Source organism: Lacerta agilis, chromosome 2, assembly GCF_009819535.1.
Source record: "Lacerta agilis isolate rLacAgi1 chromosome 2, rLacAgi1.pri, whole genome shotgun sequence".
In the NCBI taxonomy this organism is placed as follows: domain Eukaryota; kingdom Metazoa; phylum Chordata; class Lepidosauria; order Squamata; family Lacertidae; genus Lacerta; species Lacerta agilis.
Window position 1 is genome coordinate 14,634,748 of NC_046313.1, and position 67,994 is coordinate 14,702,741.

Genomic DNA, 67,994 nt, shown 5'->3' on the forward strand with positions numbered 1-67,994 from the left:
TGCAGTTACGCTTAGCTGCATGCCAATGCTGAGAACGACCAAAACTCAGTATGGATCCATACAGATGTAAGAGTTGAAAAGGGGAGCTATCCCTTTTGCTGGTTCATCAAATGAACCATCTGATGATGATGAGAGGGCGATTTACATCCCCATCAGGCTACTGGGCTTGAAGGAGACGTTTAAATAACTTCATCCATCCTAGTACCATGGCAGATATTTAACTAAGTAGACCTATTGAAATTAATCACGGTGACTAAGAGAGGTTCATTCATTTTAAAAGGTCTACTCTGCACTGAATGCTTCCTTATTTTATCTTTTGTGGTTGCTGTCCAAATTGGCAGTGTTGCAGGGAGATACAGGTGAAACTCAAAAAATTGGAATATCGTGGAATAGTCCATTTATGTTAGAAATTGTTTTCATTAGCTACTGGAGTTTAATATATGAGATAGATTCACGACATGCAAAGCTAGATATGTCAAGCCCAGAGACGTCTATCCCATTGGGCTCAGTGGCCCAGTGTGCCAGGGCGCCAGGCTCTCAGGGGCCCCCCCAGCGAGTGGGGCAACTGTGCAGCTTTGCCGGTGGCTGCCCCTTTCCCTGCACACTGCGAAGGAAAGGAAGAGGAGGCGATGGGCAGCGGCAGGGGCGTACCCAGGATCAAAACTGGGGGAGGGGGGCAAGCCATGGTCGCTCAGGTTGTGACATTTCAGCACGGAAAAGGTAAATGAAACCAAAATTTTAAGAAAATTATATATAATTATAGCAGTGCTTTATTACGATAGTTATTACAATGATTTGCTTGGGAAATTTTTTTTTTATTCTAGTTACATGTCTTATACTAACATCATTTTTCTTGGGTTTGAAGAAAACTTGTTCAAAACTTCCGTTTCAATCCGGTCCAGAGGCTAAAATCCCAACTTTACACAGTATAGAAGCATCTAAATTGGTTTATTCCTACAGCCTTGACTGTAAAGCATGCTTAAATTCAAGTGTGCCAATTTACATGGAATATTTCTCCTTTATATAGAATTGCATTCTTCTATTTATACTGATCCAACCCCAGTGGATCAACCCCAAAATCTGATTACAAGTGACTTTAAGCCATGTGAAGAGGGGGGGGGGGAAGAGATGTAAACAACTTTAAGGATAGCATTGTGGCGGGTTGGACTAGATGACCCTTGGGGATCCCTTTCAACTATGATTACATTCCTTCAGTCTCTGCACTTTAAAGCCTATCTGCTACCCTTCTCCTTTCAACTTACTTTAGAAACAGGAGTTGTCTCCTTCAGAGAAATTCTTTACATGCAAAGTGGAGATCTCTCCTCTCTCAAATAGCAAATTTAAAAACTAGAAAGTATGACGGCATGGCTGCGATGTGAGCAGCCAGCTGCTCTCAGGACAGCATGAAATAAGAAAAAAAAAGTGTGCGAGGATCAATTATAGAGAGAATCTCCTAAATGGAAAGGTGGCGGCTTGCAGTGTTGGGGGGGGGGGGGGAGATTCCTTGCCGGCCTCGCAGTGTTAAGGAAGCGATTTGAAAAATAAAGGCGGGAGAGGAGGGCACTGATTTTGACACCGAAGAGGACTCTTTAAAAATATTTTTTAAAATAGGGAGGGAGGGGACACAGTTCAACTGGGGTGGGGAAGGCTGTGCCTGTGTCTGCAAAACGGGGAGCCCCATGGCAAGGACTTGGGGGGTGTCGAGGACAAAAAGGCGCCGGGGGAAGTGTTCCCCCCCTGGGTTGCCTTCTGAGAGATCTCAAACTCTCTTAGAAACAAAGGCTGAGGGAGGGAAAGAGGCGGCAGCCGGCATGGCCAGGAAGCCAGCGCGGGGGCCCTTCTTCCCCCAAGGCTGAGGTGAGTGGGTGAGACCTCCAGCAGCAGGTCTGCTGCTCTCCACCGACTCTGGTGGGGCTGAAGACTCCCTGCGCCCCCAGTGGCAGCTGCAGGAACTGTTCGGCTGTCGGCTCTAGCCTGGAGTCCTGGTCTACTCGGCTCTTCCCTGGAGTCCCGGTCTACTCCAAATGGACGCTGATCATTTTTGCTTCTGGGGGGGGGGTAGCTTGCTTCTAGGGGGGGCATCTGCCCCCCTGCCCCCCTTGGGTACGCCCATGGGCAGCGGCGAGCCTTGCGATCAGCCCTCCCTCCGTCCGTCCCTCTCCGGCTGGTGTGTGTGCCCCGGGAGGCGGGCGCGATCCCCGGCGGCCGCCCCTCCTCTAGCGCCGCAATTGGTCGCCGGATCGCTTCTCCAGCCTTCCACTGCGCAGTGGAGCTGGAGCTTGCTTTCCTATTTACATTCCGCCTGCCCTGGGCCTAAACGAGAGACCAAGCAGAGCTGTCTTGCTCACCCCTGTATCATTTGCGCTGTGGTTTCCCCACCGGCTCCCTCCCTCCCCCCTCCGTGCGAGACGTGGGAAGAAGGAGCGAGTGGGTAAGATAAAAGGGAGCTGCGTGCGGAACAAATGTGCTTGAGGGTGGCTTTCGGTGGCGGAGCAGAACCTTGTAAATGAGAGATTTCCGTTCACAAGACTCCGCTTCCACGATTCCTGTCCTGCCCTTAAACTGCCAGGTGAAATCTCTGCGTCGTAACCAGAAAGTAAATCAAATCGAGCCTGCCTGCCTGGCTCCGGGAAAGAGCGGGCGAGCAACGCTTGGCTCGGTTGCCAAGTGCTGTGAAGTGGAAGGTTTCTGCTTCAGCCCCAGCCAACCTGGTGGTCTGTTTGCCAGGCACTCTTTACTCGGCGCGCCTGCACAAACGCGCTCGCTGTTTACTAGGCAGAGCTGGCCCGGGGGCTCTTATTTTCGCCAGCCTGCTCAGAAGCTTGGGAGCTGGGGGCTCCTCGGCACTTGGCAACCATGCCGACTCGGCGAGGGCGCAGAGGAGATCACGCCCTTTTCATGCCCGATTAATTAATTCAGAATATTTGCTTCTCCCACCACCCCTCCCCTCCCTTCCTCAAATCGCACAGGCCGTTTGGCGTCACACACCGCTGCTAAACATATGTTGAAGGAAAAAATGAGCAGGGAAGCTTCCGTTTGACATCCTAATCGTGGGGATATCTTATTTACCAGGAAGTAAGGTGTTGGGGTTCCGTCCTTCTTGAGAGCCGCACCCTCTGATCTAGAAGTCTTTGTGCCCAGTCCCGGGTGTGCTTTGCATAGGGAGTAGGGAGAGGAATTGTGGTTGAAGCAGGGCGGAATAAAAGCAGCTTTCTCCATTAGCCTGGAGCAAGGCTATGGTTTTATTTAAAAGAGCCAAAGGTGGCACCCAAGAGCCCACCCCCAACCTTCCGTGGCCAATGCACCATCATCACCGGTCAAACAGGCTTTGCAGGTTTTTTGACAAAGCATGGCTAAAACCTGAAAAACCTGTCTCCACTGGCACAACGCTCAGATGGGGTGGGAAAGAAAGGAGTGCGCACCCGCAAACCAAGAAGATTCTATCGCCCTGCTTCCAGACCTCAGAAGACTAAAAGGATGAAAAATCTGTCTCCAGCTCATACGCACCAGATCTGAGCCCCAATATTGAAAACAGGTGCTGGCGTTTTTAAGCACTGCTTTAAATTCAGTCCTGAAGGGATGTTGGCTCGGGTACGTGCTCTCTCTCCCCCTCCCCTCATCAGTAAGATTAATTGGCCCTGGGAAGGCGCTTCCAAACTTCTACTTTACAGCTCCACTTGGTATTTATTTGACATTGCTCATCTGTTACTGCCTCCCAACGATCCACATGCCACTTAAGTCTGAGAACTTCGACAGATGACTGCTGGAGTGCAGGAAGAGCCTACGCCACATTTATTTGGAAGTGTCAGTCATTTCAATAAAAAAGTATTTCCCCCTAATCCTTACATTCCACTGAAATGAATAAGGGTTACTTCCACACAAAAGGGTTTGCCACCCGAGGCTTCTGGTGTCTTAGGTTTCAGGACTTTCATCTAGCAGAGTGGTGGATCGGGCTTCCCAGTGAATGCCTTACGGCTGCAAGGGTGCAAGCAACAACTTGCGATTTAATTAGCACGTGGTGGAAGTCCTTTAACCCTCCTGTGTTAGGAAGTCAAACCAAACGCAGCTGGAGAAAGAAATCAACACCTTCAGCCAAACCACGGATCCGCGTGGTAGGTGCTGTGGCCTTGGGGACCCCTGCACCCGCTTTCTAAATAGTCAAAATTGGCTCTCCCGCTCCTCCTCCTCCTCCTCCCAATCGGCCCCACTGTAATCCGATTAGCCCCAGTGCATTTAAAGAGGAAAGTGCGGAGTGGGGTGGGGAGCGAGTTGGATCTCACCACTGACTTGTCCACATATTTTGGGCTGGTAAACAGAGAGCAAGCGAGGCCTTTTCGCCTCTCTAAGCAGCATCCCAGTACCACAACATGCAATTATCAGCCCCTTAAAATAGGCGACCGCAAAGTTGAAATTGTTAAGTTGGGGTTCTCATCAGCTGTACGCCATAATCATCACAATTATAACAAATAAAGGCTTGACATATCTCGCTTTGCATGTCATGAGTCTATGTCATATATTAGTTTCACCTTTTAAGTTGAATTACTGAAAGAAATGAACCTTTCCATGATATTCTAATTTTTCGAGTTTCACCTGTAGACAATAACTGCTTGGGCTTGATCATGTGCCTAGGCTGAGTCCTGGATTTATGTCCTGGTTTCTGATTTGATCCTGGAATGTCCCGCTTTTCCTCCATCCCTATTTTCATCAGAGAAATGTTGGAGGATATGGAGTTATATGACCCCCCAGGCCAAGGGATAAGTAACTATACAACCTTTAGAAGACATCTGAAGGCAGCCCTGTATAGGGATTTTATGTTTTATTATGTGTTTTATGTTTTATTATGTTTTTATGTATGTTGAAAAGAGCCTAGAGTAGTTCGGGCAACCAATTGCTGCTGCTGTTGTTGAATAGGATGTCCCTATTTTCATCAAATAAATGATGGAGGGTATGAGATCTGTCATCAGAGTCAGTTAACAGATTAACCAAGGGTGATTGTGAGGTTGCCCCCGACTTTGCCAGTTTCATTGGTAAGCAGAGATGGAAGATGTCAAGGAAATCTCAGTTGGTCAAACAGATACATTTTACTCACTATACTTCAAAAGGAAAGAGAGGCTATAATGTGTTTAAAAAGCCATTCCCAAACATGCATAATTCTATTAAAAAAACACAGGTGGGGATAGACACAAAACAAATACAGAGAGGCTGAAATGTGAGGAGGAGTATAATAATAATAATAATAATAATAATAATAATAATAATAATAATAATAATAATTTATTAATTCATACATACAGGTTTCCCCAGCCACTCTAGGTGGCCCCCCAACAGAATATAAAAACATGATAAAAGATCAAACATAAAAAACTTCCCTAAACAGGGCTGCCTTCAGATGTCTTCTAAAAGTTTATTTCCTTGACATCTGATGGCAGGGCATTCCACAGGGCGGGCAACACTACTGAGAAGGCCCTCTGCCTGGTTCCCTGTTGGGGAACTGCCAGAAGGCCCTCAGGGCTGGACCTCAGTGTGTGGGCTGAACGATGGGAGTGGAGAGGCTGCTTCAGGTATACTGGGCTTTCCTTCCCAACCATCTCATCAGAGACAAGCACGTTTAAAAATTAGCTTTGGTCTTTCATAAGTGCACAACAACAACAGAAAATAATAAGAGGCATGTCTAGATATGTCAAAGGTGCCATCAATAACACACAGTGTGGGATTGTTTCTTCCTAACTGTAGTTAGGGAGAAAAGCAAGGGAGTGATCCCAACATTTGCAACTTGTGACAATGTAAACAGCTCAGATGTAGAATTGACTAACACCCGAGAACACAGTATGCCCCTGCAGTTACTGAATTGTCCTTGTTCTTCCCATGGTGAGCTACTTACCGGTCTCAGCACCCGTAGAACTTCTTTCATAACTTGCTCTGGGCTCTTCACAGAGCATAGCACCAGCGTTGAAACCACCACATCCACCGATGCAGCTGGTACCTGGTGCAGGTCCTCAGCCGGAGCCACCAAACAGCGTTCCATCTGCACGTGTGGATTTTCAGCCAGGCTCTTGTCAAGAAACTTCTGGAAGTTGGGGTTCGGATCAGTGCATATGATTTTGCATCCTGCAGGGTAGAACTGAAAGTTGGAGCCGGTTCCTGTGCCAATCTCCAACAGTGTGAGGGCCCCTGTGGGACTGGCAAAGTCCTTCAGGTTGCTGAACATTTCCTTTTTCTTATCAGACATCAGCTTATTATAAATTATGGTCACCACAGCCATGACATAGGGGAATAATTTCTTGCAAAGGGGGTCCCAGATACCCAGGTACCACAGCAAGTAAGCAGGGAGGGCTAATATCTGGACGCATAACCTGAGCAGGACAACTAGGCATGTTGCTTCCATGTTAGAAAGAGGGCAGAAAACAGCCAAGCCGGAGGAGAAGAGAAAGTCAGTCGCAGAGTCTGGAGGGCGGGGCTTGTTTTTATCTGCAGCTTCCAGCCCTAAATAACCAGCCAGTTAAAAGGAAGCCACCAAATTCCAGGAATAGCTTGATATATGTAAAAGCTACAGCTGCCAGAGCCCTTGGCAGTGACTACATTGGCTCAGAGATCTCAAAGAGTGGAGAGGAATATTTTTCATAAACTAAACTCACTCTCTTTCTCTCTTTCACTCACACTCACCAATAACCTTGTGTGTGCACGCACTCGTAATCTTGCCCCTGTCAGAGGGAACTTAAAAACTGTATTTGTTGTCTTTAAGAGGGAAATAATTGCTAGATTGTGAAATGGGATGTTCCACAATCTGTAGTGTTTACCAGAGTCCGGCACGCTTGCCTTGCGTTGCTTTGCTTTCTGTGCCTGGCAACTCCTGGCTATTAGCAGAGTTCAAAGCCACAGCGGAAACTTGTGTGTAACTGCCAAGGCAGCACAGCAATAATTCACAGAAGCGTTGTCTTCTTAGCTAGCTGAGTTTATTTACAATAAATCTTCTCCCAGAGTGCTCAGTTCCATGACTGCTCCGGTCGGGAAACGAAACCAAGAAAAAACAGCACACACAGACAAAGACAAAAAGCCCGTATGTGAACTGCCCACACGGTGACCAGTGCGTCACAGCAGAGCACTTAACTCTTTAGGCTCTGATACTCTCCACAATAATCTCATTTTGGGGGTATTCTAACACTTTTATTGCAGCTGTGTACTCCACAGTCCTAAGTTCCGGATTTATGTATAACCCAAACAAGCTATAGCTTAGGGCCCCACTCTTTTGGGGGCCCCAAAATTTTTTGAAGGAAACAAAACTGGATGTACATTTCCAAAATATAAGATAAAAAAACAAATAAAATAAAACATACATACAGCAACAGTGTTTTGTGTTATGTAGGCTTCCCTTTTGTTATGTGTAAATGACTTTAGATACCCATTAGGTCCATAAATTACCATATAGCATATATTCAACACAAAAAAGCGACAAAAATTTTTGTTGACAAAGGACAGCTGGACATATAAAGGACCCCATTACATCCAGCAGCTTAGGGCCTCATCAAAGCAAAATCTGGCCCTGGCGGTCCTGTAGTAACCCAATGCGAATATTGGTTTAAATTTGTTACTAGCTTTCCCTAATTATAAAGGGAAACTAAAATAAAAAATTCCTTCCAGTAGCACCTTAGAGACCAACTAAGTTTGTTCTTGGTATGAGCTTTTGTGTGCATGCACACTTCTTTAGATACGAAAGCTCATACCAAAAACAAACTTACCGGTAGTTGGTCTCTAAGGTGCTACTGGAAGGAATTTTTTATTTTATTTTGTTTTGACTATGGCAGACCAACAGGGCTACCTACCTGTAATAAGGGGAAACTGTTATGTATTGAAGTTCTCACCCTAGCCCACTAGGGGTGTTGTGTATATAGTTTCACTCTGTCTACCATGGCTGCAGTTCTCACTCAGGTCTGCACATGCGAATGAAGGATTGAGAGTGCTGCTCACGGATTGGGTAGCTAAAGAGAGAGTTGTTAGTGTTGCATGTTACTGAGGATTGCTCTCCTGTACTATTTCAGACACATGGTTTATATGTGAGCATATATGAATACTTATTCTGTATTTGAGACCTTAGAATTCTTATACAGTAACACTTCATAGTAACTGCCTGAACCTTCACCCCCAGTCCCATGCCTTCTTTTTTTGCAGCCCCACTTTGGCACGCCATCCTTGGACCTTTTCACTTCCACCCCTTTTTCCTCCTTTATTTTTTCATACTCTCCTTGCACCATCCTCATTTCCATGGCTCCTCAACCGTCCTCTTTTGCAGATATGTTACTGTATTCTTAAGAGGAATGGAACCTTAGCGGCAAATCTGCCAGTTTGTTCAGTTAGAGAAGGCTGTGCGGAGAAGGGAGAGCCTTTCCTGGCTGCTCCACAACAGCCCTGCAGTGCTTGCCAGTTGAGTCTTAAGTCTCCACCAGTTGCTGCCACCGCTGTCAGGGCGCCCTCAGAACTCTCTGAGTTCCCTGACATAAGTTACACCAGCAAGCCTGAACTGTATGAGAGACAGGAAGATGAGAGGGAAGGCGGGGCTTCAGAAGGAGAAGGGGAGACTGAAGCGAACAGGGATACCCAGTCCACGCGGGGGGAGGAGACAGGGGCGTAGCAAGGTAAAGCAAGGTACCCGGGGGCAAAAAGAAATTTGTCACACCCCCCCGCAAGGCATGGGAAGGTCAGGTGGTACCCATTGATCCCCCCCCCCCCGCAAAATGGTTTTATGTTATTTCATATTTTCTTACAAAGGAATAAAAACAAGTAATACTAATAATAATAACTTTTATTTATATCCCACCCTCCCCGGCCAAAGTCGGGCTCAGGGTGGCTAACATCAGATACATAACATTGTTATAAAACCAAACAATAATTAAATCACCCCCTTAAAACATCTCAAAATCAAATTAAAGTCTAATTAGATGGCTTTCCACAGGGTTAGGGTTGGGAACAGTAAGTGTTCTCTGAACTGAAATTTCAGCTTCACGACATAGGAAAACAGCCATGTGAACAGCTATTTTGGTGGAGGAGGGTCAAGATATTAACCGATATGCATGAAACTTCATATATAGCTATATAATCCCTAGTATAGTAAGATAAGACCTTTGGAGCAGGCATTTTCAAAAAAAAAAAAATCCAAAAAAATTGTTCCTTGATAATTTGTCACCCCCTCCATTATGGAACACGGGGCAGCGCCCCCCCCTTGCTATGCCCCTGGTCTGTGATTCAAATCTGCTTGACGGTGGTGAGCTCCCATTGCTGTGCCCCAGCTCCTGCCAAACTAGCAGTTTGAAAGCACCCCAGCACAAGTAGATAAATAGCTACCACTGTGGCGGGACGGTAAATGGCTTTTCCGTGCACTCTGGTTTTCGTCTTGGTGTCGGTTACACCAGAAGCAGTTTAGTCATGCTAGCCACATGACCCAGAAAGCTGTTTGTGGACAAATGCCAGCAACCTCATCCTGAAAGCGAGATGAGCGCCACAGCCCCAGTCACCTTTGACTGGACTTAACCACCCAGGGGTCCTTTACCTTTTTACCTTTTACCACCAGCTCCATTTTTAGGCACCACCCACAGTCCCAGAACCTAAGAGGTGGAAGGGGGGGGGAATGGGGCTGCACCAAAGCAATTCATTTATTTTTTTTTGAAAAAAAGGCTCCTAGCCACTGCACCCTGCAGTTCTCAGTTCAGCTTGTACACAATCTAATGGGGAAAGGAGGGCTAACTTCCAGCTGCCTTATCCCACTCCAAGATCAAAGCAGCCCCACCCACCCACCCACCCACATCTTAAAGCCCTGGAACATTGGGACCAATGCATCCCCATTTCCCAGACAATTCGCTTACACGTTGCGTAAAAGCAGCCCACACTCCCCAAGTCTCTCCGAGATCAAAGAACAATGTGCTGGTTTCTTACGACGCTGGTCCTAAACATTCAAATTAGCATGAATTCCATGCACATGGGGATTCCAGAATCCTGAGGTTGGTCACTGCACGCACTTAAGCAGTCAAACTGTGAAGCTTCATTAGAAATAAAAGGCAAGGGGAAGCAAAGATCCCGTTCAAAGATCCCTCCGGCAGCCCACTCCCCCGGTTTCACTTTTTTACAGCACTGCCGAAAGCTGTGCAGGGCTGGAGGGTCCCAAAAATTAAAAAGTAACACACACACACAGAGAGAGAGAGAGGGGGGGGAGAGAGAGAGACTTCATGTAAAATGCAAAAATCTGGACATGTCTGGGAAATCCTGGACGTATGGCAACCCTACTTCTTGTGTGTGTAATGTAAAGTTCATCAGATTTGTTCTTCCTATGCGCAGCCACTCAGAATCACTAGGAGTTGCAGTCACATTGGGGGAAAGGGTGACCAAGAAGCCAAAGCAGAATGGTTCCCTCTCCTTGAGGGTTTTATATTCCCCACCCCTACCTTGGTTACTAGCATGAATCTGGCTGCCATTGCTGCAACTGTGCAGTCAGAACAGGTTTACTCAGTCAGTGAAGCTTCTTCAGTTCTGTAATGGTGGTGCTTACACCCAAGTAAATGTTCCCTTGATCCTTCCAATATATGTTGGGAGCAAGTCTTCTTGGGGTCAATCATGAGGCTTTGCATGTAAGTATATGTGCACTTAGGATTGTGTGGGTTTACTCAAGTGTAAGTCTCATTGAGTGTATAGGCCTATTGCAGCATTTCAAACAGTTCTTTTGTTCATTCAGGAGCAAGAGTGCAAACCAAATCCCATTTATTTGAGAGTAAACCCACTTGAATTCAGTAGGATTTTCTTCTGTGTAAATGACACTTGCTTTACACATTGACACATCTACTTGCCTACCCTCTCACTTAGTAGGTCACTTGCCTGGTTACCATTTACCCATTTAAATAGGACTTGCTTCAAATTAAGTGGGTTTATGACATCAGCAAACAACTGCTGCCTCTGTTAAGTTCTGAGAATGCTGAAACATTTTCAGATTTATTTTTTGTACAGTTCATTATACAGAAGGCAAATTGACATAAAGAGAGGACAGATAGAGATACTGTAGGTGATTGTGAAAGAGGGAAAGAAAGGCATCCACCAAAAAATGGAGGGAAGGAAGGAAAGGGGGAGGAGACTCACTTCCTCAGGTAAGGAGAACCTGAGTAAACCTTAATAGGCAAATCCTAGACATGTCTACTCAGAGGTAAGTTCTATTTGTTTGAGTAAAACGTATTCTCATGCAAATGTGCAAACTTTAATATTTCAGTGCTGTGAGTGAAAATGGCTTTGTGGTTTTAAAAATAAAATGGCAAGTTGATGTCGCCATTTTTTGTTCATTTTGATTCCGTGCAAGTTGATGTCATGAGGGGGCAGGAGGCACAAAGAGGCAAATTAAAGAGGTAGAGAAGGTGGCACAAGGCAGAAGAAAATGAGCAAAATGAAAAGGAAAGTGAGAGGGGGATAAAAAAGAAAGGCCAGCGAGTGAAAGGAAGGAGAAGAAGCAGGAGGGGGGCCTGGAGGAGAGGGCTGCTGTTGCGCAGTGGCTTCCAGCGAGGAAAGCGCTTTCCCCTCCGCCTCGCCTTTGCTCCCGCCTCCGGGGTCCCCAGCACTCCCCCGCCTTCAAGGAGGTGTGGCGATCTGCGCCCTGAGGAGAGCGCGGCATTGGGTGGCTGGGCTGAGCTAAGCAGGTGGGGGCGCTGCCCCTCGACGGAAGCAGCTCCGCAGCCACCGCCTCGTTTCAGGTACCGCCGCCGGCTCCGTGTGCCTCCTCAATGCGCCCCTGCTGGGCGGGCACTCTGGTGTAGGGGGCCACTCAGCCCAACGGGAAAGACGCCCCCGGGGGGTCACCAAACTTTCTAAGTCTGAGCTGTGAAGTGGCGTTGATCGGGGTGGTTTCCCTGGGCGCAAAATTTTAACACCAGTTGCTGCCTCAAAACAGCTGTGTGCTTTCATCAGTGGACTCTGTTGAAGACAACTTCTCCATGTGAACCAGGAAGTGACCTCTGCAGACAACGGAACGACTCTTTTCATGTCTGCAGCAGCGATCTCCTGGGTGACCCGGATGCCACGAGGAATACTGTACATACCTCACCTGTTTCCCTCCATCCCACCTACCCCCTCCACACGGCCACGGGCGCGGACATACCATGCTCTGCCACTGAGCCTGAGGGCACATTAGCAAACCGGATAAGCTCTTGTGGGCACACTCCACAACCTGTTATACTGGCTGCAGTTAAAGGGTGCTTTAAATGCAGGGATGGGACTCCGTGGGTTTCAGGAAAGGCCTCTGTTAGCAGGTGTGTGCCTGCGAGCACCACACTGCCAATACCTGAGATCGGAACTTCTCAATCATCTTCCAAATTAAAAAGAAATTCTGTTTAAGGTAATCGACAATGGCTGATATTCCAACCTCCATGGGAACCAGATGCTTCCAGGGAAAATAGTCATGGTAGTTCATGCATCATTATTTGGAAGTGAATGAGGCAACGTTCACATCTGCATGGGAGCAGCTGGAATGTGGAAAGTGAAGGTAGCTGGACAGTCTGTCAAATGGAAATAAAAATGGATTGACAACATACATGTGTGTTTGTGTCCAATTACAGCTTGTGCAAGAGGTTCACAGGTCATAGGTGACATAATGATCGGCTGTCCTATAATTCCCACGATTAGGTTCTACACCCCATCCCAGAGACACCTGCATGGAGATCTTGTTCAGTAATTTATTTCCAAGCTACTTTACAGCATAACCTGTGATATGTGGCTTAATAAAGTTCAATATTAAAGGGGCATATATGTGCCGTAGCTTCAGCTCTGAGAAGCCAGCTTTTTCCAGGTTCTTCCAGGTTTCTCTGGTCATGGTGCACCCGTCAAACAGACATTTCCAAATTGGATCATAGATCTGCTGCCAGAAGAGACTCCAGCTGGAAGGAGCACCTGCAACGTGTTCTAGGAAGAAGTAAGCGCCACCCTGGAGAAACAGAAATGGATGCATATAAGTTACTTTCTCTTCTCCTCTGGATTTCCTCAGATATTCCTTTGCACAATCAGCGCTATGGTATCACAGTGCTGTTAACTTTTCATGACAACATTCTGTCATGGATTTGGATGATCATATGGCCGCAGCTACATTACAAACACACATGGTTCTACAGCAGCTTTAAACTGTAACACAGTCCTCCAGAAAAACCAAAGGAAAATGTTGCTCTAGATGTTGACTCTTTCCACTTGCTTTAAAGTTCAAGCAAACCAAGGAAGAAACACCACAGACAGAATAATTGCCACACACCGGAAGAACAAGGATAAAGTTTGAGTGCCTCACTTGTAGCTCGATAAATGTTCATCTAAACCAGCTGTAACAGGCCAGCCCTATGTCTTTACTTTCTACACAATTCACATATAAAGTCTCTCTCTGTTTGTGTGTGTGCGCGCGCCTTTTTTCACACAAAATGGAGCGTAAGGGTGAGGAGAGTAAAATTAATAAGAAATTAATAAGATTTTGGAACGCAGAAATAAATAAAATCATCAAACCATCAATTCTAGCATGCAGAGGGCCACCTTATCGAAATTATATACTGTCATTCGGTATTTGAACGATTTGTATTAGTAATTGTATTATAAATTGGTATTGTTATAATGAGGCTATTATTGGACTGCAATTTAAAGCTAATAAAAATTATTATATATAAAAAAGTTCAACCAAACCAGATGTGACAGGCCAGTCCTGTCTTTACTTTCTGCACAATTCACATATAAATTCTCTCTCTCTGTGTGTGCCTTTTTTCACATGAAATGGAGCGTAAGGCTGAGGAGAGTAAAATCCTGCCCCTTTCCTACCTCATCTCAAAAGTTTACGATTTCTTTTCTGCCAACCCAGCCCTGATACTGGGTAAGATGGAGAGAAAATTGCTTAAAGCAATGAAGTTAAGTGGGGCAGCGCCAGCTTCATTTACCCACATGTTTGGTGTTACATAAATAATAGACACATCTACCCACTTTATATCAGAGTAGCGAAAGAATAGAACATATGTCCGAAGAACAGATGCCTCTGGGAAGCCCACAAGCATAACCTGAGTGCAACAATACTGTCTCCACCTGCAGAGTTTAGCATTCTGCCTTTGACAGTGGCATCAGAGCATTTGACTACTAGCCACAATGGTGTTGATAGCCTGATCTTCCCTGAATTTGTCTAATCTTCTTTTTAAACCAGCCAAATCAGTGGCCAGCACTCCCTCTTGTGGCAGAAGATTCCATTCTTTAACTCAGCACTGTGTAAAGAAGGACTTTCTTTTCTGTCCCAAATCTTCCAGCATTCAGCTGCATTGGATGGCTTTGGGTTTCTAGTCTTATGAGAGGAACACAGAGAGCTCAGTTGGTTAGAGCGTGGTGCTGAGAATGCCAAGGTTGCAGGTTCGATCCCTGTATGGGACAGCTGCATATTCCTGCCTTGTAGGGGGTTCAACTAGATGATACTCAGGCTCCCTTCTAATTCTACAATTCTATGATTTCTCTGTCTGCTTTCTCCATTCTGTGCATAATATTACACATCTCCATCATTTGCCTTTTCTCACAGCTGCTACAAGCTGGGTCAACATCTTCATCAAGCTATCTGCTATGGCTGCAAAGTCTCATCCCTGGTCACTTACCACCAATTCAGACTTCATGTGGTTATATGTGATTTTTTATTTTATTTATCACCCCCAAATCACTTTACACTTGATTACTTTGAACTTCATTGGCCATTTTTATGCCCATTCGCTCAGTTTGGAGCAGGAGTGCCAACTTGAATAAAATATTGGGGGAGCCAGGTATGCCCCTCCCCATAAAATCGATCACAAGAAGTGGCACACAGACACACTCTATTTTACCGGTATACTGTGAACTGGTATGGTAAACTGTTCAAAATTCCAACGTTTATTTATTTTGAGTGCTTTTAGGATTATGAGTCGGGGTAACTAACTAACCTTTTTGGCCCAAGGTTGCAGTCATGCTTAGTAAACCCTTTGAGAGCTGCAGGCCAATGCTGAAAAGGACCAAAACTCAGTATGGATCCATACAGATCAGCTGAAAAGGGGATCTATCCCTTTCCCATTTTCTTTTAAAAAGAATCTTTATTGAAAATTATATCAAAACATCAAAAACAAGCAAATAAAACATAGCAAAAGACAACAAAGCAAATCAGAAACCACTCATTACTTCTAACAAACGCTCTATCAAATGAAAAAACAAAACTAATAAATCAAACCAAACAAACCACATATATACATTCAACACCCATTCCTATGCACATTCTAGACTTTTTCGACTTCCACTTGTCGCCCTCTCAGGTTAATTCATTAAACCATTTCATTTCTGCTTTCCTTAACCACTAAACCAATATGTATAGTAAAATTAATATATCATATATCCTTCTTTCTTGTATATCAGTACAGATTATTAGATATGAATCCAGGTCTTTAAAGTGGGGCACTGTTTTTTCATATATTCACCAAAAGCTTTCCCAGCTTTGACAAAATTTCTGATTGCTACTTCCTCTAATTAATTCTGTTAATTTGGCCAAATCTAAATAACTAAATAATTTCTCTTGCCACTCTCTAATATTTGGAATCTTTTGTTTTTTCCAATGCATAGCAATTAATATTCTTGCTGCTGCAATTGATATAGGAAGAGTTTCTCATCCTCTTTCTTAATTCCTTCGTCCAGTATCCCTAATAAAATGGCTTCTGGATTTTTCTTAATATTATATTTCAATATTTTTTTAATTTCTTCAAAAACCTGGTTCCAGAAAATTTTGATTTTCTCACAGTGCCACCACATATCTATTGATGTCCCTGTCTCCTTTCCGCACCTCTGACATAGATTATCTTTAGTTTTATACATTTTATGTAATTTAACCGGAGTAATATAACATTTATAGAATTTTTTTAATCATAATTTTTTTTAAATCTTTAATCCCCTCTGAAGCCGTCAATTTCCAATGTTCCTTCCACAGTTTTCCTATTGTTTTAACTGTATCGTTTTTCCCAAATCGATTGCCCAATTAATCATTGTCTCCTACACCATTTCATCTTTAACTTCCCATTCAAGCAACAGATTATACATTTTAGAAATGATTTTATTATTATTTTTTAATATATGTACTTCCAATAAAGAAGGTTCATCCAGGAAGCCTTTTTGTGTCCTGCCCTTATTAAACTTACTGTTTATTTGATGGTATTGTATCCATCCTGTCAAATATTGTTTAATATCTTCATATTTCTTCAACCTAAGTTCCCCTTCTTTTTCCTCTAATAAGACTTTATACTTCCCCCAGTTACCTTCCAAATTTACCTTCTTCACTGTAATAATTTCAATGGGTGAAAGCCATCTGGGTGTTTTGGGTTTGAGAAGATTTTTTGCTTTTCCCAGACTCTCAATAGGGATTTTTTGATAATATGGGTGTTAAATCCTTTATACACCTTCACCTTATCATCCCCCAAATAGGCATGCCATCTGAACTTATTTTTGTGGCCCTCCAAATCTAATAAATCAAGATTTTCTAATACAATCCACTCCTTCTGTCACAGAAAACAAGCAGCATCATGGTATAAATTTAGGTCCGGCAAGGCTAGATAGATAGAAAATACTTTATTCGGCTATAAGCCCACAAGGTAAAACAAATCAATAAATAAAAACAGCATTTTACATTCTAAAATATCAACTAAAATATTTCAATGCATAATCTCCTTCGCATTACGTACAAGCTCTAGATGTACCGTATTATGGCCTTAAAGATAAAGATGGAACATAGAATTTACTCGATTTTTAATAGTCATGAAGCATTCCATGAAGTCTTTTATATGAAAGAACTGAAATCAGGAATCTGGCAACCTGTAATGTTCTATAAGAGTCAATGTCCTAGAGTAGATAAACTGGATGCAATTCAGGTGGTTTAGCAACAATTTCCAGAATGATTGAACTCAGAATCCTTGATCGGGGTACAATGTATAAAGGGCAATTTAACAAGATAATGGTAAAAGGATTCTATTGATTTGTTATCACATGTGCATAAAACAGAGGTTTTACCATTAGAAAATCTATTGCTCAGAACATTTGAGGGGAACACATTAAATCTGGCTCTAACAAATGCAAATCTGTGTGACGCAACCGATAAGGTAGATAGATATCGAGGTATCTGGGGCATAGATGTAATGCCCAGATTTATCAGAGAACACGTACCTCCACCTGTAGTAAGATTTTGTTGCAAATCAACCTCCTCCAAACTTTGTTTGATGATCTTTTTAGCTGCAATTAGATCTAAATTTAGTATATCGGAAGGAGAGATTCCATAAGACAACAGTTTGGAATGGATTTTTGTTGCCCATGGGCTGGTGAATTCATCTCTCCAAAGGCACTGAATAAGATGGTAATTTGGTAATTTATGCCAAAGGGACAGCCAATAATTAAAGGCATGTCTCCACATCAGAATCTCTAAGGAGGGGATCTTAAGTTCTAAGCGAATGGAAGAGTTGCTTACACAGGAGGGTAATTTCAAAAGGCGTCTGAGAAAAAGTTTTTGCAACGTCACCAGGGGCGTGAGGTTTACAAAGGTGCCCCATAAAGGGACCGCATAGGCCATAGTTGCAACCACTTTTGCTCTATAAACCTTTAAGGCAGATGGAATTTAGGTCCGGCAAGGCTAGTCCTCCTCTGTTTTTAATATCAATTAATAATTTATGTTTTATCCTTGCCAGTTTATAATTCCAAATAAATTTAGTAAGAACGTTTTTCCATTGCTTGAAATGTCCAGGCCCTGTTCCTAGAATTTGTAACATTTGAAATAAGAATAACATTTTGGGGAGGACATTCATTTTAATGGCCGCAATTTCCCCCAATAAAGATAATTTTAATCTATTCCTAACTTCCAATTCTTTTTTAATTTCATTCCATGTTTTTGTATAATTATCCTTAATATCATTAAATAGATTATTTGTATTGTTGGTGATCCAAATGCCTTGATATTTTGTTTTATTCACTACTTTCAACCCCACCTCCCTCTGTAATTGGTCAATTTCTTCCCCAGATAAATTTTTGGTTAGCATATTAGTTTTTTTCATATTTAAATCAAATCCCGCCAATTTCCCAAATTCTGTAATTCTTTCCAAGGTTTGGGGTATACTTTCAAATGGTTCTTCCACCGTGATTATAACATCGTCCGCAAACGCTTTAGTTTTATGGATACTTTTGCTAGTCCTAATTCCCTTAATTTTTTCATCATTATATTTTCCAACAAGAATTCAAGAATCAAGATAAATAATAGCGGGGAAAGGGGACACCCCTGTCTGGTACCCCTATGTATTCCTAGCTTGTCAGATATCTCTTTATTTATTTCAAACTTGGCTCTTTGCGATCTATAAACTGAATCTATACCATTAATTAATTCCCCCCGAGCCCTAATGATGTTATAGTCTTTTTAAGAAATACCCAAGATACCTTGTCAAATGCTTTTTCCGCATCAAGGAATAAAAATGCCGCTCTTTTATCAAATTTGCCATTCAAATAGTCTAATAAATCTATCACATTCCTCAAATTGTTATAGATATATCTATTTGGTAAAAAGCCAGATTAATCCTTATTTTTTAATTTCTTCATAATTCTTTTCAACCGATTGGCTATAATTTCTGCGAATAATTTATAATCACTATTTAACAGGGAGATTGGCCTAAAATTTTTAACTTGATTATTATCTACACCCTGTTTTGGGATAATGGAAATATATGCCTCTTCCCAAGATTTTGGAATCTTCCCTTCCTCACAAATTTTATTCATTAATAACTTCAAAGGTTCTGCTAGTATTTTAACAATTTTTTATGGTAATATATGACTGGCAGTCCAACAGTTCCAGGGGATTTTCCTACTTTGGCTCTTTTAATTGCTCCTTGTACCTCCAACAATGAAATTGGTTCATTTAAGAATTTTACATTTTCCTCATCTATTTTAGGCAATTTTATCTTTTTAAAATAATTTTCTATATCCAAATGGCTGGGATTTTCAGATTTATATAATTCTGTGTAAAATTTAACAAAGGAATCTGAAATTTCTTTGGGGTTCTCCTATCACTTTACCATCCTCTATTAGTTTATCAATTGTTCTTTCCTTTTGTTTGTTTTTTAATTGCCAAGCCAGGCATCTCCTGGCTTTATTTGATTTTTTTCGATGCAAGTATCTTATTTTATTTTCAATTTCATTATCTAGAATCTTAGAAATTTGATTTTGCAATAATTTAATATTTCCCTTTAATTCCTCTTTCCTTTGAGTTTTAACTTTTCCTAATTCCATTTCAGATTTCCTTATTTCTTTTAAAAGATTTTCTAATTTCTTTTCCTTCTCTTTCCTTTGCCAAATGCTCTGGCCTATGAAGAACCCCCTAATTACAGCTTTCCCTGCATTTCAAACTGTATTTATATTTATTTATTGGTTTAAATTTCATTCTAGATAACCTTTCAACACAAATTCCGCTTTATTAACTATGTTCTCATCCTCTAATAATGTCTCATTTAGCTTGCATCTTTTTACTCCCTTTCTTTTTCCAGTTATTTCCATAATGACTGGATTATGGTTGGAGATACTTCTTGGTAATATTTCTATTTTTTTGCATCTCAATAATAAATCTTTAGTTGTCCATATTGAATCCAATCTACTTTCCGAATCATTGGCATGGGAATAAAATGTGAATTGCTTTTGGGAGGGGTGTCTACATCTTCAGACATCTTGTAAGTTTAATTTATCTGCCAATTGAAAAAAGGACTTTGGGAGTCTTCCATCATTATTTCCATTAATTTTACTCATTTTATCCATTTCTATTGATACAATTCCATTTATGTCTCCCATTAAGATGATTTTTTGATCACAAAAATCCAATAATATATTTTCTAATTTTTGGTAGAATTCTGCCTTTTTTTTTCATTAGGAGCATATATTCCTATTTTCTCCAATTTCTCTTGAATTCTAACAACTATAATTCTACCTTCTTTATCTTTGAAGATTTGCTCCAGCTTTAATTTAGGGTTAACATACATCACCAACCCTCTTTTTTTAATGACATCTGAGGAGATCAATTCTCCCACTAGTTTTTTATTCACCAATAATCTACGATGGTTCCTTGTAATGTGAGTCTCTCGAAGACATATTATATCTAATTTTTTCTTACATAATAAATGTTCTACTTTATTTCTCTTAACATTATTTAACCCATTAACATTCCAAGTGGTAATTCTTAATTCCATTTAGATTTAATCTTGTTTATTTTATTTCTCCTTGTTTATCGATAAGTAAGGAATTCACAAAAAGGCAAAAAGAAAAAGACCAAATAGGTAATACAAAAGAGAAAACCAAATTTCAGAATCAACAATATTGCAAACAATTAAAATCACTTCATTCATATTTCAAGTAGTAGAGAGTAAATAAAATTGTCAGGCTATTTTTCTATTATATCCTTTTCTAATCGTCGCCACTATCTGATTATTCTTTATCCCCTTTCTTTTCCAGAACATTCCCTCCCCCCAAAGGGTTTTCATATTTTTTCCAAAATTTCTTTATCTCAAATTCTGAGATTAATTTCTTCCTACTCTGTTTGTATGTGAAAGAGATCCCTTCTGGGAACTCCCACTTGTAGTAGATGTTGTTTCTCCTAAGAGCATCTGCTAGGAGCTTATATTTGGACCTTTTCCTCAGGAGTTGTGGAGGGACTTCTCTCATAATTATGATTTCTCTGTCCTCAATTCTCAACTTTTGTTTTCTTTTGTGTTGCATAATTTTATCTCTCAATATTCTTGAATTTAAAAACACCAGACAGTCTCCAGGCCAGCTGCTTGCACGTGTTTGTCTGGATTTCAGTCTAAATGCTCTATCTGTACAGATGGATATATCTTCTTCTTGCAGCTGCATCCACTCTGCAAGTCCTTTGATGATAATATTCTCCACATTCTCCTCTTGCTGTTCTTTAAGCCCTCTAAATCTCAGAGTCAAGTCATTTTGTCTTAGTTCCTGCATCGCCAGTGGCATCTTGGGTTTCCTTCAACTTCAAGATATCATGCTTCACATTCTCTTGATTTTTTTTATATGCCTTGCAGTCTTCCAAATATTTCTTTGTTACATCCTTTTGTTTACTTATTCTAGTTTTCAAGGTCTGAGATTATTGCTCCATCTCCTTACTCTTTTCTGACAGTTCTGTATATTGTTTATTTGGGTCCACTATTGCTTTAGAATTTTGTTCAATCATTTTCAATTTTTGTTCAATCTTATTCCCCATTTTATCTAATTTGCAGTCCATTTTCTCATTAATCTCTGCCTTCATCCCAAAAATTAACTCTTTAATATCACTAGCCTCTTCCTTCAGATTTGATGGGCGTCTTTGGGGACATGCTGGTGTAGAATTAGTTTGACCTTTAAGCTTCTTGCAGCCATTTGAGAATTAATTTATAACAGTTTTATAAAGTCATTTTGTCTCAAGCTCCTTATCCTTGAGATAAAGCAGCTAATTGTCGGGGGGGGGGGGTTGGCATGCCTTTAAAGAGGCATCATATGGCTACTTACTACCTCCTCTGTTAATCTGTGATGGTTGCTTAAAGGGCCCTGTGATTTCTATGTCGCAGTTCTCAATTCCTTATTTCTTGTTACTCCACTAGGTGTCTCTGTGTCTCTTTACTCCTTCCCCGCTTAGTTCTTTTTTGTCCAATTTCCTTAGCCTTTCCTTCCTGCTTTTTGTTAATTCTGACTTTCCGGCATGCAGTGAGTCAGCAATCTCTCGCCGCCATTTTCTGCTTCAAATTAATATATTTTACTTTCCTTCTTCCTTATCTAATTTTCCATTATTTCTCCCCAATCGCTCTAATCTCTTTCGCTCCTGCCTTCCTTGTAGCTTCCGTCAAACCTTCTCTCACTTACATTAATCCTCCTTTCTCTGTCCTCCCACCGTCCTCTCTTTCAGCCCGCTTTCAGACCGTCTTGTCTTCTCTCCGTTCCCAATTCACTCTCTGTTTCTATACTGTTTCTCTACTTCTCTGATTCTCCTTTTTATGCAACTCTCATTAAAACTTTGGTCTTTCCCTTAAATTAATTCTGTTTCTCTTGCGTCAGCAGCTTCTCCCTTGTTGTTGTGGGACACCCCCCTTTCCCCATTGTACTCACTCCATCTCACAGCGTTTCGCCATCAGTTGCACAGAGACATTCTCCACCTAGTCCTTTCCCCACAAATGCAGGTACCTCCAGACAAGGTGCTGGGGGGTGGGGGGCTCCGGTCCCTTGGATCCTTAGATCTTTGGATCCCTGTCTTCCACTTGCTTCCCGCACATCTTCTTTTAGCAGATGCTTCTCCTCCAAGATTAACTACAAGTTCCTTTTGTTTTACAAGTATTGCCAATATCTCTAAATTTTCCACGTAGAAAGCAGAAGCTCTGGTACATTAAAAGTTTAGAGTTCAAAGCTTAGCTTCGCTCCAGGTTTTCGTACTGTTTTTGAGTTATCAGCCGCTAAGCTGCGCCCCATCTCGAGGCATCTCATAGAGGGTGGACGTTTGAAAGCGCTAGGGCTCTTTCTTCTCTCTTTGATATTAAACTTTTTTGCTGTTCCTCAGCCCCTTCTTGCAGCGCCGCTTTGTCCTTCGAACTCAGAAATTTTCCTTCTTGAGTTTGGGGTACACGCTGCCTTCGGTACCCTCTTTTTTCCCTTCTATGATTGGGCCGACCCGAGATCACCACTCTGTCGATTCACGACTGGGCTTCAGCAGCGGCTAACCCGGAAGTCCCCATCCCTTTTCCTGGCTCATCAAATGAAGCATCTGATGACCGAGGAGAGGGCAATTTACATCCCCATCAGGCCACTGGGCTTGAAGGAGACGTTTAAGTAACTTCATCCACCCTAGTACCATGGCAGATATTTAACTAAGTAGACCTATTGAAATTAATCACAGTGACTAAAAGAGGTACATTCATTTTAAAAGGCCTACTCTGCACTGAATGCTACCTTATTTTATCTTTTGTGGCAGCTGTACAAATTGGCAGTGTTGCAGGGAGATAGATAATAACTGTTTGGGCTGGATCATGTGCCTAGGCTGAGTCCTGGATTTATGTCCCAGTTTCTGATTTGATCCTGGAATGTCCTGCTTTTCCTCCGTCCCTATTTTCATGTTGGAGGATATGGAGTTATATGACTCCCAAGCCAAGGGATAAGTAACTATAGAACCTTTAGAAGACATCTGAAGGCAGCCCTGTATAGGGCTTTAAAAAAAGTGTTTTATTATTATTATTATTATTATTATTATTATTATTATTATTTATTTGTACCCCGCCCATCTGGCTGGATTTCCCCAGCCACTCTGGGCGACTTCCAACAAAAATCAAATACATTAAAATATCACACATTAAAAGCTTCCCTAAACAGGGCTGCCTTCAGATGTCCTCTAAATGTCTGGTAGTTGTCTATCTCTTTGACATCTGAAGGGAGGGAGTTCTACAGGGCGGGCGCCACTACCGAGAAGGCCCTCTGCCTGGTTCCCTGTAGTTTTGCTTCTCGCAGTGAGGGAACCGCCAGAAGGCCCTCGGCGCTGGATCTCAGTAATCTCAGTTTTATTATGTTTTTATGTATGTTGAAAGCAGCCCAGAGTGGTTCGGGCAACCAATAATACAACTACTGTTGTTGTTGTTGAATAGGATGTCCCTATTTTCATCAAATAAATGTTGGAGGGTATGAGATCTGTCACCAGAGTCAGTTAACAGCTTAGCCAAGGGTGATTGTGAGGTTGCCCCCGACACTGCCAGTTTCATTGGTAAGCAGAGATGGAAGATGTCAAGGAAATCTCAGTTGGTGAAACAGATTTATTTTACTTACTATACTTCAAATAGAAAGAGAGGCTATACAGTGGTACCTCGGGTTAAGTACTTAATTCGTTCCGGAGGTCCGTTCTTAACCTGAAGCGTACTTAACCTGAAGCACCACTTTAGCTAATGGGATCTCCTGCTTCCAGTGCGCCGCCAGAGCACGATTTCTGTTCTTAAGTGGAGTTCTTAACCTGAAGCGTATACTTAACCTGAAGCGTACTTAACCCGAGGTACCACTGTAATGTGTTTAAACAGCCATTCCCAAACATGCATAATTCTTTCTTTTTTTTAAACGCAGGTGGGGATAGACACAAAACAAATACAGAGAGGCTGAAATGGGACGAGGATGAATATTTATTTATTTATTTATTTATTTATTTATTCATACATTCCCCAGCCACTCTGGGTGGCTCCCAAAAGAATATTAAAAACACGATAAAAGATCAAACATTAAAAACTTCCCTAAACAGGGCTGCCGTCAGATGTCTTCTAAAAGTTTATTTCCTTGATTTCTGATGGCAGGGGGTTCCACAGGGTGGGCACCACTACCGAGAAGGCCCCCTGCCTGGTTCCCTGTAACCTCACTGCTCACAGCGAGGGAACTGCCAGAAGGCCCTCAGGGCTGGACCTCAATGTTTGGACTGAACGATGGGAGTGGAGAGGCTGCTTCAGGTATAGTGGGCCTTCCTGCCCAACCATCTTATCAGTTTCAACATCAGAGACAAGCACGTTAAAAATTTGCTTTGGTCTTTCACAAGTGCACAACAACAACAGAAAATAATAAGAGGTATGTCTAGATATGTCAAAGGTGACCTCAATATCACAGTGTGTGGGATTGTTTCTTCCTAACTGTAGTTAGGGAGAAAAGCAAGGGAGTGATCCCAACATTTGCCATTTGTGAGAATGTAAACAGCTCAGATGTAGAATTGACTAACACCTGAGAACACAGTGTAGTTACTGAATTGTCCTTGTTCTTCCCATGGCGTGAGCTACTTACCGGTCTCAGCACTCGTAGAATTTCTTTCATAACTTGCTCCTGGCTCTTCACAGAGCATAGCACCAGCGTTGAAACCACCACATCCACCGATGCAGCTGGTACCTGGTGCAGGTCCTCAGCTGGAGCCACCAAACAGCGTTCCACCTGCAAATGTGGATTTTTAGCCAGGCTCTTGTCAATAAACTTCTGGAAGTTGGGGTTCACATCAGTGCATATGATTTTGCATCCTACAGGGTAGAACTGAAAGTTGGTGCCGGGTCCTGTGCCAATCTCCAAAAGTGTGAGGGCCCCCGTGGGACTGGAAAAGTCCTTCAGGTTGCTGAACATTTCTTTTTTTTTCTCATACACCAGCTTATTATAAATAAGGCTCGCCACAGCCATGCAGTAGGGAAATAACTTCTTGCAAAGTGGGTCCCAGATGCCCAGGTACCACAGCAAGTAAGCAGGGAGGCATAATATCTGGACGCATAACCTGAGCAGGACTACTAGGCATGTTGCTTCCATGTTAGCAAGAGGGCAAAAAACAGCAAAGCCGGAGAAGAGAAAGTCAGTCGCAGAGTCTGCAGCTTCCCGTCTTAAATAACCAGCCAGTTAAAATGAAGCCACCAAATTCCAGGTACAGCTGCCAGAGCCCTTGGCAGTGACTACATTGGCTGAGAGATCTCAAAGAGTGGAGAGGAATATTGTCCATAAACTAAACTCACTCTCTCTCTCTCTCTCTCTCCATCTCTCTCTCTCTCACACACACAGTCACATACTCACCAATAACCTTGTGAGTGCACGCACTCGTAATCTTGCCCCTGTCAGAGGGAACTTAAAAACTGTATTTGCTGCCATTAAGAGGGAAATAATCTCATTTTGGGGGTATTCTAACACTTTATTGCAGCAGTGTACAGCAGTGGCTGCAATTCGGTATCAGTGTGGCACCAGTCATATTCCAGAATCTAATGGACTCTCTCCTTAAAGGGATTCCTAGTGTCACCCCCTTTTTTGATGATGTGTTGATTGCCAGGCCCATGCCAGAGGAATTTGAGGACCGCCTCCTCACCATCCTGCACTGTTTCCAGACAGCAGGCCTCAAGGAGAAGCAGGAAAAGTGTCTACTAGGAGTACGTCAGGTGGACTTTCTGGAATTTATGGTGGACGCAGAAGGGGTCTGAAAGATACTCGGAGTCCAGTGTGACTTTCATGCTCTTTATTCAGCTCATAGTAGTGAGGAATGCAGTTCCCCCAAAACGTTTGCTTTATATACACTACCGTATTTTTCGCTCCATAGGACGCTCCGGACCATAGGGTGCACCTCGTTTTCAGAGGAGGAAACCAGGGAAATTTTTTTTTTCTGGTTTTCCTCCTCTAAAACCCATGGTTGTTTTTTTTTTTTTTTTTTTTTTTTTGAGAATCAGCTCAAAGTTTTGCAGCTTTTTTTTTTGCAAAGGGAAAAGCCCTGCTTTTTGAGGATCAGTTCAGATTTGTGCAGCTTTTGTAAAGGGGGAAAAGCATTGCTTACAAACCAGTAAGCACCAGTACAAACCAGTACAGACCAGTAAGCACCAGCAGGTAATAGGAAGCAAGAGGAAAGCAAACCAGTACAAACCAGTAAGCACCGGTACAAACCAGTACAGACCAGTATGGACCAGTACAAACCAGTACGCACAAGCAAGTAATAGGAAGCAAGAGGAAAGCGAACCAGTACAAACCAGTAAGCACGAGTACAGACCAGTATGCACCAGTACAAACCAGTACGCACCAGCAAGTAATAGGAAGCAAGAGGAAAGCGAACCAGTACAAACCAGTAAGCACCAGTACAAACCAGTACAGACCAGCAAGCACCAGTACAAACCAGTACGCACCAGCAAGTAATAGGAAGCAAGAGGAAAGCGAACCAGTAAAAACCAGTACGCACCAGTACAGACCAGTACAAACCAGTACGCACCAGCAAGTAATAGGAAGCAAGAGGAAAGCGAACCAGTACAAACCAGTAAGCACCAGTACAAACCAGTACGCACCAGTATGCACCAGTACAAACCAGTACGCACCAGCAAGTAATAGGAAGCAAGAGGAAAGCAAACCAGTACAAACCAGTAAGCACCAGTACAAACCAGTACAGACCAGTATGCACCAGTACAGACCAGTAAGCACCAGCAGCTAATAGGAAGCAAGAGGAAAGCAAACCAGTACAAACCAGTAAGCAACAGTACAAACCAGTACAGACCAGTATGCACCAGTACAAACCAGTACGCACCAGCAAGTAATAGGAAGCAAGATGAAAGCGAACCAGTACAAACCAGTAAGCACCAGTACAAACCAGTACGCACCAGTACAGACCAGTAAGCACCAGCAGGTAATAGGGAGCAAGATGAAAGCAAACCAGTACAAACCAGTAAGCACCAGTACAAACCAGTACAGACCAGTAAGCACCAGTACAAACCAGTACACACCAGCAAGTAATAGGAAGTAAGAGGAAAGCGAACCAGTACAAACCAGTAAGCACCAGTACAAACCAGTACAGACCAGTAGGCACCAGCAAGCAATAGAAAGCAAAAGGAAAGCAAACCAGTAAGCACCAGTTGGTAATAGGAAGCAAGAAGAAAGCAAACCAGTAAGCACCAGCAAGTAATAGAAAGCAAGAGGAAAAGTAACAGCCCCAAATGGCTGAAAAACTCAATTTCCCAGGATCCTCAATTTCCCAGGATCCTACTGTGCAAGGGGCCTGGGCGGGGCAGGAAGGGAGCTAGCTCTCTTATCTCCCTCCCGGATCTCCTACAATCAGCTGTTGAGCGGGTTCTTTTCAACACTCTCTTTCCCTCTTGTTAGCCTTTAGCTCTTTCTAAAACAGAAAAAGCAGGATCTGCCTTTCCCCCCTGGGCTCCAGGGACCATGCATTTGCTCCATAAGACACACAGGCATTTCCCCTTACTTTTTAGGAGGAAAAAAGTGCATCTTATGGAGCAAAAAATACGGTATTTACACAATGGGCCCCACGTGATTGGCTAATTCCGGGATACTCCTGTATGCCAATCAGAGTGCGGATTCAGTTCCACCTGGAGCTGGATTGGGTGGCTCCTGCAGACCAATCAGACTGCTGCAATCTCAATCCTATTGTTCTGGGACCAATCAGACTGCTGCAGTTTGGATCCTATTCAGCTCAGTACATAACAGGGTCCATCCGACCGGTGACAAGATATGGACCATTTGTGATGCCCCAGCGCCCAAGGACAAGACTGAACTTCAGGCCTTCTTGGGACTATTGAACTTTTACCATGCCTTCCTTCCCCATAAGGCGGCGGTAGTGGAGCCGCTACACCAGGGGTCCCCAAACTAAGGCCCGGGGGATGGATGTGTCCCAATTGTCTTCTAAATCCGGCCCGCGGACAGTCCGTGAATCAGCGTGTTTTTTGATGAGTAGAATGTGTCCTTTTATTTAAAATGCATCACTGGGTTATTTGTGGGGCCTGCCTGGTGTTTTTACATGAGTAGAATGTGTGCTTTTATTTAAAATGCTTCTCTGGGTTATTTGTGGGGCATAGGAATTTGTTCATATTTTTTTCAAAATATAGTCTGGCCCCCCACAAGGTCTGAGGGACAGGGGACCGGCCCCATGCTGAAAAAGTTTGCTGACCCCTGCTCAACACAGACTCCTAGACGAGCGGACCCCTTGGGTGTGGGGCCAGCACCAGGAGGCCACATTCCAGACAGTCGAGAATTTGCTTGTCTTGTACTCAGTCTTGGCACACTTCCATGAGAGGCTGCCAGTTATGCTAGCATGCAACGCCTTGCCCTACGGCATCAGCGCTTTCCTGGGACACCAACTACCAGACAGAAGAGAGGTGCTGGTGGCATACTTTTCCCAGACGCTCACAGCAGCTGAGCGGAACTACTTGCAAATAGACAAGGAGGGCCTGGCAATAGTGAAGGGAGTAAAAAAATTCCATGATTTCTTGTACGGGGGGCCTTTACCATGGTGACTGACCACAAGCTGTTGCTTGGCCTGTTTGCCCCCTAGAATCAGACCCCCCAAGTGCTGTCTCCCCATGTCCTCAGGTGGTCAATTTTCCTTGCTGGCTACCAGTATGCACTGATCCACCACCCTGGGAAGGTGATGGGCCACGTGGACGCCCTCAGCACGCTACCACTACCAGAAACAGGGTCCACAGGTTATGAGCCTGGAGCTGCTTCCTGACACAAGAAGTTGCACACCACTCCACGAAAGATAGGGTAATTTCCCAGGTCCTGGACTAGGTGTGGAGGGGATGGCCCAGCAGTAGCCCCGGTTCAGAATTCGCTGGCTATACAACCCACAAACATGAACTGTCGGCCCACAAGGGGTACCTGTTATGGGGAAGCAGGGTCGTCGTTCCACAGCCCTTCCGCAAAATGGTCCCCACAGCCCTACACGAGACACACCCGGGGTAGTGAGAATGAAGGCCTTTGCTAGGAGTTATGTGTGGTGGCTGGGGATTGACGGAGAGATAGAGGCCAGGGTCAAACACTGTCAGACCTGCCAATAATCCCACCTGGATCCCCCAAGGACCCCAGTCCAGTCCTAAGAGTCTGCCCGAGCATAGTCACACCTGCACATGGACTTAGCTGGCCCCTTGCAGGGAAAAACATTCTTCATAATGGTGGACTCCTACACCAAATGGCTGGAGGTCACACTGGTACTGTCCACTTCTATGGCCGCAGCCATCCAGCTACTACGTAGTAAAGTTGTAAATCAACTTTAAATAGTGGCCTAAAATATTGTTGGATCTATATTTTAGTAGCCTATCTCATAGAACCGATACCCGAGTCTAAATTTTATTAGTTATATCTATGTTTAGTCAATGATTTTAAGGACATGGATTATGTAGGGCTGGATATGTTGAATATGCCCTCATCATGTAATGAGTACCCATTTAAATATGTATTTTTACATTGTTTTTACATTGTTTTTATAAATGTAAATACGTTGTTTTATGCTGGTCTGTGACCGAATATTCACATTCGCTACTACGTAGGCTGTTTGCAACCCACGGGCTCCCTGACACCCTCATCTCGGACAATGGAACCGCATTTACGTCAGAAGAATTCCAGACCTTGCCAGCGCAGAACGCCATCCGCCACATCTGCTCGGCACTATTCCACCCTGCCACCAATGGCCAAGCACAGCGCATGGTGCAGACCACCAAGAACACCCCTCCCCTCTGCAGACAATGGAACAACTCTTCTTATCTCTGCAGCTGTGATCTTGTGGGTGACATGGATGCCAAGAGGCATACTGTACATACCTCAACCTGTTTCCCTCCATCCCATCCACCCCCTCCACACGGCCACAGGCGCTGGCATACCATGCTCTGTCACTGAGACTGAGGGCACATTAGCAAACCTGATAAGCTGTTGTGGGCACACTTCACAACCTGTTATACTGGCTGCCATAAAATGTTGCTTTAAGTGCAGGGAAGGGACTCCATGGGTTTCAGGAAAGGCCTCTGTTAGCACGCCTGCGCCTGCAAGCACCACACTGGCAACACCTGTGATGGGAACCTCTCATCTTCCAAATTAAAAAGAAATTCTACTTAAAGTAATCGACAATGGCGTGGTGTAGTGGTTAAGAGCGGTGGACTCATAATCTGGTGAATCGGGTTCGCTTCCCCGCTCTTCCACATGCAGCTGCTTGGTGACCTTGGACTAGTCACACTTCTCTGAAGTCTCTCAGCCTCACTCACCTCACAGAGTGTTTGTTGTGGGGGAGGAATGGAAAGGAGATTGTTAATCGTTTGGAGACTCCTTAAGGGGAGTGAAAGGCAACATATCAAGTCAAAACTCTTCTTCTTCTTCTGATATCCCAACCTCCATGGGGATCAGATGCTTCCAGGGGAAATAGTAATGGTAGTACATGCATCCTCACGTGGAAGTGAATGAGGCAAGCCCAAGCTATGTGTTATCACAACGTTCACATCTGCATGGGAGCAGCTGGATTGTGGAAAGTAAAGGTAGCTGGACAGTCTGTCAAGTGGAAATAAAAAATGGATTGACAGTAACATACATGTGTGTGCGTCCGATTACAGATTGCACAAGAGGTTCACAGGCCATAGGTGACATAGTGATGGGCTGTCCTATAATTCTCATGATTAGGTTCTACACCCCAACCCAGAGACACCTGCATGGAGACACCTGCATGGATAACCTATGATATGCGGCTTAGTAGGGTGCCATTTTAAAGGGGCACATATGTGCCGCAGCTTCAGCTCTGAGAAGCCAGCATTTTCCAGGTCATTCCAGGTTTCTCTGGCCAAGTGGCACCCATCAAACAGACATCTCCAAGTTGGATCATAGATCTGCTGCCAGAAGAGACTCCAGCTGGAAGGAGCACCTGCAACGTGTTCTAGGGAGTAGAAAGCGCCACCCTGGAGAAACAGAAATGGATGCATATAAGTTACTTTCTCTTCTCCTTTGGATTTCCTCAGGTATTCCTTTGCACAATCAGTGCTAATGGTATCAGACTGCTGTTAACTTTTCATGGCAACAGCCACTGTCCCCCTGAATTCTGTCTTGGATTCGGATGATGATATGGGCGCAGCTACATTACAAACACACATGGTTCTACAGAAGCTTTAAACTGTACCACAGCCCTCAAAAAAAATCAGAGGAAAATGTTACTCTAGATGTTGACTCTTTCCGCTTGCTTTAAAGTTCAAGCAAACCAAGGAAGAAACACCACAGACAGAATAATTGCCACACACCGGAAGAACAAGGATATAGTTTGAGTGCCTCACTTGTAATTTGATAAATCATTTAATGTGTCAACACAAATGGAAGTTATTAATATTTGAAATTGAAATTAATAAGATTTTGGAACGCAGAAATAAATAAAATCATCAAACCATCAAATCTAGCATGCGGAGGGCCACCTTATCTAAATTTTATACTGTCATTCGGTATTTGAACGATTGGTGTTAGTAATTGTATTACAAATTGGTATTGTTATAATGAGGCTATTATTGGACTGCAATTTAAAACTAATAAAAGTTATTATTTGCAAAAAAGTTCAACCAAACCAGATGTGACAGGCCAGCGCTGTCTTTACTTTCTGCACAATTCACATATAAATTCTCTCTCTCTGTGTGTGACTTTTTTTCACATGAAATGGAGCGTAAGGGTGAGGATAGAAAAATACTGCCCTTTTCCTACCTCATGTGCAGGTTCGATCCCTGTATGGGACAGCTGCATATTCCTGCCTTGTAGGGAGTTTGACTAGATGATAGTCAGGCTCCCTTCTAATTCTACAATTCTATGATTTCTCTTTCCGCTTTCTCCATTCCGTGAACAATATTACACATCTCCATCATTTGTGTTTTCTCACAGCTGCTACAAGCTGGGTCAACATCTTCATCAAGCTATCTGCTATGGCTGCAAAGTCTCATCCCTGGTCACTTACCACCAATTCAGACTCCATGAGGTTATATGTGATTTTTTATTTTATTTATCACCCCCAAAACAATTTACACTTTATTACTTTGAACTTCATTGGCCATTTTTATGCCCATTCGCTCAGTTTGGAGCAGGAGTGCCAACTTGAATAAAATATTGGGGGAGCCAGGTATGCCCCTCCCCATTTAATGGTAATGCCAGTCCCCTTTGGGGGTTCTCGGCGCCCTTAAATATTTCATTAGTGGAGTCAATGGGACCTCGCTCCCTAGGAGTTGGCTCCTATGGTTTGGAGAAATCCTTTTGGAGCTTTTCATAACCGAGTTTTGCTTTAGCCAATGTGAAATATTAGGTTGTCATTGACAAACTTGACCCCAGTTCAGTCCTTGGAGATGTTAATGAATAACAGGTTGTGTTTAAGTGCTTGTTTCTCAAATAACTGATTGTGCAAAATGTGAATTCAAGTTTACTCTGAAGTGTTATGTAAACTGTTCAAAATTCCAAAGTTTATTTATGTTGGGTGCTTTTAGGATTTTGAACTGGGGTAACTAACTAACCTTTTTGGCCCAAGGTTGCAGTCACGCTTAGCAAACCCTTTGAGAGCTGCATGCCAATGCTGAGAAGGACCAAAACTCAGTATGGATCCATACAGATCAGCTGAAAAGGGGAGCTATCCTTTTTCCTGGCTCATCAAATGAACTATTTGATGACTGAGGAGAGGGCAATTTACATCCCCATCAGCCCACTGGGCTTGAAGGAGAGGTTTGAATAACTTCATCCACCCTAGTACCATGGTAGATATTTAACTAAGTAGACTGATTGAAATTAATCACTGTGACTAAGAGAAGTTCATTGATTTTAATAGGTCTACTCTGAACCGAATGCTACTTAATTTTATCTTTTGTGTCAGCTGTTCAAATTGGCGGTGTTGCAGGGAGAAAGATAATAACTGTTTGGGCTGAATCATGTCCCTAGGCTACGAGTTTACCACTGCTGGTTTAAAATATATTGCTCTTGAGGAATTAGAATGACTCATGGTGGAATATATATACAGTGGTGCCTTGGGTTACAAATACCTCAGGTTACAAACACTTTAGGTTACAGACTCCACTAACCCAGAAGTAGTACCTCGGGTTAAAAATTTTGTCCCAGGATGAGAACAGAAATCGCATGCCGGTGGCGCAGCGGCAGCGGGAGGCCCCATTAGCTAAAGTGGTACCTCAGGTTAAGAATGGTTTCAGGTTAAGACCGGACCTCTGGAATGAATTAAGTACGTAACCAGAATTACCACTGTACAGTATGTGGAAATGATATATATATGATCTGAAAGCAGTTTCATTCTTTCTTAAAAATCAGTTTTCCACAAGTATATCATTTCCATCACTTGATAAAATTCTACTTTGCAAACAACAGAAACTACAGCTCCCACAAAAAAAAACCTAAAAGGGGTAGAGAGAGAAAATGATTTTCGAATGTTTGCAGGAAGTGATTGGGGTTTGTTTAAATGCTGTTTCTCGCCAAAGCCAATTGACAGTTGTCATCATATATGCTCAGAGTTCAAATTCCTTTCCTTTCAGATCAGTTGTGGTTTGCTGACTGAAAGTGAAAATCCTAATACCCGCCCCAATGAACTCTTACATCATCATCAGACCTTGCATCAAAGAGTGAATTGGAATATTCCATGAAGGATTTGTCCAGAGTTTGTTGGAAAGGCCATAGGGATTGTTGTGTATTGATTCAAGGGTTATCATATCTGTATTACTATTGTCTGTATTCACATTAGGGGAAAGTAACTGCCTTCCTGTTCCAGAAGGAACAGCTACTATTGGTTCATTCAGGTTGCTGCATTTGGATCCTCAGTCTTATTGGTTCCCACCAAAAGGCAGCTTTGTGATTGCTTGAGATTGTTCCCTCCAAAATGTATCCTTTCTAGCCAGTTTTCGGTTCCTATAAATGTAGCTTCCCCCTCCCCAGTTCCCCAGTCTTTTTTGCCTAAATAAAGAGTGTTACATGAAGAAGTTGTCTCCTGCCTGCTATGTCAGAGAGCGGAAATCACTTGCTGAATCACTATCCCCACGCACAATAGGGATGTAGCAATTTCAACACTCACAACCCTATTTCCTAATCTGTGCGCTGCGGGAGGTTTAGGATAAGGCAGACATGACCCTCTGCTGGTAGATGAAGCATTAAAAAACTTCCCTGTACAGGGCTGCCTTCAGATGTCTTCGAAAACTCGTATACTTACTTATCCCTTTGATTCAGGGATTGCAGAACTCCATACCCTCCAACATTTCTCCAATGAAAATGGGACATACTAAGGAAAAGCGGGACATTCCAGGATCAAATAAAAAACCAGGACAGCTTCTGTAAATAAGGGACTGTCCCTGGAAAATAGGAGTGTTTGGGGAGCACTGTACAATTCTCTGGGCTTTCACATATTTCACAATGTTTTACAATGAGGGCAGTTTAAAAAAAGATGAAGTTCAGCCTTGGCTTTCCTCTTTCTGTCTATTCATCCATATCTGAGAAACGATAGTTAAGAGAAGTCTTACGGGTAACATCAAATACTAATGGAAAATTAATTGACTATTTATTTCTGCGTTGGAACAGCCTGTGCAGTAAAAGCTCTCCAACTTCTTTGAAAATAGCCTTGGTCGCAAATGCCCTTCTGTAGCTTGAATCCAGGTTGTTGCGAAAGGGGACCTGAAGTTAAGAATGTTCTCATGCACATTCTTGCACAATCCGATTGCTCTTTAGATCACCTCGTTTAAAAGTAGTTAAAATGTTACAGCTTTGTTCTGCTCATAGCATTCTTCTTTAAAACTATGGCTATCTGCTGCTGTCAAAAGCATTCAGGAGAATAATAATAATAATAATAATAATAATAATAATAATAATAATAATAATAAATTTATTATTTGTTTCCCCAGCCATTCTGGGCGACTCCCAACAGAATATTAATAACACAATAAAACATCAAACATTAAAAACTTCCCTAAACAGGGCTGCCTTCAGATGACTTCTAAAAGTCAGATACCGGTAGTTCTTTGTTTCCTTGGCATCTGATGGGAGGACATTCCACAGGGTGGGCGCCACTAATGAGAAGGTCCTCTGCCTGGATCCCTTCTCTTTTCGCAGTGAGGGAACTGCCAGAAGGCCCTCGGCGCTGGAAGATGGGGATGGAGATGCTGCTTCAGGTATACTGGGCCTTCCTGCCCAACTATCTACCAGTTTCAATGTCGGAGACAAGCACGTTTAAAAATTCACCTTGGTCTTTCACAAGTGCCCAACAACAACAGAAAAAATAATTAGAGACATGTCTAGATATGTCAAAGGTGCCCTCAATAACACACAGCGTGGGATTGTTTCTTCCAAACTGTAGTTAGGAAGAAAAGCAAGGGAGTGATCCCAACATTTGCAACTTGTGAGAAAGTAAATAGCTCAGATGTAGAATTGACTAACACCCGAGAACACAGTGTGCCCCTGCAGTTACTGAATTGTCCTTGTTCTTCCCATGGCGTCAGTGGCATAGGAAGCCACTTGGGCACCCTGAGCGGAAAACCCGGGGGCACCTGGAGGTGGGGTGTTGCTACATAGCGCACATGCGCAGCGTCGCTGCATACGGCACATTAGTCGCTACGTACGGTGCATTCGTCACTATGTAGTGATGGTGCGCAAGCACGCTATGTAGCGGGTTGCTGGCGGCGCTGAAGCAGTGCCATCGGCAAACCGTGAACACGCAACCCGCCGGCCCGCCCCTCGCCTCCGCCCAAGCCGGAAGAAGCAAAGTACGCGCCAAGCAGGTTTGCGAGCAAGCCGTCGGGGTGCACTTTTTACCGGGCGCCGGGCGTCGCGGGGGGGGGCTGTCGAGTGGGGGGGGGCTGTCGAGTGTCACCTCCTCCAGGGTGGCACTTGGTGCAGCCCGCCCCCAACGCACCCCCTTTGCTCCGCCCCTGCATGGCATGAGCTACTTACCGGTCTCAGCACCCGTAGAACTTCTTTCATAACTTGCTCCGGGCTCTTCACACAGCATAGCACCAGCGTTGAAACCACCACATCCACCGATGCAGCTGGTACCTGGTGCAGGTCCTCAGCCGGAGCCACCAAACAGCATTCCACCTGCACGTGTGGATTTTCAGCCAGGCTCTTGTCAAGAAACTTCTGGAAGTTGGGGTTCGGATCAGTGCATATGATTTTGCATCCCGCAGGGTAGAACTGAAAGTTGGAGCCAGTTCCTGCGCCAATCTCCAACAGTGTGAGGGCCCCCGTGGGACCGGCAAAGTCCTTCAGGTTGCCGAACATTTCCTTTTTCTTGTCAGACATTCGCTTATTATAACTGATGGTCACCACAGCCATGACGTAGGGTTATAACTTCTTGCAAAGTGGTTCCCAGATACCCAGGTACCACAGCAAGTAAGCAGGGAGGGCTAATATCTGGACACATAACCTGAGCAGGACAACTAGGCATGTTGCTTCCATGTTAGAAAGAGGGCAGAAAACAGCAAAGCCGGAGGAGAAGAGAAAGTCAGTCGCAGAGTCTGGAGGGTGGGGCTTGTTTTTATCTGCAGCTTCCCGTCTTAAATAACCAGCCAGTTAAAATGAAGCCACCAAATTCCAGGAATAGCTTGATATATGTTAAAGGTACAGCTACCAGAGCCCTTGACAATGACTACACTGGCTGAGAGATCTCAAAGAGTGGGGAGGAATATTGTTCATAAACTAAACTCTCTCTCTCTCTCTCACACACACACACACTCACTCACCAATAACCTTGTGCGTGCACGCACTCGTAATCTTGCCCCTGTCAGAGGGAACTTAAAAACCGTATTTGTTGTCTTTATGAGGGAAATAATCTCATTTGGGGGGTATTCTAACACTTTATTGCAGCAGTGTACTCTGCGGTCCTAAGTGCCAGATTTATGTATAAGCTAAACAAGCTATAGCTTAGGCCCCCACTCTTTTTGGGGGCCCCAAAAAATTTGAAGGAAACAAAACTGGATGTACATTTCCAAAATATAAGAGAAAAAACAAATAAAACAAAAACATACATACATACATACATACATACATACATACATACATCAACAGTGTTTTGTGTTGTGTGGGCTCCCATTTTGTTATGTGCAAATGACTTTAGATACCTATTAGGTCCATAAATTATCGTATAGCATACGGTATCTTTTGCTCCATAAGACACACTTTTTCCCTCCTAAAAAGTAAGGGGAAATGTCTGTGCGTCTTATGGAGCGAATGCATGGTCCCTGGAGCCAAATTGCCCAGGGGGGAAAGGCAGATCCTGCTTTTTCTGTTTTAGAAAGAGCTAAAGGCTAACAAGAGGGAAAGAGAGTGTTGAAAGGAACCCGCTCAACAGCTGATTGCAGGAGATCGGGGAGGGAGATAAGGGAGCTAGCTCCCTTCCTGCCCCGCCCAGGCCCCCTTTGGGAGGGCTGAGGATCCTGGTAAATTGAGTTTTTCAGCCATTTGGGGCTTTCTGTTACTTTTCCTCTTGCTTTCTATTACTGGCTGGTGCTTACTGGTTTGCTTTCTTCTTGCTTCCTATTACCTACTGGTGCTTACTGGTTTGTACTGGTTTGCTTTCCTCTTGCTTTCTATGACTTGCTGGTGCTTACTGGTCTGTACTGGTGCTTACTGGTTTGTACTGGTTCGCTTTCCTCTTGCTTCCTATTACTTGCTGGTGCGTACTGGTGCTTACTGGTCTGTACTGGTTTGTACTGGTGCTTACTGGTTTGCTTTCCTCTTGCTTCCTATTACTTGCTGGTGCGTACTGGTTTGTTCTGGTGCTTACTGGTCTGTACTGGTTTGCTTTCCTCTTGCTTCCTATTACTTGCTGCTGCATACTGGTTTGTACTGGTGCTTACTGGTCTGTACTGGTTTGTACTGGTGCTTACTGGTTTGTACTGGTTCGCTTTCCTCTTGCTTCCTATTACCTGCTGGTGCTTACTGGTCTGTACTGGTTTGTACTGGTGCTTACTGGTTTGTACTGGTTCGCTTTCCTCTTGCTTCCTATTACTTGCTGGTGCGTACTGGTCTGTACTGGTGCTTACTGGTTTGTACTGGTGCTTACTGGTTTGTACTGGTTCGCTTTCCTCTTGCTTCCTATTACTTGCTGGTGCGTACTGGTCTGTACTGGTGCTTACTGGTCTGTACTGGTGCTTACTGGTTTGTACTGGTTTGCTTTCCTCTTGCTTCCTATTACCTGCTGGTGCTTACTGGTCTGTACTGGTTTGTACTGGTGCTTACTGGTTTGTAAGCAATGCTTTTCCCAATTTGCAAAAGCTACACAAATCTGAACTGATCCTCAAAAAGCAGGGCTTTTCCCTTTGCAAAAAAAGCTGCAAAACTTTGAGCTGATTCTCAAAAAACACACACATGGGTTTTAGAGGAGGAAAACCAGAAAAATGTTTTTTTCCCTGGTTTCCTCCTCTAAAAACGAGGTGCGCCCTATGGTCCGGAGCGTCCTATGGAGCGAAAAATACGGTATATTGAACACAAAAAACAGCGACAAAATTTGTTGTTGACAAAGGACAGCTGGACGTATAAAGGGCCCCATTACCTTCAGCAGCTTAGGGCCATATCAAACCAAAATCTGGCCCTGGCGGTCCTTAGTAACCCAAAGCGAATGTTGATTTAAATTTGTTACAAGCTTTCCCTAAATATAAGGGGAAACCTTTTTCGCATGGCAGAACTCTTTGCGCTGAAAAATGTTGGGGTGGAAGGATTGGCTCCCTCTGAGTTGAAACTAGTCTTCAGTGATATATTTGCTTCCCTTGTGGGTTTTTTTTTTGTCTCAAGCAGCTGCAGACTTCAGCAGCACAGTCCTGCCCTGCAAATGCTTCATGTTTAATGGCTCTGGCTGTTCTTTTGGTCTCTCTGTGGCAGGAGAGACATGGGCAGCTGATGGTTTTTATTACCTACTTTAGGTTAATTATAAATCTCCCTAGCCAGTGCGGAAGATTAGAATATAGGCATACAGTGATCCTTTCAGAACAACTGGGCCATGTAGCAGGATCAGTGCTGGATTTATGTACAGTGGTACCTCTAGTTATGAACTTAATTCGTTCCGGCGGTCTGTTCTTAACCTGAAACTGTTCTTAACATGAGGTATGTTTTCGCTAATGGGGCCTCTTGCTGCCACTGTGCCGCCAGCACACAATTTTCGTTCTCATCCTGGGGAAAAGATCTCAACTCAAGGTAACTCTTCCAGGTTAGTGGAGTTTGTAAACTGAAGAGTTTGTAACCTGAGGCATTTGTAACTTGAGGTACCACTGTAGAAGAAGAAGAAGAGTTTGGATTTGATATCCCGCTTTTCACTACCCGAAGGAGTCTCAAAGCGGCTAACATTCTCCTTTCCCTTCCTCCCCCACAACAAACACTCTGTGAGGTGAGTGGGGCTGAGAGACTTCAGAGAAGTGTGACTAGCCCAAGGTCACCCAGCAGCTGCATGTGGAGGAGTGGAGACACGAACCCGGTTCCCCAGATTACGAGTCTACCGCTCTTAACCACTACACCACACTGTATAAGCTAAACAGGCTAAAGCTTAGGGCCCCACTCTCTTGGGGCCCCCCAAAAAATTTAAAGGAAAAAACTGGATGTACATTTCCAAAATGTAAGATAAAAAACAGATAAAATAAAATCTACATACAGCAACAGTGTTTTGTGTTGTGTAGGCTCCTATAATGTAAGTAATGGGCCCTGCCTGCTTCCTAAAATATCACTGGTTTGCTCATTTCTATATATAGAGTGCCTACAATTTGCTATTTTTAATTATTAGTAGTTTGCATCATATCTTTACACATATTATTATTTCATGTTATAGCAAGTTTCTAGAGACTAGATTATGAGGCTTTGTAAATTGTGTTTCTAAAGGAACTTTTGTTATAGCCAAATGCCAATGTGTTTGCGTTATTAACTTTGTAATGAATAAAAAATCATTTTAAGTTAGAGCTTAATAATTATTTCACTATTAATATACTTCTTAATTGTATTTCAGTTCAACAATTACTTTGATAAAATACATATTTTGTTATGTGCAAATGGTTTTGGATACCTATTAGTCCATAAATTACCATATAGCATATATTCAACACACAAAAACGTGTTGGCACAAAATGGTCCCCACCTGTCTTGATGCAGGGCAGGGCACTTCAAAGAAGAGTTCCTGTGTTCAAGGCAGGACAGAGCACTTATGGGTGATTTCATTGTGCAGTAGAGTATGTGAGGGATTTCAGTGTAGGCTATTTGTGTGTGGAGTGGTTTTTTTGTGGGGGTCAGCGTGGTGTGTATGGGCTTGCAGTGTGTGACATGGCGCTTAGGGCTTTGCAGTGCAGGATACATGCTTAGTTGCCCCAATCTGAATTTTTTAGTTTACTACTCTAGATATCACATCTGTACAGTTGACTTGGTTCACTGAGGGGCATATTTCATATTAAAAGCAATCTCAAACTGCAGAGGAGTATTTGAGGTCACTGGGAGAGTCAAAATGGCTTCAAGATTGCTCTCCTGTACTATTTCAGACACATGGTTTATATGTGAGCATTTATGAATATTTTCCTGTATTTGAGACCTTAGAAGTCTTATACAGTTACACTATCCCTGACTTTGCATCTGCTTGCTTCTACATCAGGTCTACCAACCACCACTGTGGTAAATTCTCACACTTCATAGTAACTGCCTGAACCTTCGCCCCCAGTCCCATGCCCAGGGGCGTCGCAGGGGAGGGGCGGGGGGGCCCGGGCAGCACCCCTGCTGGGGCGACACAGCGGGGGCTTAATTTTTTTTTTTTTTTTACTTTTTTTAAAAAAAAAATTAGGCCGTGTCGTGCAGAGCAAGGATCATTTGCTCGGCTGGCGATTTGTTATTCCTGCTGCAGGAATAACAAATCGATGGCCGAGCAAGCGATCCTCACATCCCTTTCACTTTCCCCTGAGCCTTCCAGCAGCCGAAGACTGCTAGCCCCTGCAGCCCTTGCCTTTCAGTTTAAAGGGGGTGACTCTGCCAGCTTGGTTGAAAGCAGGGTGCAGAATCCGCCCTGCTAAGAGTGTGTCGATTTGGAGGAAGCAGGTAATGAGCTTTGGGTTGGCTGCACAGGTGGTGGGTGGGAGGCTGGGAATGGGGGGGGGGCTTGGAGAGGGGTCCGTTCTGCAGCATCCCAACAGCGTCTGCTCCAGAGCCAGTTTTCTGGGGCCAAGGCCGTAGCAGAGTGCCTCTGAGCATGTGCAGAGAGAGGTCCCATTTGCTGGCTGCTGAGCAGGCATTCATTTCCACTTTCCTGCTTTGTATAGTTTGTTTAACTTTGCATACCAACCTTCATCTCAGGGCAGTTTGCAGCTTAAAAATGCAATGTAAAAAACGCAAAATAGATAATAAGACAAAATAATAAGCAAGAGCAAATACAAAGAAAGACCCCTTCCCCCCACATATTTCAAAAGGTATTGGATGTTAACCAGCCAGAGGCAGAGGCTGCAATAACAAGGGTGAGCTGAGACATGGAGCATGCGCAGAGTGCCTTTCCTTCCACAGTGTGGAGCTGGCACTGCTGCAGGTGCCTCATAATACCCTCTTTGCATTTGTAAGAAATCTCTGGAACTCGCTGCCTATTGACATCAGTCAGGTGCCTTTGCAGGACTCTTTCTGCTGAGAACATTTCTGCTTCGACAGACCTTCGGGATAGCTCAGATACTTGGACCATGGTGCTGATAACGCCAAGGTTGCAGGTTCCATCCCTGTATGGCATAGTTGCCTATTCCTGCATTGCAGGGGGTTGGACTAGATGATCCTTGGGGTCCCTTCCAACTCTGTGATTCTAAGGCCTGACCAGATGCTTAGAAAGCCAATGTCTTAATCTTTTTTTTAGTTTATTGCTGGCTTTATTCTTTGATTGTTCTGATGAGTTGCTTTTACCAATAGATTTATTGACTGACTCTCTTCACCAATTGCTCTCAGGTTTGTTTGGTTTTGTGCGTGTTTGTGTGTGTGTGCAATAAATAAAACTCCACAGGGGTGCTGCAGGTTCCCACCTAGAGCCAAAAGTGGGGTTCCCCATGGGGCAGGCCCAGTGAACCAAAAAATATGCTTTGAGACACAGAATTGTAGTGTTGTGTGGGACCCCCAAGGGTCATCCAGCCCAACCCTCTGCAGTGCAGGAGTCCAGTGCCAACATTTGGGGGAAACACCCATATCCCTCTAGGGTAATTCATTGCAGGGGTCACCAAATAGCCCTCTTCCCCTACCACCTTCAGGTGCCTTCCCCTGCCCGAGAAGCGAGGCAGGGTTTGAGGAATCTCCCTTGCCTGCCTTCATTCCCCCTGCTCACAATGTAAATAAACCAATGTAGGTAAATAAACCAGAAAATAACATTTTTAACTGTATATTATTTTTCCTTCTTTTAATAATTTCAATGGGGGGGGGTGACAAAAAATTCTTTGCCCCCGGGTACCAAATTCCCTTGCTACGCCCCTGCCCATGCCTCCTTTTTTGCAACCCCACTTTGGCACGGCATCCTTTTCACTTCCACCCCTTTTTCCTCCTTTATTTTTTTCATAATGCCCTTGCACCATCCTCATTTCCGTTGCTCCTCAACCATCCTGTTCTGCAGATAGTTACTGTATTCTTAAGAGGAATGGAACCTTAGCAGCAAATCTGCCAGTTTGTTCAGTTAGAGAAGACTGTGCGGACAAGGGAGAGCCTCTCATGCCCCCTTCCTTTCCTGGCTGCTCCACAACAGCCCTGCAGTGCTGCCAGTTGAGTCTTAAGTCTCCACCAGTTGCTGCCACCGCTGTCAGGGCACCCTCAGAACTCTCTGAGTTCCATGACATAAGTTACACCAGCAAGCCTGAACTGTATGAGAGACAGGATGATGAGAGGGAAGATGGGGCTTCAGAAGGAGAAGGGGAGACTGAAGCGAACAGGGATATCCAGCACACGCTGGGGGGGGGGGGTACAGGGCTGGGAAGAAACGCAAGAAGGGGAGATGCAGGAAAGGGAGCAGACAGATTCACGGGCATTGCAAGGGTTAAACTCTGAGTCGGAGAAGCAAAGACCGGAATCTCCATGACCACGTTGTATCGGAAGACTGCGGGAATGTTAGAGAAGTGTCGTAAAGGCCCCTGGCCTTCTGTGCTTTAGAAGGAAGCGGAAATCAGAGCGGGCAACTAGCAGCAGTGATGATGATTGAAATTACGCAGGCTCTCGCCTTTTGTGTAAGTAGCAATAAACAAGGACTATAAAAATGTCAGAGTGTCACGGCTTCTATGTGTGGAGAGATTAATCACACGTTCCTAACAAATGCCACCCAGTAAGGGGAGTGGGTGGCACTGTGATCTAAACCACTGAGCCTCTTGGGCTTGCCAATCAGAAGGTCGGTGGTTCCCATCCCCGCTACGGGGTGAGCTCCCGTTGTTCGGTCCCACCTCCTGCCAACCTAGCAGTTTGAAAGCACACAAAAACAAGTAGATAAATAGGTACCTACTGCAGGAAATTAAATGGTGTTTCTGTGCGCTCTGATTTCCATCACGGTGTCCGTTAGAAGCGGTTTAGTCATGCTGGCCACATGAGCATAGCTGTTAACTTTCAGATTTGAAAATAAGGGAAAATAAGGGATCAGCAGCCTCACCTATGACAGTCACGTGGCAGTGGTGGGCGGAACCAGAAGCAAAAGTGGGTGGAGCAGCTAGAACGCGGCATCCGCGCTCTTCCTTAGATCAAGCTGCTTTGGACCTCAGCCGCGCTGCCGCCTCCGGGTCGCTATGTGTTATCACAACGTTCACATCTGCATGGGAGCAGCTGGATTGTGGAAAGTGAAGGTAGCTGGACAGTCTGTCAAGTGGAAATAAAAAATGGATTGACAATAACATACATGTGTGTGTGTCCAATTACAGATTGCGCAAAAGGTTCACGGGCCATGGGTGACATAGTGATGGGCTGTCCTATAATTCTCATGATTAGGTCCTACACCCCATCCCTGAGACACCTGCATGGAGATCTTGTTCAGTAATTTATTTCCATGCTACTTTACAGCATAACCTATGATATGCGGCTTATTAGGTTGCCATTTTAAAGGGGCATGTATGTGCCACAGCTTCAGCTCTGAGAAGCCAGCTTTTTCTAGGTCCTTCCAGGTTTCTCTGGTCAAGTGGCACCCATCAAACAGACGTTTCCAAGTTGGATTATAGATCTGCTGCCAGAAGAGATTCCAGCTGGAAGGAGCACCTGCAACGTGTTCTAGGAAGTAGAAAGCACCACCCTGGAGAAACAGAAATGGATGCATATAAATTACTTTCTATTCTCCTTTGGATTTCCTCAGATATTTCTTTGCACAATCCGCGCTAATGGTATCAGAGTGCTGTTAACTTTTCATGGCAACAGCCACTGTCCCCCTGAATTCTGTCATGGATTCGGATGATGATATGGGCGCAGCTACATTACAAACACATGGTTCTACAGAAGCTTTAAACTGTAACACAGCCCTCCAGAAAAATCAGAGGAAAATGTTACTCTTTCTGCTTGCTTTAAAGTTCAAGCAAACCAAGGGAGAAACACCACGGACAGAATAATTGCCACACACTGGACGAACAAGGATCTAGATTGAGTGCCTCACTTAATAGTTCAATAAATCATTTAATGTGTCAACACAAATGGAAGTTATTAATATTTGAAATTGAAATTAGTAAGATTTTGGAACGCAGAAATAAAGAAAATCATCAAACCATCAATTCTAGCATGTGGAGGACCACCTTATCTAAATTATTTACTGTCATTGGGTATTTGAACGATTGGTATTAGTAATGTTATCATGAGGCTATTATTGGACTGCAATTGAAAACTAATAAAAATTATTATATATAAAAAAGTTCAACCAAACCAGATGTGACAGGCCAGTCCTGTCTTTACTTTCTGCACAATTCACATATAAATTCTCTTTGTGTGCGCGCGCCTTTTTTTCACATGAAATGGAGCATAAGGGTGAGCACAGTAAAATCTTGCCCCTTTCCTACCTCATCTCAAAAGTTTACAATTTCTTTTCTGCCAACCCAACCCTGATACTGGGTAAGATGGGGAGAAAATTGCTTAAAGCAATGAAGTTAAGTGGGGCAGTGCCAGCTCCCTTTACCCACATGATTGGTGTTTTATAAAAAATAGACAAAGAATAAAACATGTCAGAAGAACAGATGCCTCTGGGAAACCCACAAGTATATCCTGCATGCAACAATACTGTCTCCACCTGCAGAGCTTAGCATTCTGCCTCTGACAGTGGCATTAGAACATTTAACATCAATAATAATTTATATTTTATCCTTGCTGGTTTATGATTAAATTTAGTAAGCTCTTTTTTTCATTGCTTGAAATGTACAGACCCTGTTCCTAAAATTGGTAACATTTGATGTAAGAATAACATTTTAGGGAGGATATTCATTTTAATGGCTGCAATTTTCCCTAATAAAGATAATTTTACTCTATTCCAAAACTCCAATTCTTTTTTAATTTCATTCCAGGTTTTTGTATAATTATGCTTAAATAGATTATTTGTATTGTTGGTGATCCAAATGCCTAGATATTTTGTTTTATGCACTACTTTCAACCACACCTCCCTCTGTGATTGGTCAATTTCTTCCCCAGATATATTTTTGGTTAGCATATTAGTTTTATTCATATTTAGATCAAATCCCGCCAATTCCCCAAATTCTGTAATTCTTTCCAAGTCTTGGGGTATACTTTCAAATGGTTTTTCCACTGTGATTATAACACCGTCCGCAAACACTTTAGTTTTATGGATACTTTTGCCAATCCTAATTCCCTTAATTTTTTCATCATTTCTTATATTTTCCAATAAGAATTCAAAAATCAAGATAAATATTAGCGGGGGAAGGGGACACCCCTGTCTGGTACCCCTATGTCAAATGCTTTTTCCGCATCAAGGAATAAAAATGCCGCTCTTTTATCAAATTTGCCATTCAAATATTCTAATAAATCTATCACATTCCTCAAAATGTTATGGATATATCTATTTGGTAAAAAGCCTGATTGATCCTTATTTATTAATTTCTTCATAATTCTTTTCAACCGATTGGCTATAATTTCTGTGAATAGTTTATAATCACTATTTAACATGGAGATTGGCCTAAAATTTTTAACTTGATTATTATCTACACCCTGTTTTGGAATAATGGAAATATATGCCTCTTCCCAAGATTTTGGTATCTTCCCTTCCTCACAATTTTTTTTCATTAATAACTTCAAAGGTTCTACTAGTATTTTAACATTTTTTTGTAATATATGGCTGGCAGTCCATCAGTTCCAGGGAATTTTCCTACTTTGGCTCTTTTAATTGCTCCTTGTACCTCCGACAATGAAATTGGTTCATTTAAGAATTTTACATTTTCCTCATCTATTTTAGGCAATCTTGTCTTTTTAAAATAATTTTCTCTATCCAAATGGCTGGGATTTTCAGATTTATATAATTCTGTGTAAAATTTAACAAAGGAATCTGAAATTTCTTTGGGGTGTCCTATCACTTTACCATCCTCTATTAGTTTATCAATTGTTCTTTCTTTTTTTGTTTTTCTAATTGCCAAGCAAGTTATCTCCCGGCTTTATTTGAATATTCAAAGCTTTTTTGATGCAACTATCTTATTTTATTTTCAATTTCATTATCTAGAATCTTAGAAATTTGATTTTGCAATAATTTAATATTTCCCTTTAATTCCTCTTTCCTTTGAGTTTTAACTTTTCCTAATTCCATTTCAGATTTCTTTATTTCTTTTAAAAGATTTTCTAATTTCTTTTCCTTCTCTTTCCTTTGCCAAATGCTCTGGCCTATGAAGAACCCCCTAATTACAGCTTTCCCTGCATCCCAAACTGTATTTATATTTATTTCTTGGTTTAAATTTCCTTCTAGATAATCTTTCAATACAAATTCTGCTTTATTAATTATGTTCTCATCCTCTAATAATGTCTCATTTAGCTTCCATCTTTTTACTCCCTTTCTTTTTCCAATTATTTCCATAATGACTGGATTATGACTGGAGATACTTCTTGGTAATATTTCTAATTTTTTTGCACCTCAATAATAAATCTTTAGTTGTCCATATTGAATCCAATCTACTTTCCGAATCATTTGCATGGGAATAAAATGTAAATTGCTTTTGGGAGGGATGTCTACATCTCCAGACATCATGTAAGTCTCATTTATCTGCCAATTGAAAAAAAGACTTTGGGAGTCTTCCATCATTATTTCCATTAATCTTACTCATTTTATCCATTTCTATTCATACAACTCCATTTAGGTCCCCCATTAAGATGATTTTTTGATCATAAAAACCCAATAAGATATTTTCTAATTTTTGGTAGAATTCTGCCTTTTTTCATTAGGAGCATATATTCCTACTATTATGATTTTCTCCAATTTCTCTTGAATTTTAACAATTATAATTCTACCTTCTTTATCTTTGAAGATTTGCTCCAGCTTTAATTTAGGGTTGACATACATCACCACCCCTCTTTTTTAATGACATCTGAGGAAATAAATTATTTCCCTAGTTTTTTATTCACCAGTAATCTACAATGGTTTCTTGTAATGGGAGTCTCTTGAAGACATATTATATCTAATTATTTCTTACATAATAAATGTTCTACTTTATTTCTCTTAGCCTTATTATTTAACCCATTAACGTTCCAAGTGGTAATTCTTAATTCCATTTAGATTCAATCTTGTTTATTTTATTTCTCCTTGTTTATCGATAAGTAAGAAATTCACAAAAAAGCAAAAAGAAAAAGACCAAATAGGTAATACAAAAGAGAAAATCAAATTTCAGAATCAACAATATTACAAACAATTAAAATCACTTAATTCATATTTCAAGTAGTAGAGAGTAAATAAAATTCACAGGCTATCTTTCTGTTATATCCTTTTCTAATCGTTGTCACTATTTGATTCTTCTTTATCCCCTTTCTTTCCCAGAACATCCCCTCCCCCAAAAGGCTTTTCATATTTCCTCCAAAATTTCTTTATCTCAAATTCTGAGGTTAATTTCTTCCTACTCTGTTTGTAGGTGAAAGAGATCCCTTCTGGGAACTCCCACTTGTAGTAGATGTTGTTTCTCCCAAGAGCATCTGCTAGGAGCTTATATTTGGACCTTTTCCTCAGGAGTCATGGAAGGACTTCTTTCATAATTATGATTTCTCTGTCCTCAATTCTCAACTTTTGTTTCTTTTTGTGTTGCATAATTTTATCTCAAAATTCTTTAATTTAAAAACACCAGACAGTCTCCAGGCCAGCTGCTTGCATGTGCTTGTCTGGATTACAGTTTAAATAGGAAGAGGAATAAGAATAATTTATTATTGACCAAGTACATTTTCCAACATACTTGGAATTTGTTTCGGCTACATTGCAATGTAAACATACAGACACTGTTCCTCTCACAATACAAAGAAGCAAAGAAACCCCACCCATAATTACCTCCCCTTCAGCTATACAACTATGAATTTAACAATGTAATGGCTCAAAGGAAAAAACTATTCTTGTGCCTGGCCGATTTCTTGTGCCTGGCCTCTAAATCTCAGACTCAAGTAATTTTGTCTTAGTTCCTGCATCGCCAGGGCATCCTAAGTGGCTTCTTAGGTTTCCTTCAACTTCAAGATATCATCCTTCACATTCTCTTGATTTTTTTTTTATATTCCTTGCAGTCTTCCACATTTTTCTTTGTTACATCCTCTTGTTTAATTATTCTAGTTTTCAAGGTCTGAGATCCTTGCTCCATCTCCTTACTCTTTTCTGACAGTTCTGTAAATTGTTTATTCAGGTCTACTATTGCTTTAGAATTTTGTTCAATCATTTTCAAATTTTGTTCAATCTTATTCCCCATTTTATCTAATTTTTCATTCAGAGTCCATTTTCTCTTTAATCTCTGCCTTCATCCCAAGTATCTTTTTTTTTTAGAAGAATTTATTGGCATTTTCATAACAAAGCATAAACCCACACCCACACCTACATATATAAAACAAATACAAACATAACCACGATTCTTCTTCTTGTTTACACGCATAAGAAAAAAAGTTCTAGTTCCGAATCTTGACGGTTGACTTCCCCTGCCTTCTCTCCTTCGGTTTTAAATCCATATTCTACTTTAATAACATCATCTCTCTAAAAATTAAATTCATTTAAAGAAGATTCTAATCTAAACAATCATCTTAATCCATAATAGTTAGTAACAAATCTTTAAATCTTAACAAATTATTCTTATATCAAATCTATACAAAGTTCTTCTATCCCTTAACTGCTGCTAATAACATAAGATTCAAAATATCCCTTTTCTTATTGAAAAATAAAATAAAACTTAATGTCTTAACCCTCCGATTTCAGATTACCATAACCAACCATTTATATTCTGCACTTAATACACTTCACCCTATTCCCCCTCTGTCCATTGTCCATTTCCATCTTTCACCGGAACCACTCCTCCAATTGTCCTCTTTTCTTGTGCGTCCACAGATCCAGACACAGTCCCCAACAGTCCTTGCATCGAGCATCAGGGTGCACTGTTCATCTTCTTTCAGCTTCTCCCATTCACTGCTACATTCTTCTTCTATTTGTAGATATCTTAATTCTTTGCCCTTCACTCCCGAGCTCTCACCTCGGGGGCTGGATATAACATTCTTCACCGTCCCAAGGCTGCCGCCGAAGGACGTTTCTTTTTCCGGGAGTCGCCAAGCCACCTCTCTCCATTCTTCAATCATCCCCTTCAGCTCTTTGCCAAGGCTCTCTTCCATGGTATCGAAAACTTGAAAGGTCTCCTCTGTGGGAAGTAGATTTTTCTTCATGTCCCCACTCAAAACCTTCAATTTCTGATTAAGCAGTTCCAGTTTCAAAATAATAATCCTTTGTTCATCAGTTAGTCCAGAGTTCAAAGCAAGCTCAAAAACAAAGTCCAACATGGTGAGAACGGGGATAGGTGTCAAATATCAGTTTCTATTTCAGTGTTCTCCATTTTATGCCAGTAGTTTTCCACTTCAGCTCAAACTTTTCGCAGCCATTTTCCCTGAAATCAGGGCGCAAAGACCAAAACTTTAAAGAGGGATATTTTCCATCCTCTTCCTCCCCAAAGGGAGATCTGAATAGTCTCACTTATGAAAAAATCCAAACATTTTAACCATCTTAGTAGCAACAGTATCATAAACCGTTATTTTCTTGCCGCCGAAGGGAGGGAGGCAGACTTCCTTTCCCTAATACCTCCCGGATCGTTAAATCGTTAAGTCCACAACCTTAATCCAATCAAGTACTCACGACCACCGGGCTTCGTTTCCTTTCATCCTCTACAGGGAGAACGTCGTCGCTCGTCACGGCCAGTACTCGCCGCTTTTCCGCCCGGTTGGGGCATATCCCCAATGGCCCAGCTCCGCGCTCCCTTCACCCCCACTCCCCCTTTACAGGGGGAACAAGGGAAGGGTACGGAGCCTAGCGGGCCCGCCGGGGAGCCCAAGGCGCGGGACGCTCTTCCCGTGCCTCACCGGAGCCCCGCTTAGCGGTAGCGGGGCTCCAACCCCCGGGCTGGACTGGGTCGCCTCGCTGCCGAGGCAACCCACGACCGCCCGTGATGGCGACCTCGCCGGAAGTCCCCATCCCAAGTATCAACTCTTTATTATCACTTGCCTCTGCCTCCAGATTTGATGGGCGTCTCTGGGAACATGTTGGTGTAGAATTTGTTTGACCTTTAAACTTCTTGTTCCCCATTGCTGCCATTTGAGAATTAATTTTTAACAGTTTTATAAAGTCCTTTTGTCTCAAGCTCCTTATCCTTGAGATATAGCAGCTAGTTGAGATAAAGCAGCTAATGGGGGGGGGAGTTTGACATCCCTTTAAAGAGGCATCATATGGCTTCTTACTACCTCCTCTGTTAATCTGTGATGGTTGCTTAAAGGGCCCTGTGATTTCTATGTCGCAGTTCTCAATTCCTTATTTCTTGTTACTCCACTAGGTGTCGCTGTGTCTCTTTACTCCTTCCCCGCTTAGTTCTTTCTTGTCCAATTTCCTTAGTCTTTCCTTCCTGCTTCTTGTACCACAGCCTTTCCGGCATGCAGTGAGTCAGCAATCTCTCACTGCCATTTTCCGCTACTAATTAATATATTTTATTTCCTTCTTCCTTATCTAATTTTCCGTTACTTCTTGCCAATCGCTCTAATCTCTTTCGCTTCTGCCTTCCTTGTAACTTCCGTCAAACCTTCTCTCGCTTACATTAACCCTCCTTTCTTTGTCCTTCCACCGTCCTCTCTTTCAGCCCGCTTTCAGCCCGTCTTGTCTTCTCTCCGTTCCCAATTCACTCTCTGTTTCTCTACTTCTCTGTTTCTCCTTTTTATGCAACTCTCATTAAAATTTTGGTCTTTCCCTTAAATTAATTCTGTTTCTTGTACGTCACAAGCTTCTGCCTTGTTGGTCTGGGGCACCCCCCTTTCCCCTTTGTACTCATTCCGTCTCACAGCGTTTTGCCATCTGTTGCTCAGACGTTCTCCGCCTTGTCCTTTCCCCGCAAATGCAGGTACCTCCAGACGATGTGCTGTTGGGTGGGGGGCTCCGGTCCCTTGGATCCTTAGATCTTTGGATCCCTGTCTTCCACTTGCTTCCTGCACTACTTCTTTTAGCAGATGCTGCTCCTCCGAGATTACTGACAAGTTCCTTTCATGTTACAACTATTGCCGATATCTCTAAATTTTCCACGTAGAAAGCAGAAGCTCTGGTACATTAAAAGTTTAGAGTTCAAAGCTTAGCTTCGCTCCAGGTTTTCGTACTGTTTTTGAGTTATCAGCCGCTAAGCTGCGCCCCATCTTGAGGCATCTCATAGAGGGTGGATTTCAAAGCGCTTGGGCTCTTTTCTTCTCTCTTTGATATTAAACCTTTTCGCTGTTCCTCAGCCCCTTCTTGCAGCACCGCTTTCTCCTTCGAACTCAGAAATTTCCCTTCTTGAGTCTGGGATACACGCTGCCTTCGGTACCCTCTTTTTTCCCTTCTATGATTGAACCAACCCGAGATCACCACTCTGTCGATTCACGACTCGGCTTCAGCAGCTGCTAACCCAAAAGTCCCTATCCCTTTTCCTGGCTCATCAAATGAACCATCCGATGACCAAGAAGAGGGCAATTTACATCCCCATCAGGCCACTGGGCTTGAAGGAGATGTTTAAATAACTTCATCCATCCTAGTACCATGGCAGATATTTAACTAAATACAGTGGTACCTTGGGTTAAGAACTTAATTCGTTCTGGAGGTCCGTTATTGACCTGAAACTGTTCTTAACCTGAAGCACCACTAATGGGGCCTCCCTCTGCCGCTAGACGAAAAAGTCTATGGGGCTGCCTCGGAAGACGATTTTTTTCTGTCTTTTTTTTTTGTCTAGCGAAAGCGCGGCTCTCATTGCCGCTTCGCTAGACAAAAAATGCGCTAGACGAAAAAATTCGTAGAACGAATTATTTTCGTCTAGCGGGGCACCACTGTATAAAAAACACGATAAAAGATCAAACATTAAAAGCTTCCCTAAACAGGGCTGCCTTCAGATGTCTTCTAAAAGTTTATTTCCTTGACATCTGATGGCAGGGTGTTCCACAGGGCGGACACCACTACTGAGAAGGCCCTCTGCCTGGTTCCCTGTAATCTCACTTCTCACAGTGAGGGAGCCGCCAGAAGGCCCTCAGAGCTGGATCTCAGTGTGTGGGCTGAACGATGGGAGTGGAGAGGCTGCTTCAGGTATAGTGGGCCTTCCTGCCCAACTATCTTATCAGTTTCAACATCAGAAACAAGCACGTTAAAAAATTCACTTTGGTCTTTCACAAGTGCAGAACAACACCAGAAAATAATAAGAGGCATGTCTAGATATGTCAAAGGTTCCCTCAATAACACAGTGTGTGGGATTGTTTCTTCCTAACTGTAGTTAGGGAGAAAAGCAAGGGAGTGATCCCAACATTTGCAACTTATGAGAATGTAAATAGCTCAGATGAAGAATTGACTAACACCTGAGAATACAGTGTGCCACTGCAGTTACTGCATTGTCCTTGTTCTTCCCATGGTGAGCTACTTACCGGTCTCAGCACCCGTAGAACTTCTTTCATAACTTGCTCCGGGTTCTTCACAGAGCATAGCACCAGCGTTGAAACCACCACATCCACTGATGCAGCTGGTACCTGGTGCAGGTCCTCAGCTGGAGCCACCAAACAGCGTTCCACCTGCACATGTGGATTTTCAGCCAGGCTCTTGTCAAGAAACTTCTGGAAGTTGGGGTTCACATCAGTGCATATGATTTTGCATCCTGTGGGGTAGAACTGAAAGTTGGTGCCGGGTCCTGTGCCAATCTCTAAAAGTGTGAGGGCCCCCGTGGGACTGGCAAAGTCCTTCAGGTTGCTGAACATTTCCTTTTTCTTGCCAGACATCTGCTTATTATAAATTAAGCTCCCCCCAAACATGATGTAGGGGAATAACGTCTTGCAAAGGGGTTCCCAGATACCCAGGTACCACAGCAAGTAAGCAGGGAGGCATAACATCTGGACACCTAACCTGAGCACGACAACTAGGCATGTTACTTCCATGTTAGCAAGAGGGCAGAAAACAACAAAGCCAGAGGAGAAGATAAAGTTGCAGAGTCTCGAGAGTGAGACTTGTTTTTATCTGCAGCTTCCAGTCCTAAATAACCAGCCAGTTAAAATGAAGCTACCAAGTTCCAGGAATAGCTTGATATATGCTAAAGGTACGGCTGCCAGAGCCCTTTGCAGTGATTACACTGGCAGAGAGATCTCAAAGGGTGGAGAGGAATATTGTTCATACACTAAACTCACTCACACACACTCACCAATAACCTTGTGTGTGCACGCACTTGTAATCTTGCCCCTGTTAGAGGGAACTTAAAAACTGTATTTGCTGTCTTTAAGAGGGAAATGATCTCATTTTGAGGGTATTCTAACACTTTATTGCAGCAGTGTACACCATGGTCCTAAGTGCCGGATTTACGTATAAGCTAAACAAGATATAGCTTAGGGACCCACTCTCTTGGGGGCCCCAAAATTTTTGGAAGGAAAAAAAAACTGGATGTACATTTCCAAAATAAAAGATAAAAAACAAATAAAATAAAACATACCGGTACATACATACAGCAACAGTGTTTTGTGTTGTATAGGCTCCTATTTTGTTATGTGTAAATGGCTTTAGATACCTTTCGGTCCATAAATTATCATATGGCATATATTCAACACAAAAAGCAAACCTAAATCTAAACCAATGCGAATGTTGGTTTAATTTTTTTACAAATTTTCCTAAATGTAAGGGGAAACCTTTTTTACATGGCAAAACTCTTTCACACCAAAACTGTTAGCACGCCTGTGCCTGTGAGCACCACTCTGTCAATACCTGCGATCCAAAACCTCTCAATCATCTTCCAAATTCTGTTTAAGGTAATCGACAATGGTGTGGTGTAGTAGTTAAGAGCGGTGGATTTGTAATCTGGTGAACCGGATTCTCTTCCCCGCTCTTCCACATGCAGCTGCTGGGTGACCTTGGGTTACTCACACTCCTCTGAAGTCTCTCAGCCTCACTCACCTCACAGAGTGTTTGTTGTGGAGGAGGAAGGGAAAGGAGACAGTTAGCCGCTTGGAGACTCCTTAAGGGGAGTGAAAGGCGGCATATCAAGTCCAAACTCTTCTTCTTCTGATATCCCAGCCTCTATGGGGATCAGATGCTTCCAGGGAAAATAGACATGGTAGTTCATGCATCCTCACATGGAAGTGAATGAGGCAAGACCAAGCTCTGTGTTATCACAACATTCACATTTGCATGGGAGCAGCTGGATTGTGGAAAGTAAAGGTAGCTGGACAGTCTGTCACGTGGAAATAAAAAATGGATTGACAATAACATACATGTGTGTGCGTCCGATTACAGATAGCACAAGAGGTTCACAGGCCATAGGTGACATAGTGATGGGCTGGCCTATAATTCTCACGATTAGGTTCTACAACCCAACCCAGAGACACCTGCATCGAGATCTTGTTCAGTAATTTATTTCCAAGTTACTTTACAGCATAACCTATGATATGCGGCTTAGTAGGGTGCCATTTTAAAGGGGCATGTATGTGCCGTAGCTTCAGCTCTGAGAATCCAGCTTTTTCCAGGTCGTTCCAGGTTTCTCTGGCCAAGTGGCACCCGTCAAACAGACATCTCCAAGTTGGATCATAGATCTGCTGCCAGAAGAGACTCCAGCTGGAAGGAGGACCTGCAACGTGTTCTAGGAAGTAGAAAGCACCACCCTGGAGAAACATAAATGGATGCATATAAGTTACTTTCTATTCTCCTTTGGATTTCCTCAGATATTTCTTTGCACAATCAGCACTAATGGTATCAGAGTGCTGTTAACTTTTCATGGCAACAGCCACTGTCCCACTGAATTCTGTCATGGATTCAGATGATGATATGGGCGAAGCTACATTACAAACACACATGGTTCTACAGCAGCTTTAAACTGTATCACAGTCCTCCAGAAAAATCAGAGGAAAATGTTACTCTAGATGTTGACTCTTTCCGCTTGCTTTACAGTTCAAGCAAACCAAGGAAGAAACACCACAGACAGAATAATTGCCACACACCGGAAGAACAAGGATATAGTTTGAGTGCCTCACTTGTAGTTTGATAAATCATTTAATGTGTCAACACAAATGGAAGTTATTCATATTTGAAATTGAAATTAATAAGATTTTAGAACGCAGAAATAAAATCATCAAACCATCAAATCTAGCATGCGGAGGGCCACTTTATCTAAATTTTATACTGTCATTCGGTATTTGAACGATTGGTATTAGCAATTGTATTATAAATTTTTATTGTAATAACGAGGCTATAATTGGATTGTAATAGAAAACTAATAAAAATTATTATATGTAAAAAAAAGTTCCACCAAACCAGATGTGACAGGCCAGCCCTGTATTTACTTTCTGCACAATTCACATATAAATTCTCTCTCTCTGTGTGTGCCTTTTTTCATATGAAATGGAGTGTAAGGGTGAGAAGAGTAAAATCCTGCCCCTTTCCTACCTCATCTGCAGGTTTGATCCCTGTATGGGATAGCTGCATATTCCTGCCTTGTAGGGAGTTCAACTAGATGATTGTCAGGCTCCCTTCTAGTTCTACAATTCTATGACTTCTCTGTCCATTTTCTCCATTCTGTGCACAATATTACACATCTCCATCATTTGTGTTTTCTCACAGCTGCTACAAGCTGGGTCAACATTTTCATCAAGCTATCTGCTATGGCTGCAAAGTCTCATCCCTGGTCACTTCCTGGTACCACCAATTCAGACTTCTTGACGTTATATGAGATTTTTTTAAATTTTTTTATCACCCCCAAATCACTTTACACTTGATTACTTTGAACTTCATTGGCCATTTTAATGCCCTTTCGCTGAGTTTGGAGCGGAAGTGCCAACTTGAATAAAGTATTGGGGGAGCCAGGTATGCCCCTCCCCATATAATCGATCACAAGATGTGGCACACAGACACACTCCATTTTAATGGCAATGCCTGTCCCCTTTGGGGGTTCCCGGCCCCCTCAAATATTTCATTAGTGGAGTCAATGGGAGCTCGCTTCCTAGGAGTTGCCCCCTATGGTTTGGAGAAATCCTTTTGGAGCTTTTCACAACGCTTTTTGCTTTAACAAACATGAAAAACTGGGTATCAATGTCAAACTTGACCCCAGTTCAGTCCTTGGACATGTTAATGAATAACAGGTTGAGTTTAAGGGCTTATTTCTCAAATAACTGATTGTGCAAAATGTAAATTCAAGTATACTGCGAAGTGTTATGTAAACTGCTCAAAATTCCAAAGTTTATTTATGTTGGGTGCTTTTAGGATTATGAACTGGGGTAACTAACTAACCATTTTGGCCCAAGGTTGCAGTCACGCTTAGCAAACACTTTGAGAGCTGCATGCCAATGCTGAGAAGGACCAAAACTTAGTATGGATCCATACAGGTCAGCTGAAAAGGGAGCTATCCCTTTTCCAGGCTCATCAAATGAATTATTTGATGACTGAGGAGAGGGCAATTTACATCCCCATCAGGCCACTGGGCTTGAAGGAGAGGTTTAAATAACTTCATCCACCCTAGCACCTACCATGGTAGATATTTAACTAAGCAGACCGATTGAAATTAATCACTGTGACTAAGAGAAGTTCATTGATTTTAATAGGTCTACTCTGCACTGAATGCTACTTTATTTTATCTTTTGTGTCACCTGTTCAAATTGGTGGTGTTGCGGGGAGAAAGATAATAACTGTTTGGGCTGGATCATGTCCCTAGGCTAAGAGTTTACCACTGCTGGTTTAAAATATATTGCTCTTGAGGAATTAGAATGACTCATAGTGGAATATATACCTATACAGTGGTGGCTCGGGTTACAAACACCTCAGGTTACAAACACTTTAGGTTACAGACTCCGCTAACCCAGAAGTAGTACCTCGGGTTAAGAACTATGCCCCAGGATGAGAACAGAAATCGCGCGCCGGCGGCGCAGCAGCAGCAGGAGGACCCATTAGCTAAAGTGGTACCTCAGCATAAGAACTGTTTCAGGTTATGAACGGACCACTGGAACGAATTAAGTTCGTAACCAGAGGTACCACTGTACAGTATATGGAAATGATATATATATATACTGAAAGCACTTTCATTCTTTCTTAAAAATCAGTTTTCCACAAATATATCATTTCCATCACTTGATAAAACTCTTCTTTGCAATCTAGAACATTTTGAAAACCAAAATTTACATTTTTTCAGCAACAGAAACTATAGCACTCATACACACAAAAAAACAAACCTAAAAGGGGTGGGGAAACAAAAAGATTTTGAAATGTTTGGAGGAAACGATTGGGGTTTGTTGAAATGCTGTTTCTCGCCGAACCAATTGACAGTTATCATCATATATGCTCAGAATTCAAATTCCTTTCCTTTCAGATCAGTTATGGTTTGCTGACTGAAAGTGAAAATCCTAATACCTGCCCCAATGAACTCTTACATCATCATCAGACCTTGCATCCCAGAGTGAATCAGAATATTCCATGAAGGATTTGTCCAGAGTTTGTTGTAAAGGAAAAAAGGGATGTAGCAATTTCAACACTCACAACTTTCTGTGTAACCCTAATCTGTGCTGCTGCGGGAGGTTTAGGATAAGGCAGTAATGACCCTAAGCCGGTAGATGAAGCATTAAAAAACTTCCCTGTACAGGGCTGCCTTCAGATGTCTTCCAAAACTTGTATACTTACTTATCCCTTTGATTCAGGGATTGCAGAACTCCATACCCTCCAACATTTCTCCAGTGAAAATGGGACATACTAAGGAAAAGCGGGATATTCCAGGATGGGGAAAAAAACCAGGACAACTTCTGTAAATAAGGGACTTTCCATGGAAAATAGGAGTGTTTGGGGAGCACTGTACAATTCTCTGGGCTTCCACATATTTCACAATGTTTTACAATGAGGTCAGTTTAAAAAAAAGAAGAAGTTCAGCCTTGGCTTTCCTCTTTCCATATCTGAGAAATGATAAGAGAAGTCTTAAGGGTAACATCAAATACTAACAGAAAATTAATTGACTATTTATTTCTGCGTTGGAACAGTCTGCACAGTGAAACCTCTCCAACTTCTTTTAAAACAACCTTGGTCGCAGATGCCCTTCTGTAGCTTGAATCCAGGCTGTTGCGAAAGGGGACCTGAAGTTAAGAATGTTCTCATGCACATTCTTGCACAATCCAATTGCTCTTTAGATCACCTCGTTTAAAAGTAGTTAAAATGTTACAGCTTTGTTCTGCTCATAGCATTCTTCTTTAAAACTATGGCTATCTGCTGCTGTCAAAAGCATTCAGGAGAATTATTATTATTATTATTATTATTATTATTATTATTATTATTATTATTATTATTATTTTATTTGTTCCCCAGCCATTATGGGCAGCTCCCAACAGAATATTAAAAACATGATAATACATCAAACATTAAAAACTTCCCTATACAGGGCTGCCTTCAGATGACTTCTAAATGTCAGAAAGTTGTTTGTTTCCTTGGCATCTGATGGGAGGACATTCCACAGGGAGGCCGCCACTACCGAGAAGGTCCTCTGCCTGGATCCCTTCTCTTTTCACAGTGAGGGAACTGCCAGAAGGCCCTCAGAGCTGGACCTCAGTGTGTGGGCTGAAAGATGGGGGATGGAGATGCTGCTTCAGGTATACTGGGCCTTCCTGCCCAATCATCTACCAGTTTCAACGTCAGAGACACAGTGTGGGATTGTTTCTTCCTAACTGTAGTTAGGAAGAAAAGCAAGGGAGTGATCCCAACATTTGTAACTTGTGAGAATGTAAATAGCTCAGATGTAGAATTGACTAACACATGAGAACACAGTGTGCCCCTGCAGTTACTGAATTGTCCTTGTTCTTCCCATGGCGTCAGTGGCATAGGAAGCCACTTGGGCACCCGGAGTGGAAAACCCGGGGGCAGCTGGAGGTGGGGTGTTGCTACATACCGCACATGCGCAGTATAGCTACGTACGGCACATTAGTCGCTACGTACGGCGCATTCATCGCTATGTAGTGATGCTGCGCATGCACGCTATGTAGCGGGTTGCCAGCGGTGCTGAAGCAGTGCCATCGGCAAACCATGAGCAAGCAACCCGCTGGCCCGCCCCTCGCCTCCGCCTGAGCCAGAAGAAGCAAAGTACCCGCCAAGCAGGTTTGCGAGCAAGCCGTCGGCGTGCACTTTTTACCGGGCGCCGGGGCTCAGCTTGGGCATCGTGGGGGGTGGGGTGGGGTGGCGGCATGCCGAGTGTCACCTCCTCCAGGGTGGCACTTGGTGCAGCCTGCCCCCAACACACCCCCTTGCTCCGCCCCTGCATGGCGTGAGCTACTTACCGGTCTCAGCACCCATAGAACTTCTTTCATAACTTGCTCCGATCTCTTCACAGAGCATAGCACCAGCGTTGAAACCACCACATACACCGATGCAGCTGGTACCTGGTGCAGGTCCTCAGCTGGAGCCACCAAACAGCGTTCCACCTGCACGTGTGGATTTTCAGCCAGGCTCTTGTCAAGAAACTTTTGGAAGTTGGGGTTCAGATCAGTGCATATGATTTTGCATCCTGCAGGGTAGAACTGAAAGTTGGAGCCGGTTCCTGCACCAATCTCCAACAGTGTGAGGGCCCCCGTGGGACCGGCAAAGTCCTTCAGGTTGCCAAACATTTCCTTTTTCTTGTCAGACATCTGCTTATTATAACTGATGGTCACCACAGCCATGACATAGGGGAATAATTTCTTGCAAAGGGGTTCCCAGATACCCAGGTACCATAGCAAGTAAGCAGGGAGGGCTAATATCTGGACGCATAACCTGAGCAGGACAACTAGGCATGTTGCTTCCATGTTAGAAAGAGGGCAGAAAACAGCAAAGCCGGAGGAGAAGAGAAAGTCAGTCGCAGAGTCTGGAGGGCGGGGCTTGTTTTTATCTGCAGCTTCCAGCCCTAAATAACCAGCCAGTTAAAATGAAGCCACCAAGTTCCAGGAATAGCTTGATATATGTTAAAGGTACAGCTGTCAAAGCCCTCGGCAGTGATTACACTGGCTGAGAGATCTCAAAGAGTGGAGAGGAATATTTTTCATAAACTAAACTCTCTCTCTCTTTCACACACACTCACCAATAACCTTGTGTGTGCACACACTCGTAATCTTGCCCCTGTCAGAGGGAACTTAAAAACTGTATTTGTTGTCTTTAAGAGGGAAATAATTGCTAGATTGTGAAATGGGATGTTCCACAATCCGTAGTGTTTACCAGGGTCTGGCACGCTTGCGTTGCGTTGCTTTGCTTTCTGTGCCTGGCAACTCCTGGCTATTAGCAGAGTTCAAAGCCACAGCGGAAACATGTGTGTAACTGCCAAGGCAGCACAGCAATAATTCACAGAAGCGTTGTCTTCTTAGCTAGCTGAGTTTATTTACAAAAACAATAAATCTTCTCCCAGAGTGCTCAGTTCCATGACTGCTCCGGTCGGGAAAACGAAACCAAGAAAAAACAGCACACACAGACAAAGACAAAAAGCCCGTATGTGAACTGCCCACGCGGTGACCAGTGCGTCACAGCAGAGCACTTAACTCTTTAGGCTCTGATACTCTCCACAATAATCTCATTTTGGGGGTATTCTAACACTTTTATTGCAGCTGTGTACTCCACAGTCCTAAGTTCCGGATTTATGTATAACCCAAACAAGCTATAGCTTAGGGCCCCACTCTCTTGGCCCCCCCCCCCCATTTTTTTTTGAAGGAAACAAAACTGGATGTACATTTCCAAAATATAAGATAAAAAACAAATAAAACAAAACATACATACATACATACAGCAACAGTGTTTTGTTTTGTGTTGTGTAGGCTCCTATTTTGTTATGTGCAAATGACTTTAGATACCTATTAGGTCCATAAATTACCATATAGCATATATTCAACACAAAAAACAGCGATAAAATTTGTTGTTGACAAAGGACAGCTGGACATATAAAGGGCTCCGTTACCTTCAGCAGTTTAGGGCCTCATCAAACATAATCTGGCCCTGGCGGTCCTGTAGTAACTCAGTGCGAATGTTGCTTTAAATTTGTTACTAGCTTTTCCTAAATATAAGGGGGAACCTTTTTCACATGGCAGAACTCTTTCACACCAAAACTCCGCTGGAAAATGTTGGGGTGGAAGGATTGGCTCCCTCTGAGTTGAAACTAGTCTTCAGTGATATATTTGCTTCACTGCTGGGTTTGTTTTTTTTGTTTCAAGCAGCTGCAGACTTCAGCAGCACAGTCCTGCCCTGCAAATGCTTCATGTTTAATGGCCCTGGCTGTTCTTTTGGTCTCTCTGTGGCAGGAGAGACATGGGCACCTGATGATTTTTATTACCTACTTTAGGTTAATTATAAATCTCCCTAGCCAGTGTGGAAAATTAGAGTATAGGCATAGAGCGATCATTTCAGAAAAACCGGGCCCTGTAACAGGATCAGTGCTGGATTTGCGTAAGTGGTACTTCTAGTTATGAACTTAATTTGTTCTGGAGCTTTCGCTAATGGGGCCTCTTGCTGTCACTGTGCCATCAGCACACAATTTCCATTCTCATCCTGGGGAAAAGTTCTCAACTCAAGGTAACTCTTCCAGGTTAGTGGAGTTTGTAACCTGAAGAGTTTGTAACCTGAGGCGCTTGTAACTCGAGGTACCACTGTATAAGCTAAACAGGCTAAAGCTTAGGGCCCCACTCTCTTGGAGCCCCCCCCCCCAGGAAAAAAAACCTGGATGTACTTTTCCAAAATGTAAGATAAAAAAAACAGATAAAATAAAATCTACATACAGCAAGTGTTTTGTGTTGTGTAGGCTCCTATAATGTAAGTAATGGGCCCTGCCTGCTCCCTAAAATATCACTGGTTTGCTCATTTCTATATATAGAGTGCCTACAATTTGCTACTTTTAATTATTAGTAGTTTGCATCATATCTTTACACCTATTATTATTTCATGTTATAGCAAGTTTCTAGAGACTAGATTATGAGGCTTTGTACCTTGTGTATCTAAAGGAACTTTTGTTATAGCCAAATGCCAATGTGTTTGCATTATTAACTTTGTAATGAATAAAAAATCATTTTAAGTTAGAGCTTAATAACTATTTCACTATAAATATACTTCTTAATTGTATTTCAGTTCAACAATTACTTTGATAAAATACATATTTTGTTATGTGCAAATGGCTTTGGATACCTATTAGGTCCATAAATTACCATATAGCATATATTCAACACACAAAAACGTGTTGGCACAAAATGGTCGCCACCTGTCTTGATTCAGGGCAGGGTATTTTAAAGAAGAGTTCCTGTGTTCAAGGCAGGACAGAGCACTTATGGGTGATTTCATTGTGCAGTATGTGAGGGATTTCAGTGTAGGCTATTTGTGCGTGGAGTAGGGTTTTTTTGTGGGGATCAGTCAGTGTGGGTTGTATGGGCTTGCAGTGTGTGACATGGCGCTTAGGGGCTTGCAGATACATGCATAGTTGCCCCAATCTGAACTTTTTATTAGTTTACTACTCTAGATATCACATCTGTGCAGTTGACATGGTTCATTGAGGGGCATATTTCATATTAAAAACTATCTCAAACTGCAGAGGAATATTTGAGGTCACTTGGAGAGTCAAAATGGCTCTTATACAGTTACACTACCCCTTATTCTTATACAGTTACACTACCCCTGACATTGCATCTGCTTGCTTCTACATCAGGTTTACCAACCACCACTGTGGTAAATTCTCACACTTCATAGTAACTGCCTGAACCTTCACCCCCAGTCCCATGCCTTCGTTTTTGCAGCCCCACTTTGGCACGCCATCCTTTTCACTTCCACCCCTTTTTCCTCCTTTATTTTTTTCATACTCCCCTTGCACCATCCTCATATCTATGGCTCCTCAACCGTCCTCTTCTGCAGATATGTTACTGTATTCTTAAGAGGAATGGAACCTTAGCAGCAAATCTGCCAGTTTGTTCAGTTAGTGAAAACTGTGCGGACAAGGGAGAGCCTCTCATGCCCCCTTCCTTTCCTGGCTGCTCCACAACAGCCCTGCAGTGCTGCCAGTTGAGTCTTAAGTCTCCACCAGTTGCTGCCACCGCTGTCAGGGCGCCCTCAGAACTCTCTGAGTTCCCTGACATAAGTTACACCAACAAGCCTGAACTGTATGAGAGACAGGAAGATGAGAGGGAAGACGGGGCTTCAGAAGGAGAAGGGGAGACTGAAGCGAACAGGGATATCCAGCACACACTGGGGGAGGAGATACAGGGCTGGGAAGAAACGCAAGAAGGGGAGACGCAGGAAAGGGAGCAGATTCACAGGCGTTGCAAGGGTTAAACTCTGGGTCGGAGAAGCGAAGATCGGAATCTCCATGCACACGTTGTATCAGAAGACTGCAGGAACATTAGAGAAGTGTCGTAAAGGCCCCTGGCCTTCTGTGCTTTAGAAGGAAGCGGAAATCAGAGCGGGCAACTAGCAGCAGTGATGATGATTGAAATTACGCAGGCTCTCGCCTGTTGTGAAAGTAGCAATAAACAAGGACTACAAAAACGTCAGAGTGTCACGGCTTCTATGTGTGGAGGGATTAATCACACGTCCCTAACAAATGCCACCCAATAAGGGGAGTGGGTGGCACTGTGGTCTAAACCACTGAGCCTCTTGGGCTTGCCAATCAGAAGGTTGGTGGTTCCAATCCTCCAGAAGGATACTAAGGTTGATGGTATTGAAAGCCACTGAGAGGTCAAGGATAATTAACAGGGACACATTTCCCCTGTCTTTCTCCTTACAGAGGTCATCATACCAATGCAGTTTCTGTGCCGAAACCAAGCCTAAACCCTGAGTGAAATGGATCTAGAAAATCAGTTTCCTTCAAGGGCGCCTGGATCTGCTCTGCTTATTTTCTTACTGTCACTAGGCTCTGTTAGGTTCTTTTCCTACCATCAGTTGATTGGTATGTTGGGTTTCTCAGAACATTGCAACAGACTATAATGGGTGCAACCATTGTTGTGCCCCTCCTTTGACCTTCCAGGTGTTGCTAAACTACAAATCTCATCAGTCCCAGCAAGCATAGCCAGGTGACAAGGGGTGATGTGGAGTTGAAGCTCAACAATGTGAAGGGCTAAAGACCTGATCTATAGCATGTTTTTGTCTAAAGACCCTTCTCTAAGTAACTTTTATGCTTGGAGCAATTTCTGTAGATTCCTTCAAAGTGTGCCCATGCTATGGATGGAAATAACGCACAAGCAAAGGAAGAGAAAAGCAGAAAGGAGCCATTTCTGAGCAGCATGCACTAATGTGTGCAGCTTCCATGCAAAGCAACAAGAGGCAGTGTCAGTGTCCAAGTTCTTTCTAGTCAAACCATCTGAGCTCTGTCTGGTACTGTTTTACCAATTACCGGCAATTAAATCAATCCATGTTAACAGACTGGTGAGTCCGCTGATGTCGCTGGGCCTCTCCTTTTTTGCTCAGTGTGCCATATGTGGGAAGCACCACCAGAAGAAAATGTGCCCCTAACTGATGTGGCAATCCACAGAGAGTCTAAAGAATTGAGACATTGTTGCACAATGGAGAAGGGAGCAGGGCTCAGGCTGACTTGCATGTGCCCATTAGCAGCATTTCCGCTGCAGTGCTGCACTGCCCGCAAATGTTGAAGTTCTCCTGAATGTAAAAGGCTGCATGCGATGCATGTGGAAGCTGGTTCTATTGGAGAAATTGGACAGGATGCTCTTAAAAGCAAAAAAGCTTTGTTGGACACCGTGAATTTGCAGCTCTCTGGAATTTCAAACCATTACTCTAATTGAGGGCCAGCATGATGTCGGGGTTAGAATCCTGCAGACTAAGGCTGGGGAAACCTTGATTCAACCGCCCCCCTCCCCCAGAAACTCAGAAGCCACCCAGTCCCATCTTGTAGTCATCAGGCTGCTTTGTTTGAGACTAGTGAATTTATCGGAATCTGCTGGTTTTTTGTTTTTGGATGGTGGGCAGGGTCTGTTTTGGGATCCAGGCTCAGCTAAATGCAGTCAAGTCCCGTTGAAGCCATTGTGAAAACTCAGTCCCGATTTTAGACTCCCACTGAAAGTCTGGCACTGAAGTTGAACTAATGGAGCCCAGAGCCAACCCTTCAGAATTGCTTGCAGCCTTGGGGATTACCGTGAACAGGGATGGGAAGGACAGCTAGGATGACAGCAAGGAATGGCGCTGACTGCTAAGTAAGAGGGACAGATTACATTTATACCCAAGAGAAGAGGTTAAAACAAGATGGACATACCTTTTTATTGCAAATTCCAAAGTAAAAAGATGTACAGTACAAAGGAAATCAAATAAGTCAGACGGTATTCATCTTTCATCCCAGCTATTTTGTTGAAGTAGGTATTCTTTTTAATAATAATAAAAAACCACACACATGCTCTTTCTCCCCTCCCCAAAACTCCTCCTTTTCCTCATTTGCTTTATTTTGTTTGTTGGTGTGTGTCTGTCTTAGAGCAGAATAAAATCTACTGGGTTAGGGTCTAAAGGGGCTGAAAAAAAGACATTATTGAGGGGTAGGGTGGGGAACAAGCAAAGTGCAGAAAGAAAATAGTTGCCCTGATATCTGTTGGGGGGGGAGGTAGGGAAGAAGTGATAGCAGTGACTTTCTTAATTAGCAGCATTAATGGCACCATCTAACTATGCTTTCCCCTTAGTCCATGCTCTGCCCTATGCACACTTAAACACCACTTGCAGTTGTGAATCTCAGAAAAGCATTTGTACAGACGTGAATTAAATTAAGCCTCACAACACCCCTGTGAGGTAGGTAATTACCCGTTTTACAGATGGGTAAAACTGAGGCACATAGAGAGGTTAGGTGGCTCTCCCAACTTTGGCGACACACACCAGATCAGCCATGGAGCTGAAAACAGTAATCACAATAGTTCTGTTTTTCAATATTCAGCTATTGACACCTGAAAAGCAGTTTCTATCCCCCCCCCTCTACAAAATGCACTTTCTAGAGACACTCACACCCTCACACCCCTCTATATACAAATGCAAAATGCATCAACCTAATTCAAAGTGTTGGTGCTGACCTTTAAAGCCCTAAACGGCCTCTGTCCTGCATACCTGAAGGAGCATCTCCACCCCCATCGTTCAGCCTGGACAATGAGATCCAGCGCTGAGGGCCTTCTGGCGGTTCCCTCACTGCGAGAAGCAAAGCTACAGGCAGAGGGCCTTCTCAGTAGTGGCACCCGCCCTGTGGAACGCCCTCCCATCAGAGGTCAAGGAGATGAACAACTATCTGACATTCAGAAAATACCTGAAGGCAGCCCTGTTTAGGGAAGTTTTTAATCTGTGATATTTTAATGTATTTTAATATTTGTTGGGAGCTACCCAGGGTGGCTGGGGAGACCCAACCAGATGGGCGGGGTACAAATAATAATAATAATAATAATAATAATAATAATAATAATTATTATTATTATTATTATTATTATTATTATTATTATTCCAAGCCAATTTCAGCCACTTTGGAGATTTTGTGCAATTTTTCTTGTTGAATTACTCTGTATGTGCTTCCAGATAGGGACTTACTATTGCAGATGGGATGTTGGAAACAGATTGGTTTTTTAACTTATCACATTTTCCTTGGAAAGGAAACACCAGAATGAAAAGGGGGTGGAGAGACCATGGGCTAGTATTGCACTGTGAAAAAATTGTCAGCATGAGGATCGCTCATCCCATAATAAGAACCTGTCTGGAAGCACCCTACATCACAAAAGTCCAAACTTGTTTAATAGTAGAGTGCCTCTCTTTCACCACTAAAGGGAGACTCACCATTTTTGGATTAATGTTTTGCCTTAAAAAAAATTTTTTTTTAATTAGGATGTGAGATCTCTTCTAATGAATGATGATCCATTCATCTCCTAGAGCTTCTTCACTCAGGGTAGCCCCCATCACCCTCACATGGAGGTGATCACTGTAACTTTTGAAACACAAAATGTTTATTTCGCTATTAGCGCAGTGAGTTCCTCTGCCTGCAAGTGTGCCTGATCCCATATATTCTGAACTGTGGGAGGAAAACTGGGGTAAACATGTAACCAAAACCACAAAATTATGACAGGAGAAACAAACCTGCAGCATGCACAACTATCCAGATCCACAGCAAACGAGCCACTTTCCAAGCAAATTTCAATGCCCCAGTTCCACC

General features: G+C 43.0%; 5 protein-coding genes across 6 annotated transcripts in view; all 5 read right to left on the minus strand.

Annotated features, from left to right (window-relative positions):
* LOC117040739 (methyltransferase-like protein 7A) overlaps positions 1-6,435 on the minus strand; it is an 8,972-nt gene extending 2,537 nt beyond the window's left edge. Inside the window, exon 1 of the mRNA XM_033138709.1 lies at positions 5,882-6,435. Coding sequence (XP_032994600.1) covers positions 5,882-6,385 — 504 coding nt within the window. The 5' untranslated portion in view covers positions 6,386-6,435. The remainder of the gene's footprint in view (positions 1-5,881) is intronic.
* Positions 6,436-12,653: 6,218 nt separating this feature from the next.
* LOC117040743 (methyltransferase-like protein 7A) lies at positions 12,654-25,376 on the minus strand. Its single transcript, XM_033138714.1, has 2 exons — positions 24,826-25,376; positions 12,654-12,943 (listed from the first exon to the last, which is right to left on the minus strand). Exons 1-2 carry the CDS (start codon positions 25,327-25,329, stop codon positions 12,707-12,709), a joined length of 741 nt encoding a protein of 246 aa, XP_032994605.1. The 5' UTR covers positions 25,330-25,376; the 3' UTR covers positions 12,654-12,706.
* Positions 25,377-30,610: 5,234 nt separating this feature from the next.
* Positions 30,611-36,788, minus strand: LOC117040744 (methyltransferase-like protein 7A). The gene is made up of 2 exons (XM_033138715.1): positions 36,208-36,788; positions 30,611-31,211 (listed from the first exon to the last, which is right to left on the minus strand). The coding sequence occupies exons 1-2, from the start codon at positions 36,586-36,588 to the stop codon at positions 30,936-30,938; spliced, it is 657 nt and encodes a 218-aa protein (XP_032994606.1). The 5' UTR covers positions 36,589-36,788; the 3' UTR covers positions 30,611-30,935.
* Positions 36,789-44,228: 7,440 nt separating this feature from the next.
* LOC117040741 (methyltransferase-like protein 7A) lies at positions 44,229-54,748 on the minus strand. Of its 2 annotated transcripts, XM_033138712.1 has the most exons (3): positions 54,632-54,748; positions 53,314-53,540; positions 44,229-44,494 (listed from the first exon to the last, which is right to left on the minus strand). In XM_033138712.1, the coding sequence occupies exons 1-3, from the start codon at positions 54,654-54,656 to the stop codon at positions 44,258-44,260; spliced, it is 489 nt and encodes a 162-aa protein (XP_032994603.1). In that variant the 5' UTR covers positions 54,657-54,748; the 3' UTR covers positions 44,229-44,257. The 2 variants fall into 2 exon arrangements, with proteins under 2 accessions (XP_032994603.1, XP_032994602.1); XM_033138711.1 differs by lacking the exon at positions 54,632-54,748 and having other exon boundaries at positions 53,314-53,944.
* Positions 54,749-55,258: 510 nt separating this feature from the next.
* Positions 55,259-60,747, minus strand: LOC117040742 (methyltransferase-like protein 7A). The gene is made up of 2 exons (XM_033138713.1): positions 60,160-60,747; positions 55,259-55,524 (listed from the first exon to the last, which is right to left on the minus strand). The coding sequence occupies exons 1-2, from the start codon at positions 60,661-60,663 to the stop codon at positions 55,288-55,290; spliced, it is 741 nt and encodes a 246-aa protein (XP_032994604.1). The 5' UTR covers positions 60,664-60,747; the 3' UTR covers positions 55,259-55,287.
* Positions 60,748-67,994: the final 7,247 nt, after the last annotated feature.

Bases quoted from the DNA above. Each gene is read 5' to 3' on its own strand.
- LOC117040741 (XM_033138711.1), bottom strand. From the start codon at position 53,817: ATGGAAGTAACATGCCTAGTTGTCGTGCTCAGGTTAGGTGTCCAGATG. The intron at 44,495-53,313 runs GTAAGTAGCTCA...CTGTTTCTCCAG, and splicing joins TTCTACGGGTGCTGAGACCG to GGTGGTGCTTTCTACTTCCT.
- LOC117040743 (XM_033138714.1), bottom strand. From the start codon at position 25,329: ATGGAAGCAACATGCCTAGTAGTCCTGCTCAGGTTATGCGTCCAGATA. The intron at 12,944-24,825 runs GTAAGTAGCTCA...CTGTTTCTCCAG, and splicing joins TTCTACGAGTGCTGAGACCG to GGTGGCGCTTACTTCTTCCT.
- LOC117040742 (XM_033138713.1), bottom strand. From the start codon at position 60,663: ATGGAAGCAACATGCCTAGTTGTCCTGCTCAGGTTATGCGTCCAGATA. The intron at 55,525-60,159 runs GTAAGTAGCTCA...ATGTTTCTCCAG, and splicing joins TTCTATGGGTGCTGAGACCG to GGTGGTGCTTTCTACTTCCT.
- LOC117040744 (XM_033138715.1), bottom strand. From the start codon at position 36,588: ATGGCTGTGGTGACCATCAGTTATAATAAGCGAATGTCTGACAAGAAA. The intron at 31,212-36,207 runs GTAAGTAGCTCA...CTGTTTCTCCAG, and splicing joins TTCTACGGGTGCTGAGACCG to GGTGGCGCTTTCTACTCCCT.